This window comes from Taudactylus pleione, unplaced genomic scaffold (genome assembly GCF_031769625.1).
Source record: "Taudactylus pleione unplaced genomic scaffold, aTauple2 ptg000515l, whole genome shotgun sequence".
Classification (NCBI taxonomy): Eukaryota; Metazoa; Chordata; class Amphibia; order Anura; family Myobatrachidae; genus Taudactylus; species Taudactylus pleione.
The window spans coordinates 296,563-368,651 of NW_028284917.1; the positions used below are offsets into that span (position 1 = coordinate 296,563).

General features: G+C 44.7%; 1 protein-coding gene across 1 annotated transcript; it reads left to right on the top strand.

Annotated features, from left to right (window-relative positions):
* The first annotated feature begins 6,799 nt into the window (after positions 1 to 6,799).
* Positions 6,800 to 57,736, top strand: RIC3 (RIC3 acetylcholine receptor chaperone). Its single transcript, XM_088450304.1, has 6 exons — positions 6,800 to 6,985; positions 33,735 to 33,952; positions 35,565 to 35,643; positions 47,161 to 47,254; positions 51,619 to 51,764; positions 54,997 to 57,736. Exons 1-6 carry the CDS (start codon positions 6,871 to 6,873, stop codon positions 55,485 to 55,487), a joined length of 1,143 nt encoding a protein of 380 aa, XP_088306430.1. The 5' UTR covers positions 6,800 to 6,870; the 3' UTR covers positions 55,488 to 57,736.
* Positions 57,737 to 72,089: the final 14,353 nt, after the last annotated feature.

A 72,089-nucleotide genomic window follows, 5' to 3' on the forward strand; every position in this document is an offset into this window, starting at 1 on the left:
GTAAATACATTTTGGCCCAGGACATTACATCACAGTTAATTAACGAGAGGTTCAGGAAGCTCATTCAGACCCGCTCGTATGATGCATATGCAAATTGCGCAGGCACCGGCCTGTCTTAAGACGCCCACTTGCGCACGTCATCTCCAGAAAGTGTATGCAACCATCGTTACATCAGGTAACATTGGATGTGATCGCAGCGCTTGAGGTTGACCATACACTGCCGCAAGTACTGCGATCACTTCAGTGTAAAAACAAGCCTGGTGACGTGTACAATGACGCTCCCTATAAATTATGCACGCCACTAAAACGGCGTTAGGATGCTCAGGCACGCCACCATCCACACCCCATTAATTGCCAGCCTCTGTCACCACCCACAAACAGCTTCTCCTGTCACTCAGTCTGCTGGGCTGTCTATGTGCAGCGAGCGAACGCATTCTGATCTTCCGCAGTGGGTTGCGCACACGCACTGCGCTGCATACGCAGAATGCAAACAATAGTCTGGCTGTGTGCGAACGCATCCTAGCGAGCGGGTCTGAATCAGGTCCTGAGTTCCTGCTTGTTCCTGCTGAAAAATAGCACTGGACAGTATATATAAGAGAGAGAGAGAGAGAGAGAGAAAGAGAGATGTGCGCCGGACATTTTTGCTGGATTTGGATTTGGCTTGGATTCGTCATCCGTATTTGGATTTACAAAAATTTACAAAAAAAAAATCACATAAATTGGGCTTTTTTTTTGTTCCTAGAGTATTATTAACTCCAACAGCATTAATTTCCAGTCATTTACTGTCAGTTTAGACCACCTCACAATATTTTCACCACTACTGGCCAAAGGCTGCAGTGAGCTGGCTGGTTACTAAGCGACAGAGCAGCGGCACAGACACCGCAGTATAAAGCACATCTATGATACATTACCCCACAGCAGTGGCAGAAATGAAAAGTAGTGCAAGATGGAAATGTCCTTGGGCCCTCCCACCCACCCAGTGGTGTACAGCCAGCAGAGTCACAGTACTTGCATACACAGTGGGCTACGGCCCAAGGAGTCACAGTGCTTGTGTACACAGTGGGCTACGGCCCAACGAGTCACAGTCACAACAGTCACAACGGCCCAATAGTCACAGTCACAGAGGGCTATGGCCCAAGGAGTCACGGTGCTTGTATACAGTATACACAGAGGGCTACGGTCTAAGGAGCCACAGTGCTTGTATACAGTATACACAAAGGGCTATGGCCTAAGGAGTCATGGTGCTTTTATACACAGAGGGCTACGGCCTAAGGAGTCACAGTGCTTGTATACAGTATACACAGAGGGCTACGGCCTAAGGAGCCACAGTGCTTGTATATAGTATACACAGAGTGCTACGGCCTAAGGAGGCACAGTGCTTGTATACAGTATACACAGAGGGCTAATGCCTAAGGAGTCACAGTGCTTGTATACAGTATAATCAGAAGGCTATCATACCTCCCAACATGACCCTCTCCAGGAGGGACACAATGCTCTGGTCCTGGACTTCCCTGGTAAATTATGATTGGTGGTGGCTACAGGGGTGGGGCTGCAGCACAGTCCAAAATTCAAATAGGGGAATCATACCAACTGCCAGTGAGTCCCAGCCAGTGATGTTTGGCAGTGTGTGAAATGACAGTTGGTGTGACTCCCCTATTTGGATTGAGGACTGCGCTGCAGCCGCAGCTCTTACCAGGGAAGTCCAGGACCAGAGCATTGTGTCCCTCCTGGAGAGGGTCATGTTGGGAGGTATGGGCTATGGCCTAAGGAGTCACAGTGCTTGTATACAGTATACACAGAGCGCTACGGCCTAAGGAGTCACAGTACTTGTGTACAGTATACACAGAGGGCTACAGCCTAAGGAGTCACAGTACTTGTATACAGTATACAGTGGGATACAGCACAAAAAAACTTTTTTATTTACTTTATAAAAAAATATTATTTAACTTTTTTTTTACACACTGGAGCAGATGGGCATGAGTACAGCACAGCATACATCAGCATGCCTTGAACACACAGCCACATGTGAGTATGGAGTTTGGAGTGGACGCAGGCTACTGTACTACAGCCACTTTAATCAGCAGAGTAGCGCAGCATATGCAGTGTGCCTCCTACAGTCACTTTACCAGCACAGACACTCTGGACACAGCCACTTTAAGAGAGACATTGCAGAGCAGTGCGCATCGTGTGAACAGTGAAATGGCGCTGAGTCCCAGTCGCGGCGTCTTAAATAGACACAAACTCTCGCGAGAATCCGACATCGGGAGGATGAGATTCGGCTTCGAAGTGGGATCCGAGTCAGACGGGAGCACCGTGTCGCAGCTCGGGGGGACTCGGATCCCCGGTGTTTGGAGCAGTTCGAATTCCACAGAATATATATATATGTATATATATTCTATTACCAGCAGCTGCTTCCTTAACATGAACAAGGGTTGCTAATTTATCGCTTACAGAAGAGTTTTCCTATAATGCAGGGTGGGCTAAAAGTTTTAGGTTTCTGAGTCCCCTTCAGCTTGGCATGTAAAAGGCAGGAACTCTCTCTGAGCGGCAGTTGGAAAAGGGATAAAGGAGGCGCTTAGATATGGCATGTCCTACCCCGGGTCAGCCCTGATGTAGATCTAGAGCAAGGTGCTATATGGGGGAGTTTGCACTTTTTTTTTTCTTAATAGATATCTCCTAGTGTAGGGGTGGGCAATTACTGGTCACTCAGCTGTTGTAGAACTACACATCCCAGCATGCCCTGCCATAGTTTAGCTATTTGGCCATGCTAAAACTGTTGCAAGGAATGCTGGGATGTGAAGTTCAACAACAGCTGGAGGGCCGCTTATCACCCACCCTTGCTAAAGGGTATACAGAAAAGTAATAAAATATTTCTGACATGGTCTGTACACACAAAGGATTAATATCAGGAAGAGAATATTAGTAAGTACAATTGTGTTGATGAATTCTGCGTTTTTATCTTCCTTCTTTACAAGGTTCACAATCATATAGCTGGAATCAAACAGCGGGACGTTTTGTATTTATTTTAGTATCTATACATATAGATATTAAAATAAATACAAAACGTCCCTCTGTTTGATTCCAGCTATTTAATTATGAACCTGTAAAGAAGGAAGAAAAAATAGCAGAATTCATCAACACAATTGTGTTGATGAATACTATAGCTACATACACACACGACGATTTAGTAAATGAACGATTTTAGTAAATGATTTTCATTCATTTTTTTACTAAATGTAATTAATGATTTTTTTGAACTACAAACGATTTTTGCATATTCCCTTACTGAAAATCATTGAGTTGGTCAGTCTGACTGAAATACAAACTACAAACGTGAACACGCATGAACGATAATCGTTCATCGTTTTAACTCAGAAAGTAAACGATTTTTTCAACGATTGAACGGCAAAATGATATCGTTAACGATAATCGTTCAAAAAATCGTTGTGTGTGTATGCACCTTATAAAGTGAGTTTTTCCAGGATTTGTGACTCAGAGATGAGTGATTGCAGGGGGCTGAGATTCTGCTCACCTGGAGGGGGTATAACGAGGGGGGAGTCTATATAAGCACAGCCAGGAGGACAGGTGCTGGCTCATTGTGTGGAAGTACTGTATAGTGCTATGTAAGAGGCTTTACTGGCGGTGGAGGTTATTATCTAAAAGGGGCAGCTACAAAGGATCTGTATTATTATCCACATTCTAAACGGCCTAATTTAGGTGAAGGGAGACACTCTCAGGATAGAATATATTTTGCTTTCCTTTAATCTGTAATAAATTGGGTTGGCGCAAAGTAATTACTTTTTTTGCTTGGTCATATATATTCATGTAATAAGTCAGCACAGATAAGACAATGAAATGAATTTGCCAGTGTATAATTATACCATATACAAATAAAACTGTCTAAATACTAGTAGACAAACACCTAGAGGCCCAGAGCATTTTGCTTCATGTTCTCTGTGACCAGCCCTAGTATAACCTATGCAATGAAAATTCCATGTTGTCCACCAGGTGGTGCTGTTTTAATTACCTTTTAAGTTATTTTTTTTTTATCATATCTGTATCTCATTTATGGCATAATTAATGAGTCTAGAATTGGACTTCATGATGGAGACCAGAAATTCATCCCCTCCTGTGTAAGGAATAATAGACCTACAAAACAAACTTATATAATGATCTATATGAAGAATGCACCTGTTGTGCAGTGATGTGGACTGAGCAGGTGTACATGGGAATGCATTATGGGCTCCATACAACATGTTGGATTTTGAAAAATCGCGATCAAAAAATTATCGCAATCGTCAAATTGGGGACATTTAACATCTGGCGATGGATCGCAGAACTTCGATGGTGGGCGATCGGAAATTTCTAATCGCATCCCTGCATCGTGGCGATCCGTCGCAGATATATGGGTACCTTTAGGTCAGTGGCTCTCAAACTCGGTCCTCAGGACACCGCACAGTTCATGTTTTGAAGGTCACCCAGCAGGTGCACAGGTGTACTCATTACTCACTGACACATTTTAAAAGATACACAGGTGAAGCTAATTATTTAAATTGTGATTCTGTCAGGAGACCTGGAAAACATGACCTGTTTGGGGTCTTGAGGACCAAGTTTGAGAACCTGTGCATTAGGTCATGGTCTGCACTGATATACTGTAATAATGCAGCCTATGACCCCACAGAGGAACAGTGATATCACTGTGTTTTTTTTATACATATGTGCTTCCCCAGCCATTTACCTCACTGCACATCACTGATACGCAGTGATTTAAAGGCCCCCGTACTGTACTTCAGGGGTTCCCAACCACAGTCCTCAAGGCACACTAACAGTCCAGGTTTTAAGGATAGCCATACTTAAGCAAAGATGTCTTAATTAGTACCTCAGTTATTTTGGTTAAACCATCCGTGCTCAAGCAAGGATATCACTAAAACCTGGACTGTTAGTGTGCTTGAGGACCGAGGTTGGGAAACACTGCTGTACATCAGCAATTGATTGCAGCAATTGTGCAATTTGCAATCGATTGTGTATAAAAATCTTTCCCTTTTTCAATCGATTGCAGATTGCAGAATTGCCACAATCGATTGCAAATTACACGATTGCTGCAATCAATTGCTGATGTATGGGGGCCTTTAGATGTGGGAGTTTGGGATTAGGGAAGATTAGATGTAGGGAGTGGGGTGGTTGCAGGGATTTTATACAAAGGAAAGAGAGAATGGGGCAAACTAAGGGCTTCATTCAGAGGCGGCCATACGGTCTACGACCGCACGGCCGCCTCGATGTTTGTCCAGTGCGCATGCTCACGAGGGAGCCGGTGCCTTCGTGCGCATGTGTGAGACCCGCTACGACCGACAGCGCCGGTCGTAGCGGGTCTCTTTCCAAAGGCGGCGAGCTGTCGATGTTGATTGACAGCTCGCCCCGTTTGGAAGGCGGGCCGGGGGGGTGATGTCAGTGGAGAGCTTCCGGCTCTGACAGAGCCAGAAGCTCTCCGGGGCTTGCGACAAGTGAGACCCTACCCTAGGGTCTCGTCGTAAGCCCCGATGGTCGCGATGGTCTTTGACCATCGCGACCACCACCCTAGCGGTCGTTAGAGCTGTGGGTATAAACCCACAGCCTAACGACCGCAACAGAGGCGGCCGGTCAGGATGCAAGCGGCCGCCCAGTTTCTGAGCGACCACTTGCATCCTCCGACCGCCTCTGAATGAGGGCCTAAATACCTGAAGGCTGTAGAAACATAAAGTGGAGACATTTATAATGATAATAATGATGATGATGGTGATGATGATTGATGAATAGAATGTATTTATATGAATGTAGAGTGTGGTTGTAGGTAAAAAGTACATTTTGTAACATCTAATGAAATCTGTCCTGCACATGTATCAATCAGGATCTGAGTTTCCTCTTTACAAACAGACATTACAGTGACCAGCACCTGTTACATGGTATATTATTGTTATTATTACCAGATATTTATATAGCGCACACATATTCCGCAGCGCTTTACAGAGAGAATATTCGGCCATTCACATCAGGCCCTGCCCCAGTGGAGCTTACAATCTATATTCCCTATCACATGCTCACACACATACCCACTGGGGTTAATTTTTGTTTGGAGCCAATTAACCTACCAGTATATTTTTGGAGTCTGCACTTTATTCATTTTGCTCCCTACCAGGTTTATTAGATGGCCTTGTTACAAGCACCCAGTCCCCCAGCTTTATCCATTCCTGAGTTTCCTACATGTAACAATGTATCATCACGCCAGTCACTTTGTAACTATTTACTGAGAAACGGCCCATGACTCTGCTCCTGCCACCATACAAATGTAAAGCTAAGTAGTGATAAAAATGATGTCATCATATTGAAATGTAGTGACAGCTGGTCTGAACTCTGACCCCTCCCACCAGTGTCAGTGATGTCACCTCCAGAGTTTTTTTTTTGCATAACGCACATCTACAGTCCCCAAACACTTCTGTTATTTCCCCATACTTACTCATCCCAGCCCACCTCAGGAAGACAACACAGACACTCCTGATAATAACACCATAAACTACACTACAACACTATCCACAGCCAAAAATGTATACCAGTATAGAAGAAAGGAAAAAGGCACATGGGCTGTATCAGAATGAGGGCTGTGAGACGCTGGTGCAGGTGGTATCAGCTAGTGATACACATATCCTCCTCCTGGACCAATGGGCAGCAGGGAAGGGCATCCAATAGGATTGTTTGTTCCTTTTCAGGATGCAGCTTTTATCCTCCTATTGTAACAGCAGCTGTCAGTGGCTGAGCCATTCCCAGGATGGGGATACTGTAACTCGCCTTGTCCTGTGTCCCTGCTGCAGCTCTCCCCATCACACTGTAGGACATACAATGGCTCTGTCCACTATACAGAGGGTGGCCCTGTTCTCCGGCCTGGTTCTGTGTGTGTCTCTGCTTCTGCCCAAAACCTTCCTGAGCAGAGGGAAGCAGCCTGGGCAGCAGGAGGGTAAGCAGTGGTCTGTGGGGCTCTGGGCTGGGTGGGTGGTCGGTCTGAGTCTGACAGTGAGCACAGAATCAGCAGCAGCCAGGGATGGGGGAGGAGGTCGCACAGAGAAGCACAGGACTGGGAATAGAGGCCTGTGCCTTTAATGGGTCATTTAACCCATTCATTGCTGCAATCTGCACTATGCTCCTGCAGGTTGACTAAGGTTTATCCTAAAGCTGCACACACACACAACGATGTTAGTAAATGAACGATTTTAGTAAACGATTTTCGTTCATTTTTTCAAGTGAAAAATCAACGGAAATCGTTTACTAAAATCGTTCATTTACTAAATGTAATGAACGATTTTTTTGAACTACAAACGATTTTTGCATATTCCCTTACTGAAAATCGTTGAGTTGGTCAGTCTGACTGAACTACAAACTACAAATGTGAACGGGCATGAACGATAATCGTTCATCATTTTAACTCAGAAAGTGAACGATTTTTTCAATGATTGAATGATAAACAATACAGTTCAAAAAATCGTTGCGTGTGTATGCACCTTTAGAGCTATCCAGGTTGCCTACATTTATTAAGAGTTTATTGAGTATTTTGTGTGCATATAACAGTGTGTGTGTGTGTGTGTGTGTGTGTGTGTGTATATATATATATATATATATATATATAATTATATATATATATATATATATATATAATTTATTTATTTATTTCAGGAACAGCGCAGACATACATCTTTTATTTTTTTTTAAATTGGAGGTATTATAAAATGTCAAGCACACAATTTTAGTCAGTCACCATATTTAATGTATGCCGGTCGCTGATGTTGTAAGTAATGTATATGTGATATATCATATACAGTAACTCAGGGGTAGCTAAACTGTGGCACACCAGCTTTCTGGAACTACACATGTCCGCATGCCCTGCCACAGTTTTAGCATGCCTTAACAGCAAAACTGCTGGGACGAGTAGTTCCACAGCAGCTGAAGTTGCCTACCCCTGACACAGCTCATGGTCTAGTCGCAGAATTTCCATATTTTATATAGCCCCAGTTGAGTTCTGCATATGATACGACCTGCGCCACCTTTTTATTGTAAGATTAACGTAGGAGGGAGAGAGTCTGAGGTGGTGGGGGGGCGGACAGTTAACTTTGCTTCTCTATGTAACATGACAAGAAATAGAACCATTCGGTGACCAAACTATCACAGTTTTAGGACAAATGTTAAAATGCTGTTTGCCTCCAGGTGGCGCTACCAATGCTGAGCTTTGTAATTCTTATCCTAAAATGTTTTTTGTTTTGGAATGTCCGACTCCCAAATTGGGGTGTAAGCTCTTTCCTCCAGGACTGTCACTGAATTAGTGGTATTAGTTTTAATACTTCTCATTATTGTGTTTCTAAGGATCAGATAATAAATATTGGGACATTGACAGAATTTTCATATTTTGGCCTCTATTCACCCCCTCAATGGCTTTGAAATGAAACAAACAAGATGTGATTTAACTGCAGACTTTCAGATTTAATTTGAGGGTAATTACATCCAAATCAGGTGAACGGTGTAGGAATTACAACGGTTTCTATATGTGCCTCACACTTCTTAAGGGGCCAAAAGTAATGGGACTATCAACTCAAAAGCTATTTCATGGACAGGTGTGGACTATTCCCTCATTATTTCATTATCAATTAAGCAAGTAAAAGGTCTGGAGTTGATTCTAAGGGCACTATTTATTAACATTATTTTTACTAATACCTCTTTTCCACCAAAAACCCAGGTCCGACCTGGGTTTTTGGACATGGTTCCAACCCTGCTCAGACCCAGGTCAGACCCATTTACACTGTACCTTTGATCTGGGTTACTCCCAGGTCAGCCCTGTTCACACTGAACTCAGGTCTGCCCTGCTAAACCTGTGAGGTCATAAAAAGTGGGAGGTGACTGCTCCACAACCACCAATCCGCTCATTTTAGGCATGATCCAGATCAGATAACCTGGGTTGCATCGTTTACACTGCACCATTACCTGGGTCCAACCCTGGTAGCTACCTGGGTTGGATTGCAGGGTCACTTGACCCAGGTTATTTTTCAGGGACCCTTTTACACTGAGCTGCAACCCGGGTAGACCCAGCAAAAACCCAGGTTTTTGCTCTGGTGTAAAAGGGGTATAAAATAAAGTGAAAAAGGGTGTTTTCACACCCTTTTCACATTATTTTAGTATCACCTATAGTTATTACAGGGCAATTGGAGTAGAATTAGTAAAATTCTACTCCAACCCCTAAGTATCACTTATTTTTAGTAAAGCAGATCGCATTTTCCATAATTGTAATGGAAAATGTGATCCGACCAGAGTTACTAAAAATAAATTGTAAAAAAATACTGCGGGAAGCCCTGTGATAATAACGCCACCTGGAGGTGGCGTTATCCAGGGTCTCCCCCGGTTACCGGACTCCTACTCTGCTCTAACGGGGAGAGCAGAGGCGGGACCCGGTACCAGTAATCAGCTGTGTGGTCTAAACAGACCGCAAGCTGATTGCTGTAAAAAAAAGAAAAAGAAAATTGAAAAAAATTTTTTTACTTACCTGAATCCAGGGACCGGTGATCGGGCCTCCGGTGATGGCTCCTCTCCGGTCAGCTGGTCTCCCATAGTGCACTGCGGCCCGGTCATCAGGTGATTGGGTCCCAGTGCAGTATGGGAGATCACCTGATCGGGAAGCCCGGAGAAGATCACCGGAGGCCAGGAGGATGCAGATAAGTGTAATGAAGGGAGGGGGGGTCACGGGGGGGGAGGGGAGGGGGGGTCGCAGGGGCGGGGCTTAGCATCAGTGGGGGGTAGCAGCGACGGTGGGTCGGCACATGCGCGGGCTCTTAGTCACTTTATTTTTTCAGAAAATACCGCAACTAGAGTGCGGATGGGTTCCGCAGGGACAGAGCTTTATCACAAGCTCTGTCCCTGCAAGGGATTTATAGTAAATCCCTGTGATATTGCCTGAATTCGCAATGCGAATTCACTCGGTAATATCACACTACAATCTGCATTCAATATGCGGATTGCAGTAAATAGAGCCCTAGGTGTGACATTTGCATTTGGAATCAGTTGCTGTCGACTCTCAAAGGGCTCTATTTATTAACATTATTTTTACTAAAATAAAGTGAAAAAGGGTGTTTTCACACCCTTTTCACATTATTTTAGTTTCACCTGTAGTTATTACAGGGCAATTGGAGTAGAATTAGTAAAATTCTACTCCAACCCCCAGTATCACTTATTTTTAGTAAAGCAGATTGCATTTCCCATAATTGTAATGGGAAATGTGATCCGACCAGAGTTACTAAAAATAAATTGTAAAAAAATACCGGGGGAAGCCCTGTGATAATAACGCCACCTGGAGGTGGCGTTATCCAGGGTCTCCCCTGGTTACCGGGCTCCCACTCTGCTCTAACGGGGAGAGCAGAGGCGGGAGCCGGTACCAGTAATCAGCTATGTGGTCTAAATAGACCGCAAGCTGATTGCTGCAAAAAAAAAGAAAAAAAACATTGAAACATTTTTTTTTACTTACCTGAATCCAGGGACCGGTGTTCGGGCCTCCGGTGATGGCTCCTCTCCGGTCAGCTGGTCTCCCACAGTGCACTGCGGCCCGGTCATCAGGTGATCGGGTCCCAGTGCAGTATGGGAGATCACCTGATCGGGAAGCCCGGAGAAGATCACCGGAGGCCAGGAGGATGCAGGTAAGTGTAATGAAGGGAGGGGTGGTCGCAGGGGGGGAGGGGGGGTCACGGGGGTCCGCGATCACGGGGTCCGGGGCTTAGCGTCGGTGGGGGGTAGCAGCGACGGTGGGTCGGCGCATGCGCGGGCTCTTAGTCGCAGTATTTTTTCCGAAAATACAGCGACTAGAGTGCACATGGGATCCGCAGGGACAGAGCTTTATCACAAGTAAATCCCTGTGATATTGCCTGAATTCGCAATGCGAATTCACTTGGTAATATCACACTACAATCCGCATTCAATATGCGGATTGTAGTAAATAGAGCCCAATATGAGATCCAAAGAGCTGTCACTATCAGTGAAGCCAGCCATCATTAGGCTGAAAAATCAAAACAAACCCATCAGAGATAGCAAAAACTTTAGGTGTGGCCAAATCAACTATTTGGAACATTCTTAAAAAAAAAGAACGCATCGGAGAGCTCAGCAACACCAAAAGACCCGGAAGACCACGGAAAACAACTGTGGTGGATGACAGAAGAATTATTTTCCTGGTGAAGAAAAACCCCTTCACAACAGTTGGCCAAATCAAGAACACTCTCCAGGAGGTAGGTGTATATGTCAAAGTCAACAATCAAGAGAAGACTTCACAAGAGTGAATATAGAGGGTTCACCACAAGATGTAAACCATTGGTGAGCCTCAAAAACAGGAAGACCAGATTAGAGTTTGCCAAACAACATCTAAAGAAGCCATTACAGTTCTGGAACAACATCCTATGGACAGATGATACAAAGATCAACTTGTACCAGAGTGATGGGAAGAGAAGAGTATGAAGAAGGAAAGGAACTGCTCATGATCCAAAACATACCACCTCATCAGTGAAGCATGGTGGTGGGAGTGTCATGGCGTGGGCATGTATGGTTGCCAATGGAACTGGTTCCCTTTTATTTATTGATGATGTGACTGCTGAAAAAAGCAGCAGAATTAATTCTGAAGTGTTTCGTGCAATATTATATGCTCATATTCAGTCAAATGCTTCAGAACTCATTGGACGGCGCTTCACAGTGCAGATGGACAATGACCCGAAGCATACTGCAAAAGCAACCAGAGAGTTTTTTAAGGCTAAAAAGTGGAATGTTATGCAATGGCCAAGTCAATCCCCTGACCTGAATCCGATTGAACATGCATTTCACTTGATGAAGACAAAACTGAAGGGAAAATGCCCCAAGAACAAGCAAGAACTGAAGACATTTGCAGTAGAGGCCTGGCAGAGCATCACCAGGGATGAAACCCAGCATCTGGTGATGTCTATGCATTCCAGACTTCAGGCTGTAATAGCCTGCAAAGGATTTGCAACAAAGTATTAAAAAGTGAAAGTTAGATTTAGGATTGTTTAGTTTGTCCCATTACTTTTGGCCCCTTAAAAAGTGGGAGGCACATATAGAAACCGTTGTAATTCCTTCATTTCAAAGCCATTGTGGTGGTGACTAGAGGCCAAAATCTGAAGATTCTGTCAATGTCCCAATATTTATGCACCTGACTGTAAGTTCATTTTGCATGGGAGACCTATTCACCATGTAATACCTTAATTAGGGGTTGGGGTGGCTTCCTTGAGGTGATGGAGCCCAGCAATGTGCTGTTACACATCTGACCAGGATACGTGTATCGCCCAAACACCTGCTCTGTTATTGTTAGCTCAGGATGTAATAAAGTAAACGATAACGGGCAGGGTAAAGAAAGTTTTTATAAATCAATTTATGTTTTAAAGACTTTTACATTTTTAAATCTGTTTTGAAACTAAAGTTAAAAATAATATTCACATTGCTGGAACTGAAAGCACAAATTTGTAGTGTTCATTCTAGCACCCTGCACCTGTCACACCCCGTACAGTGCCTCTTTCCTGCCTGGGGTGTCGCTCTCTGCGCTGGTGCATCTAGAACGCAGACCAGATTTGGCCAGGAAGCTCGTGCATGTGTCCTTCTGCAAGCATCGACGCAGGGAATCGGTGACCAAACTTTTACCACTATGCGCTGGCACCTCTAGGATTACCGAGTATCACTCCGCTACCTCTGAAACATTTTTTTTCCCCTAAATCCTGGCACTACGTGAAAAGCTTATTACTGCAATCAGGGTTGTAATTATAGTTTTCACATGCTTAGGATATTTTTATATTTCATACTCCCAGACACCATAAGTGTGGACAAGTCCCGGAGGCTGCCCTTGGCCACCCACTTCCCAAGTGAACTGGGCAGTCTGAGCAGCTGATTAAGCAATTTGCGCTGAATCACGTCATCGTGGCCCGATCCTGCCATCACCCCCCCCCCGGCACTGCCCACATGTCCGCACCACACCTCCCGCATTGCCTTGGGACAGCAAGAATGTGTGCAACTACTGTATGATATATGTGCCTGGTTCTGAGTTGCACAATATTTAAATCTTTACAGAGTTGAGCAATTATCAGTAAACCGTGCATGCACCTAAGTTGCAATGCTCATGCGTCAAGGTACAGTAGGTTCCCAACGCGTTTCGACTAGAGACGAGCGGGTCCGGTTGTCGGCGGACCGGACCCACTCGAACATAGGGGATCCAAGTAGGATCCGAGTCCGGCTCTGGTTTTCCCACCTAACTCGGAATCCAAAATGAGGCAAAACGTCGTCCTCCAACTGTCGGATTCTCGCAGGTTTTGGATTCTATAAAGGTCCTGCCATTTTCACTGTAGCTGTGGATAGTGTACAGGGAACATACGTGCTCTGTGCTGCTCTGTCTGTTTAAGGCTGCAGTGTTGGGGCCAGGGCCATCTCTTTCTTTGGGCTTGTTGGGCAGTTTCCCAAGAGCCTGAAGCTTCAAGGGGCCCGCCAACCCTCCCCCCTGCAGCCGCGACCAGTTGGTCATTGTTTTCTATTTTCATAAGCAAACAATCCTAATGGAACTGCTGTCTGCTCTGCTACTGCAGTGATGCAGGGTGCACTGCAGGCATGTTTAGACCCCATTACTGCATTATGCATCGCAGGCAGATGGGGCCCGAACATGCCTGCATCGCACCCTGCATCGCACCCTGCATCAGTGGTTGAATGTTCGGTGGCAGTGCGTAACACACAAGGAGGAGGCTGTGTGACCATTCTCCTCCACTCACGTCTCCTCCCCTCTGCTCCGCCCCCTCCTCTTACCTAGTCTCTCACACTGACTGCTGTTGCCAGGGCCTGACGTCACACTCTAGTGACTGGCCCCGGCGTAAAATCAGTATTTCACTGCTTGTATGCAGCCAGGCATTTTGGCCCTGCTAAATTTCGGAATTTGATGAATAGCATAATTTCCATATCCCCATGCTAGTGTACTAATGTATGCGCAGTGTGGAAATTAACGCAGGAGGACTTAATCAGGAGATATCATTGATATCTTCTGTGTTAAGTCTCTTCATGAACTCTAAAATAACGGTATTTAAGGAAAATGTCCTTTTAAAAATTTTATTTTAGTGTTGATGAATAGGCCCCTGTAAGTGGTAGTGCAGTGTTTTACTCATATAAAATCTTGTGACACTGTAAGCGGTAGTGCACTGTGTTATTCTTATTCATAAAAATATTGTGACACTGTAGGTCATTGATACCGCAGTGTAATATTTAAAATTGGTACAAATTGATGTGTGTGCTGTACCCCACTTCATTTGTGTTTGTTGATATGGAAAACGATCAGTTGAGAGGAGAGCAGTAACCACATACTAGGGCTGGAGCTGCTACCAGTGCCACCAGTCATGACGATACTAGTTCGTCTATGTTATCTACTAAAGCCGATTCCCAAGGGCATATAGGGCTTAAGTCAAAGCATCTAAAATCAAAGAACCAATCTTTTACATTGGTAAAGAAAAAAACATCAATGGGAAAGTTAGCTGCAGAAAGACATAAAATTGGCAATATGCCTTTCACCACACAAAGTGGCAAGGAAAGGCTAAGACCTTGGCCTTTAATTATGACTGGTGTTTCTGCCTCTTATGATGATGTAAGCCCTTCTCCCTGTAGACATTTAAAAAAATGAAAATCGTTAAGGCACAGGAACCAACTGTGCGCTCAGAAATGTCACAAATCCCTGAGGAGGGTATAAGGGTGCCATGTGTGAGCCTGACCTTTCCAAAACTGTACTCAAAGCGGAGTATCCTACCACGACTTGTGCGTTCTCTGCAAATGTGAGGATGAGCAGCCAAGTCAACATGCTGTCATAGAAATTGAGGATGCTTCTGTGGAAGTGCACCAGGATGAGGAGGATATTTGTGTAGCTGACGCTAATAAGGATGTTGATGATGAGGATGCTGATGATGAGGATGTTGTTGATAAGGATGTTGTTTGTGTAAATCAAGCCCCAGTGGACACAGTTGTTGCCCATGATAAGGAAAAGCCCATTGTCATGCCTGGGCATAAAACAAAAAAAATCCACTTCTTATGTGTGGAATCATTTCTACCCAAATCCGGACAACAATTGTCAAGCCATCTGTATCCATTGTCATGCCAGAGTAAGTAGAGGTAGGGACCCAACCCATCTAGGATCCTTCTCCCTGTTACATCATCTACAGCGCATCCATCCAACGTGTTTGCAAAATTCAGAAACTTTGGCGAAAAAAATAACAACAAGCAGTCCAGCATCAGCTAGCTCCCTTCTCTCTGTTAGATCCAAGCACCTGGCATCTTCACCACCAACACCTTCATCAACAATATCCTCAATCATGATCGGAAGTAGTCCTGCATCCAATTTGATAAGGCTAAATCAGTCCTCCCCTATCCTGGATTCCACAGAAGAATCATTGAGCGCTATGCCTGCTGCTCCTGGAAGTGGATCTTCATCCCAGAAGGTGACCAGAAAGACTACTAGTAGTAGTTTGAAAAAAAACTATCGACTGTTAAACAATCCTTTGTAAGGGGGAGCAAGTATGACAGCAGTCGCCCAGTTGCACAGCGGATCACTGACTCCATAACATCGATGCTATTAGATGTGCGTCCGATATCCACCATTAGTGCAGTGGGTTTTAGACAGTTAATTGAGGTCCTCTGTCCCTGCTACCAAGTCTGATCTAGGTTCCACTTCACTAGAAAAGCAATTCCCAGCCTGTACAGGGGCGTTAAAAATAACGTAATTAGTGTCCTACAAAATGCCGTTGTGCCCACTGTCAATTTCACCACAGATATGTGGACAAGTAGAACAGGGTAAATGCAAGATTACATGACTGTAACAGCCCATTGTGTGGGTGTAGTGCCTTCAGCGGCACCAACAGCAGCATCAAGAAAAAGCAGCTTATTCAGAGGCTGGCTACTCTGTGTATCACCTGTTTCACTAAGAGGCATACTGCTGACAACCTCTTAGAAAAACTTAGGGAAGTCATTGCAAAATGGCTTACCCCACTTGGAATTTGTGATTTCTGACAACGTCACCAATATTGTCAGAGCATTACAGCTGTGTGAATTCCAACACGTCCCATGTTTTTCTCACACTGGTGCAAACATTTTTAGAAAATGACAGGGCCATGCAGGAGATGCTCTCAGTGGCCTGCAAAATTTCTGGGCATTTTCGCCATTCAGCAGATACATGTAGAAGATTGCAGCATCTGCAAGAAATGTTGAATTTACCCTGTCACCAGCTGAAGCAAGAGGTAGTTACGAGGTGGAACTCCACCTTTTATATGCTTGAGCAGATGGAGGAACAGCAAAAAGCCATCCAAAGCTACACAACGCAGTATGAAATAGGAAGAGGAGGGGGACTGTACCTTAATCAAGCTCAGTGGAAAATACTTTCTATGTTGTGTAGAGTGCTGAGACCCTTCGAAGTAGTCACCTGTGAAGTGAGTTCAGACACTGCCAGCTTGAGTCAGGTAATTCCTCTCATTACACTGTTGGAAAAGCAGCTGGAGAAACTGAAGGAGGAGCTGAAACTAAGCGATTCCGCTAAGCACATCAGACTTGTAGATCAAGTCCTTTATTCACTTCACCAGGATTCAAGGGTTGCCAGGATTTTCCAATCGGAGCCATACATTTTGGTGACCGCGCTCAATACCAGGCTTGTCATACGTTGTGTCTTTCTTCCCAACAAACACAGATCTGAAGAGATGCAAAGAGCTGTTGGTAAGCAAATTGTCAGCTCAGCGACACGTGATACAGCAATGGCTCCTCCTTCAGTTTCTCCAGCAACTGCAGCTTCCAGGAAAAAATTAAACTTTCCCAAAAAAAGACTCACTGGTGATGCAGATGAGACAACACAACCAAGTTTTGACATCTGGTTGAGTCTAAAAGAATTGTCTACAATTAATGAGACCTCTACCGTGACTCCATCTGAAACGGTCACCATTCAAAGAATGGTTGAGGACTATTTTAATGATAGGTTCCAAATAGGCATGTCAGACAATCTGTTTCACTACTAGCAGGAAATAAAGACAATTTGGAGGCCCTTGCACAAACTGGATTTGCTTTACTTGAGCTGCCCACCCTCCAGTGTGTACTCAGAAAGAGTTTTCATCCCAGTCGGGAACTTTGTTAGCGATCGGCATAGGAGGTTACTTCCTCAAAATGTGGAAAAGATGATGTTCATCAAATTGAACTACAAATTTCAAGAGGAAGACCTTTTACCGCCAATTACATCCAAAAATTAAAGAGACACCTGAGAGTGTAATGGTGTATTCCAGCGGGGACTAATTAATATTGTGTGAAGATGTACACACTGATGAGGGTGAGGAATCGGATGATGATGGCGACAACATCTTGCCTCTGTAAAGCCAGTTTGTGCACAGAGAGATCATTGCCAGCAATGTCAGCTGCCCATTGGTAGCTTGTTTTGTGGGGGCCAAAACAAACGAATTGCTTCGGCCACAATTGGCAGTCCCTGTCGCTGAAGTGATTCGTTTATTAAACTGTGCATGTCCTATATACAACATAAGGGTAGGTGGGAGGGCTCAAGGACAATTCCATCTTGCACCTCTTTTCTTTGCATTATGTGCTGTCTGGGGCGTTGCTGCCTAACATTTTTAATTGTAGTTTATGAAACTGCCATCCTGTCTGCCATTGCTGTGTTGCAAAAGTTTAGTAGATGTCCTATATTTTTTTAAACTGCCATGCTTTTGTGGCGTTGCTCTGATGCTTACTTTTTTTTTTTTTATAGTTTCATGCTGTATTTATTTCAGCTAATATCGCAAATAGTTATACTTGCTAAATACTCTTATGCCTTTTTTTCAACCTTGATTTGTAGATACCAACCTGGTGAGCTTGGTTTTCCATGATCATAACAGCTATGTTTGGTCAGATGCAACTCAAACACCAAATGGAAAGGCTATTTTGTGATGGTATCTGGAGATGTTCTCTCTCCTCCCCTCCCAGCCTTCCCATCCATAATCCCAGAAGCACAATGATAACAGATGTGTAGTACCAGACTTTAGAAATCCCTCTGCCCCCATCCTGTTAAAAGAGCTTCCGTTTTGGGTGGTGCCACCGACAGCATATCCTGCTGCACCTTTCATTTAAAAAAAAAAATACTGGACCACCACAAGAGCTCAACTGGGGCAAGGACTGATGTGAATGAGTCGAATATTCTTTGAAAATGACTCCCCACCTCCCTCCCTCATAAATTTTCTTTTGAATCAAAAACTTAAATGAAATTTACTTTGAATCAACCCTTCCTTTCCCTGCCTTCAACTACATATATACTCCATCTCCCTTAGGCCACTTGATTAATAAAAACATATGTTTCCTTATGTGCCATGTTGGAAGTTGAACTGCCACGTGTTTGTGCCACCCACTGCTGCCACTTAGCTTAGTCAGCCAGCTAGCTTCATGGAAATTTTGGGCCTAAATTTTAAGAAAACCATATTGTGAGCTGTGAGGTGGTCAAAATTGACTGAAAACTAGTAGAAATTAATGTTATTGAGATTAGTAAAACTATAGGAACAAAAACAGGCTCAAATTATGTGATTTTAGCAGTTTTTATGATTTTTTAGAAACAAATACAGATTCAAAACCAAAACACGTAAGGACGGTTTTGCCAAAACCAAATTCAGATCCACAGCATGGAGATACAGATCCAAAACATGGAGGTCGGCGCACATCCCTAGTTTTGACCAGCTCACTGGGTCTTTATCAAGGCCCAGTGAGCTGGTGGAAACGCATTAGGGTGTGACTATGTTGACCAAAGAAGGACATCAAATTGTAAGCATTGGGGCCTTTTATCCTCATCCCTTTGATAAACGTCTGTAAGTCTTTCAAGATCCGGGTGTCACGGGGACCCTCTGTTTATACCTCTGGTATGAACTCCATTTATGGTATTTTCTAAGTGCATCTTTATTGTACAACACCTGCATATCATTCTGGAATGTTGTTACTCCTTTTTTAAAAGGGTAAGATTTTATGCTTTTATAAATAAATGACTCCCATTTTTATCTATCCTACAGTGTATTGGAATGCTTTGCATATATTTTATTCATAAATTGTTTTATCCACATTATTTTATAATGTACATGATAATTTTATATATGATGTTACTTCCATATTTATATATCGTTAATAGAGGTTTAGCGCCAAAGAATACCCATTATATTATTTGCTTTTACTGTTTCTTTGAGTGGTTTATGGTGATAGGACCACAGGGTATCCTAGGCCGCTTATCACAGACCTCTGGTGCACCCATCAGTCAGCCTCCTCTACATATACAGATGTGTCCACAGACACCTATCCTCAAATTGTGCCGAATAGTCCTGTTCGGCGCGCCATGAAAAATGCAGCTAAGCCATGCCAATTATGCATCGCTAACGCAAAGGAAAGCATACCTAGTACATCACTAGTGGGTTTACATACAAATAGCAGTGAAAAAAAAGATGCAACTTTGTGAATAGAATGCAAGAGACCAGGGACCGATATGACTAAGCCGCACCATGCATGCCGCCATGCATTATCATGCACATTTACACTGCCATGCACAAACCTGTTTATATGCGAACTTGATGCAAAGAAGATGCTATGAGATGTGCAAAAGATGTGAAAATGCTAAAAAAAAAAAAAATCCATGGCGCAGCATCTAATGTGCACCAAGCATCTGGCGCTAATGGTAGGTAAATGAGCACACATCTGTATATATCTATATATATTAATATCCTTGAAATGTTTTTCTTTTAAATATTGTTAACTGCACATAATTTCTTATTCTATATATCGAGGCAACTGCACCTATCTATATAATAATATCGACTGCTGATAAAAAATTATGTTGTCACTTTGGAATGTAATGATAATGACAGTTGTAGATCTAACTCCTCCTACCTGTATCAGAGATGCAGAGGAAAGAGTGAGAGGCAATGAGATAGAGACAGTGGGGGGGTTGGGGAAGACGAAAAGGTGGGGAGAAAATGTTGGCATGGGGAAGAGAGAGCACTGACTTGGTGGAGGAGAGAGAGGTGGGGAGAAAGTGTTGGGGGTCAAGAGATAGTGAGGAGGATCGAGAGAAGGAGAGAGGTGGAGAGAAATAGATGGGGGTAGTAACGATACTGCCTTTGAACCTTATGAATACCCTTGCCTATACCTTCTAATATCCTTCCTATAAACCTCTAAGGATGACGCTATTTTGCGTACACAGTCATACAGTAAATAAAGACTTGTTCATATAATGTACATTTTGTTGCTTGAAGTCTCAGCGGTCCATAAGTTGAGAATGCATGTTGCGATCTCTCCATCGATATTACCGGAATACTGTTGAGAGAGTACGCATCAGTACAATACCAAACATGGCTTACTTATCACGTATAAAACCTTAGTTACGAAATAATCTTTATTTCATAGCAATTATAGTAAATGTGCATACTTGAATCTTATACCTTAAAGCTTATGGAACCTTGTATGTGAATATGTAATGTGTGAGTATGTGGGGTTTGATGTAAAGACGCTAGTTAACTTGGGGCAGATGCGTGTGCATGAAGCTAATATTCAGCGTTTTCATACAGGATCTTATGCTTTCGCTAATATGCGACTAGTTAACAGCGCAATTGTGCTTATTAATGTGTGTATGAGAAATGGTGAAAGATGCAATCACATGATGCTAATAGTAATATCGCCACATGTACTAGTGTGAGTTTATCTAAAATGGCGCTTAGGCGGACATTCGCAAAATGGCGTCTTGCGATCTCATTTCCAAGATGGCGTCTTGTGGCCAGTCGCAAGATGGCGTCGCTGCGATCCAATTTTAAACTGATCTTGTCTCAGCCAATTATCCAGCTTCGACAGTAGAGATAGAGAGAAAATTAAAAAAACCCAGACAATGCCAAGCTTTACTGCTAGTATATTACTATTTATCGTTATAAGTTACCAATTTCATCTCACCAAAGCCCCCTGCATTTCATAACAACTTATCCCATGTCACCACAGTCCCCTGCATCACACCACAGACCCCTGCTTCTCACCACAACCCCCTGCATCTCACTCCTGCTTCTCACCACAGCCCCTGCATCACACTACAGGCCCCTGCATCTCACCACAACCCCCTGCTTCTCACTCCTGCCCCCTGCATCCCACCAGTGTCACCACAACCCCCACTGCTGCTGCCCTGCAGCTGGCTGAGTCCCGGCCACTGGGATGTGCTGGGAAGGGCAGGAGGATAATGGATGAGAGATTTGTATTGCAGCTACCATAAGCATTGTCAGCAGCATGTCCCCGGGGCTGGGGCATCTGTGCACATTTCTGCAGCCTCCATGCGCGCCTCTCCCCAGCTGTCGAACATGGCGATGAGCAATGTCCTCTTTACACAATGTACCCTGTATTTCCTGTTGAGCTTCATCGCCGTGGTGCCCCTGTCCGAAAACACTGCTCACTCCCAAGGGAGGTGCTTCCTGTTCACCGAGGGCTTATGGTTGAGCAGGAACATCACGCTGGAGAAGGAGCACTTCACGGTGGAGTGGTGGCTGGCATCCACCTGCAGGTTCAGTGTAGGGATGGAAATCGGAAATCCAATGGTTACTAAGCATCAATGTTTTTGTTCCAATGGTAGTGTCTTTACCATTTTATGGTGGCGGTCCAATGTTTGCCACTATTGAATGGAAATCATTTGATGGTGTTGCAATGTTTTGTTTTGTTTTTTAATTCCTGATAGTTATGCCTCCCCTGGCTCCTTCCTGGATACTGTGTCTGCATCAGAGCATCTTCATGGGTTCATTGGAGGCTGTCTCTCACTCTCTGTCTGCCTCAGATGTGACCCTGCTCAGTCCCTAAATCTCTCCCCTCTCTAGGCTGCTGCTAAGCGACAGGGCACATTGCTAGCTCTGATTGGCTGTCAGTGTCTCAGAGATGGAATCAGAGCGCAGCCCTCACTCCTGCAGCAGTAGTCAGTCACACACACACACACAGCACAACATTTTTTTCTGTCACTTGTTACAGCTTCCTATGCAGCTCCTCTACAATAGTTTAATGCAAGATTTTTTCGATGATTGATTCACTAAAATAGTCACTGTTCAGCTCCCTTTTGTAACAGATGAATGGTTCTTATATATCAACCTTCCTTGACCATATAGAATAGTGAAACCCCATCAAAATCCGTCCAGTGCTTCAAGAGATTAGCCTGAACGAACACACAGACCCCTAATCCGGCAACTTTATTTTATATAGAGCGAGATTAAATTGCTAGTGGGATGTGTTACTGTTGTTTCAGCTCTTATAAAAAATACTATATAATCCATACATTTTACTTACATCACCAAGTGGTTACTTACCTGGGGTCTGGTGTACAGACTACCCAGCAGGTCCCTGATGTTTGCTCTGCACACGTTGCTGCTTTGCTCACTTTTGGATGGGAATATTAAAAGTTTTTATTGTTTTATTCTTCCAAACTAATTTTATTCAGCACTGAGCATTATAGGAGAGATGCAGTTGCTGAACAGTGCATAGACCGTCATATAATACATATCAGGTCACAGGAGAATCCAGTTTATGTCCAAAGTCTAATATTAATCTCCAGGTGGCAGTAAATGAGATGGGTAGATTTCCAGATGGCGTGCTAGAAGCCAGGGGTGAAACGAGCCTTTAATAAAACAAATGTAACTTCAGCCATAATTCCAATACCTGTCTCTATTTCTCCTCTTCCCTTCTGTCACACCAATCTATGATAGAGAAAATGCCAAATTGTATTACCCTTTTATTAAAACACAGAAAATATGCTAAAAACACGCTCACACATATAGGTTCACTAAGAGAACATAACATAAGGAAGCCTGCTTGGGGAATAGGGCTCTTGCACTCATTAGCCGGAAGGTCCAAGGTGTATAGGATAAAGTTCAACCTGGGCACCTTACTCCTTCACCTGTCTCTGTATCAGGAGGTACCCATAGACCTCATCTCAACGCTTTTCGAAAATTCATTTTCAAGGTAGTCAGGAGAATCAATAGGGCCGATATGTTAATATACTGTACTTCACCCAATTATGAGCCGTATTCAATTTGAGCGGACCCGCGATACTTTTTCGCCTCCCCGGACTTTCCGCCTGTTTTGCAGGCGGAAAAGTATCACGCGCGTGCCCGCGTATCGCCGTATTCAATTTGAAAGTAGACGAAAACGGGACCTGGCGAAACTTAAACAAGCAGAAAGTACTGTCAGATTTGGGGAAATCAGCCTGACACCCCCCAAAAGATGCTCTGACATGGGGGTTCTCTATGGTAGCCCCTGATTTGGCTTGCTGAAGGTATTTGTTGTTTTTAAACGGGCTCAATAGCTGCTAAATAGCGTATTTCTATACGTGGTGCAGAATAGTATTCAGGAGGTTTTTTGCAGAAAATAACTTATCCCAGCAAATTTGGGGTACTTGAAAATGGGGGTCAGCATATTTTAAAGTTGCTAAAGTTGAAAAAATCGTGAAAAATCCACCTGCCGCAAGCCCCTGCAATAAAAATAACACTCGGGGCATACTTCGGGACCCCCCAGAGTCAAGTTCGCTAGTTTTTAACTTTGTCCCCCAACATTTTTTTTTTTTGTCTGCAAATTCAAAGTGATTTTTTGGGGTGTTCTTAAGGGTTTTTTAAAACATTTTTGACACAGTTTACCTTTGGGGGACTGTCTGAAGGCTGCAGGGGGGTTCCCGCAATTCTGCACTTTTTTCCGCCTGCTATTCATAGGCGAAAGTTTTCCGACTATTACATTGCATTGACTTTCCGCCTAGGCGAAAAGTCTTCCAAATTGAATACGGAGTGAAATCAAAACAGGCAAAAAATGACATCATCGGTGAAAAGTTTCCGCCAAAAACACGTGAAAACGGCTTTTCGCTCCAATTTGAATACGGCCCTATAAATACTAAGTAACAACATGACTGCTAAACATAGCACAAATCACACAGAAAAAAAAGTAGTTTCATATGTAAAATGCATTACAAACATTGAATTTATTACACAGCATTAATAACATTCGGTATAGAATAGGTAATATGCATTTCTATTAAGTCCATTTCATCATCAGCCTGTGTGTTTAAGCCACCGTTTAGATAGATATGACTACACACTATACCATTATCTTAATGAAAGTTGAGTAGTGTCAAATGATCATAGACAAAACAGGCGTATAAAAAAGTTATTGGACACTGACAGCAAAGAGATCAACAAGATGTGATTGACATCAGTACTTTGTAGGTCACCACATGCAGTGATTACTGCAGACACCCTTCTTGGCAAACTGTTCCTGGACAGCAGGCGGTATGTTTTGCCATTCTGCCTTAAGTACAGTAACCAACTGTGACACTGACGAAGGTCGAGCCGCCTAGAATGCACCCATCACTTTAATTCATCCCAGAAGTTCTCACTGGGGTTAAGATCTGGACTCTGAGCTGGTCAGTCTATCTAGGGTTACCAAATTTTCTGTATACCAGTCCAGTGTTGCCCTGGAAACATGACAGGTAGCATTGTCATCCTGATAATAACATTTGTTGTTTCCGTAGAACTGCAGGTGCATGGGCCTCCATACAAAGTGTTCTTATCGAAACCACCACGTTAGTGGCCATTTGGAACTTGTATGCAATGGTACGCATGGGACCATTTCGTTTGTGCGGGTGTGTCCAATCACTTCTGTCTACACATTGTATAAATGTGGTACTATCTTTCTCTTATAGAATACATTCATGTGCTGTAAAGTAACAAGATCTTTCTGCACGCGTTCCACTACACCTAAGCGAAATGCGCTTCCTTATTTGTCTACTATGTGAAATAATGGACGAATCGTAACAAATCATATGTCACCTAATAAATGGTGATAAAACCTTATGTAAAAACTATAAACCATAATCACTGTCTCTTATCTACAGCGGTTAGTGGACCAAAGCAAACATCCCATAATCATTGGGAAATCAAGAAGTAACCATAGAAGTATGAAGGGGAAAAAGGTCTTAAATTAACTGTAAAAGAACCATAAGTATATCAGAAGGTGCATGAACAAAGGTTCTAATCAGTTAACCCTTTTGGAATCACAGAATCATTAATGATAACTTACTGGTAATTCCTTTTGTTCCAATTATTCCATAGCACCCAATACAATGGGTTAGAGTCCATTCAAGACAGGTGGAGACAGAAATGAATGCTCCTAGATTGTATATAGTGCGATCCTCTTGTGTTCCTTGTTTCTTGATTGACTTCCTAAGCTGTCTCTGAAAAAATATATTCATACTGAAAAAACAGAGGTTCCTCCTGAAGCATCTCCCAGGCCATGGGCAACCAAGGTTGGATTACTCATACCTCTTTCCTTACTTTATCTTTGTCAAGACCCAAGAGATGAGAGAGGATAAAGGGAGGGCATAGGGTGACTTGAACTTTCATGGGAGTGACACTGCATCTATCCTTTCTGTTCCCTTAATGTCATGGTGAGAATATGACCATGGTACCTTTTTGTATTGGTTTCTGTCACCACAATGTCCCTTTGCAATAGGCCAAACCTGTCAGCCAGAGAGTGAAGCACTTCTTGATTTAGGACCATTCTCCTAGAATCACTTGCTTCCTGCTGAATTAATCTGCTACAACATTCTTCCACCTGAAAGTATCTTCAGATGTCTTTCCATCCAGGGTAGCAAGTTTACCTCCTTCATCATCACTTTTGCTTTTTCGATTTTTGAAGGCTACTGGTGTTCTGTTGTTTGAGCAGGTCCTGGCATGTTTCATCCTGTTGATGGACTTTCTGAAAGAACTTCCATACCGCCATCATTTTATGTACAGTACTGTACATGAACAGTAAATGGATTATCTCTTTCTTTGGCCATGTTCCTTGTGCCATTTCTGAGGAAAGATGTGCTCCCCATCCTGTTGTACTGGAGTCTGGGATCAATATCAGCCACTTTGGAATATCTAATGGTCTTCATTCGCAAGTACACTTCTGCCCAATTTGTTCCTTGGGACTTTACTGGATATAAACGTGGGTTTCTCTGGTATTTTATGTTGCAAGATCAGACCTATCAGAGTAGTCCCCAGTGCTTTGTAATAAAGGCATTTATAAATTATTAGCTATAATTGGTGATGACTTATCATTTGGGACTTTAGCTTTTGTTTTGGGATGTAATAAATCTTCCTGCTTGAAGTTATCGACACATTCCATTGGCTTTAGTAGTAGTCTTATTGTCATACCCTTTGGAGAGGAATTGTAGACTCATTGTATCACACTATTCTCTGTAGACCATGCTTTCAGAACAATTATGTTTAAGATGCCAAAAAAATTGTCTTTTAGGTACTTCATTCATCCAGTTTGCGATGTTCACTCAATGATTCAATATAGCTATTAGAATCAGTGGCTTTTTTAAAACCTCTGATCTACATGCAATCATCCTGTATATAAAAATTGGGTGATGTTAAAAGCATTGTCATAGAAATTTGTCTAAAGGTGGTCTTTTTTTCTTCTAATAAAAATATTGTTATTGATCTATTCCAGGATACCAAGACCACTCGATGTATAGTATATGACCATTTCCTCCCTATAGGCCATAAAGAGATTAGAATAACATATAGCATATAGCCCCCATTGCAGTCCCCACCTTTTTAAAAAAAAAAAAAATTGCTATAAAAAGAATTTATTTTAAATAAATGTTGTTTCGTCTTTTTAAAAAAATCAGTGTTGTCCTTTGAATAATCAGTCCTAGAAAGAAACCACGTTATAGCATCTAGCCCTTCTTTATGTTCTATAATCATGTAGGATTTGTTATTGAAAACTAGTGACTGTAGGTGGTGATTAATGAATGAAGTGAAGTTCATTGTGATACTCTCCTGAAGACTTTTTATCATTGTTTTCATACTTAAATTGCATTTGTACTTTTTATTTTATAGTTTGTGTGCATCATTCAATAGCATTTTGGGGATGTTGTCTAGAAATAATCTCTTTTATATGTCATGGATAAAAATTATTCTTAAAATGATGGGTGTGCATACTGGTTATTGGCATATTGACATTTATTTTCTGATTCTTTTATGGATAATCTTTTTTTAAACTGTGATTTTTCTGACAAACTTCTGGATATAGGTAAAAACAAATTTAAAAGGATCCAACCAGGTAGTACTGGTAAATTTGAAGGCTTTAATTACTGCCATTTTGTAATCTGATAGTGTCCTGGAGCTTAGGTTAAAGACATTATCATTCCAATTCCAGATTTTAATGTTATATTTTAAGAAATATAATTTTTTTCTTTTTTTTTTTAACCACTTTCCATTTTCCTGTCCAGAGGGTCCTTAAGAAAATCAGGCCCAGGTGAGCTGCTCCTAAAAAATACAGATGTATCCTTATACGCTGATGCTGAAGTCGCCACAAATACTCTCTCTTGGTGCGACAGGTCCCTGGAGACTCAGCCGAACGTCTTTTTCGCTGTGCGTCTTATTCACACATATTAAACAACTGAAAGTGGGATAAATGAGACTGGCGCCAATTTCCCTGTTGGATCCAGTGGTAGAGCCAGGCGTGTAGCTTGGAATGGCAGGAGCCTTTCAACAAGTGTCAAAACTACTTTGCTCGAATGCACTGATCAATTTGATGTGCGACATTTGTACATCTGTGTGCAACTGATTCTGAGTCTGTGCTGTGCTCTATGTGCGACTTTATACATGTTATACAAGTCGCAGCCCAGCGTCTCTACTACACCGTGAGCAGAGGCGTAACTACTGCCCCCGCAGCCCCCGCGGTGGCTTGGAGGCGCTGGGTAGCTTGGGGGCGACGGGGGCAGTAGTTACTCCCGTAACTACGGAGGGTGCAGGGGGTGCGGTCACACCCCCTGCACCCTCCATCTGCCAGGCGCCCGCTGAGTGTGATACCAGCGGGCGCCCGGCTCCTATTCAAACCCCTGGCGACAGCCGGAGGATGGAGCTCCCTCCATCTTCCGGGTCCCGCAGGACTCCAATAGTGCCGAGGAGCGGACGCCGGGGATGGAGCTCAGGAGTGAGCTCCGTCTTCCGGGTCCCGCAGAGCACTATGGGAGTGACGTAATGACGTCACTCTCTTAGTGTCGAGGAGTGGACACAGGGGTATGGACGGCGGCAGCACTGGAGCGGGGATACAGGTAAGTGTTTTTTTTATTTTATTTTTTTGTGTGTGTTTGTGTGCACACAGGGGGGGAGCAACTTCAGGGGGCTAACTACAGGGGGCAACTACAGGGAGCTCACTACAGGGGGCAACCATAGGGGGCAACTACTGGGGGCAACTACTGGGGGCAACCACAGGGGGCAACTACTGGGTGCTCACTACTGGGGGCAACTACTGGGTGCTCACTACTGGGGGCAAATACTGGGTGCAACTACAGGGGGCTCACTACAGGGGGCTCACTACTGAGGGCAACTACTGGGCACAACTACAGGGGGCACTACTAAAATGGGCACAACTACAGGGGCATTGCATAAGGTGCACTAGTATAGGGGCATTGCATTTTGGGGCACTGTATAAGGGGCACTAACTTGATACACACAGTTTACAGGTTATAAACTATGTTTCCAATAATCTGGTTGTACACGGACATAAAAACTGTGCAACCTGTCTTGAGCTGAGATGACAGACTGGCAGGAGCAGAGAGGAGGGTTGGTGAAGTAGATCTGTCAGGGTGGGATGTAATGGGAATTACTGTTTGGCATAATGTGTATTTGGCATTACTGTGTGCACAATGTGCTATTAGGGGCATTACTGTGTGGCATAATGTGTAAGGGGCATTACTGTGTGACATAATGTTTTGTATGTGGCATTACAGTGTGGCATAATGTGAAATAGGGGCATTACAGCATGGCATAAATTTGTTATAAGGGCTTTACTGTATGTCATTATGTGTTATACATGGCATTATTGTGTGGCATGTGTAAGGGGCATTGCTGTGTGGCATAATGTGTTGTAAGGGGCATTCTGGTGTGGCATAATGTGTTGTAATGTGTTGTAATGTGTTTTCTGTCATATCAATTCTGGTGTGGCACACTGTGTTATAAGTGGCATTACTTAGTGTGTCATAATGTGTAAGGCATGTTGCTGTATCATGTAGCCACACACCTTAAACGTCGTCTTTGGGTGTGTTTGATCTTTGGGGGGGGGGGGGGGCGCCTGAAACTTTTTGGGCATGGGGGAGCAAAATTTATAGTTACGCCACTGACCGTGAGCGGTGTTCTGCTGCATCTGCGATGTGAATAAGAGGCACAATTTAAATAAATAAACTCTATGCTATACCTCTCAGAGCAGATCTGTCACAACGGGCATCTCATGCTGTATGGTGTATAGACTCTATGTTATGAGACCACATCTGTGAGAAACAATACCTACCTGCCTACAACTAGAGACAGGAAAAGTTATATGTTGGAAATTATGTGTGTACAGGTGCTGATATTGCAGAGTTATATAGGCACACACCGGCTGATGACTATGAACAGCCCAGTTCCTTAACCAGTGGTGTTGGTTTGTTGAAATATATTAGGTACAACCGTACTCACTGTTGCATGCACACTGGCAATGGAGCTGAGCTGGGTTCTGTACAACACACCAGCCAGCAAGTGAATGCTGCAAACAGGTAGCCGTGCAGGGATGCTGGGACAGCTGTAAATGCAGGTGTTAACCAGGTTCTCTTTAGGAGCTAAGTAGGAGACTTCTGTCTCCCACCATGCCACTCTCTCACAGTAAAGACAGGATGGCCCCTGCATATGCTCAGTAGTGATCTCAGTGGCCATCTCGGAACAGGGCATGAAGCCTCTCTGGAGGGACAGGAAGACTGGAGTCTGTACAGTAGTGCACTGCTCTTCAACATTATATACCATCCAGGGGTGTTTCTTAAACGACCAGTCTCTGCCTTTCTAGAATTGACTCCTTCCTTTGAAATATCTGCCATCAAGAAGGAATAAAAAATATAGAGGTTTCTTTCTACCAGTCTCACCGGCTTCAAACGTGCACTCAAAACTAACAAGACATGTCCAGTAAGAAATATTTCCTCAAATGTATTTTTATTACCTGCGACAGTCTCTGGAAACGTATAACATTTAGAAACTATCCAACTTCTTTTTATGTAACAGACTTTGAAAGCAGAAATTGGCCAGGTGGGGTTTTTTTTTTATTTTTTTTTTCTTGGACGCCTGCATAATGTTTAGTGCAGGAACCTTTTCATAAATAAACCTGGGCACATCGTCAGCCGCAGAGTGATAAAGTGCCATATGGAAAAGTCTGCCCGGCCTTGATGTAGGCTGTCCGTCAGTACAGGGATTAATATTGATCGCTATTGTTCCTCTCAATAACGGGCAACATTCCCAACAATCCAGAAGTGACCAAGCGCTGTCACCGACATTGCACATCATAGGAATTGACATTTAATTAAAGATTACAGTGTGTTCCAATGCATTGTTCTCAATTCCATTTCCTTAGCATGGCACAATGCAATCCATCACTTCTGACACGCCGCTGATAGTCTCGCCTTTTGTCAACCTCAATTACAATTCAATCCCAGGGTGTTTGTTAAATGTCCAGCAAATGGCTCAGCTACAGCACCAGGCGTCCACCGGGGCGTAAACATACATATTACAGAGACGCGTCTCTTTGTGATGTTGTTGCCCACTTGCACCTCTTCTATTGCACTTTACCGACTGTTTGTGCAAAGCGTAGAGGGAGTTGCACAAGAGCAGGGCAAGAAGGGATTAATCATTGTGCCCCAGCCTCGGGGAGCTGCTAGGACAAGGGCCCAGGACCATTTCTAGGTTTAGTTTGAGATTTTTGTTTTTCTGTCATATTAATTAATTAAAGCATTGGATGTATTTCTAACCTAATTCCTGTTTAGAACCTTAATTTTCTTTATTATCTTTTTTAGTTTATTGATGAACCCCACCCCCATCCCACAAAAAACAAAAGCTATAATAGAATCATTAAACGATGGTTTAGACATTTTATAATTACGCACTCTAAACAAGGATGGGTTCACCATTGATGGTGCTTAACATCGATGGTATGGTGCCTACACTGGTTTGAACCATCGAGGAGCATCCCCACTGTAGGGTAAGGCAGGCCAATCAGTGAAGGAGGGCAGGCTGGACGGGGCAATAGGGGCGTGGCTAAGCAGCAGCCTAATTAGGGAAGAGGGTTGCTACTGAATGCCACAACAGGCTGGGGCTAAGCCCCGTGTGCATTGCCCCAGACAGAAAGGAAAAGATGTGCGTAAAAGAAGCACAATTATAGTATGTGCATAAGTTGAGTCAAACACATCTCAAGATACAGTACATCAAGCTCCAAAGCTTGTAGCATTTGTGTTTGTAGCAAGTGTATTCACATTACCCTATTTGTACACAATGCAATATTGTAATTGTCAAATATAAAGATAGGGTATTGTCTGGATAGTTATGAATAAATGTGGCCCTTACACTGTAAAATCTATTTTAAAGGCAAACATATCAACATCTCTTGTTTTCATTATTAAAAAATACAAAATGTTTTATCGCTGGTATTATACTCCTGAGAGACTTAACAAAATGTTCCCGTCCTCCTCACCAAATTGTTGGCAGGATTGTGGCCGCAGGGGTACTATGATCCATATTTGGTGGACCTGTTTGATTGTTATTCCCTTCCGGGACCTGGTTCATGGCCTCCTGAATTCCCTCCTGGAGGTTCCAATGCAAAAAGACCCCTGGACATTTCTGTTGTGCTATGTTTTTATCCAAGTGTGGGCTCCCTGGCTGCTTGTTGAACGTAGACCCACGTTACCTTTCTCTTGAGGGTTTATTTCGCGAGTGGACCCATGGGCTGCAAATAAAATGTCCTCTTTACTCCTTCACTTCTCTGTTTCCACTGTCCAATGCTGTTGTTTCCTTCCATTTTTGGATGCTTTTTGGGTGTTCGTTTTTATTATACTGTTTCGTGACCTTCCCCCTCACCCTCTTCTCTTACCCTAACTTCCCTCTACTCCCCCCTCCCTTACATTAGTTACCTGACTTGTAGTATTGGTATTTTTTTATTTTGCTTGCTACTGTATTTAAAATCTGGTCTGTATGGGCTTTTGTTGCTAATTTGTGTTTGTGTTTATTTTGCCTGACCGCTCAAAATAAAGAATTATTAAAAAAAAAAAAAAAAAAAGTTTAATCTTTTTGTTCCTGGAGCGGTCCGAAATGGAAATTTGCACCGAGCAATGCAAATAGTCAGCCGTGACTTTATACAGTATACAGTATTATAGCCGCCATGTTAATGATCAGCTGTAGTGATCAATGCATAGTCAGCCAATCAGAAGCAGCTAGATGGATGTTGTGTTACGTTGTACCCGCAAGAGATGCACCACCTTAAAGGCGTATATGGGTATACGTCCACATCTAACGGGGTCTCTGTTACATGAACACGTGTTACACACGTGACCAGTCCTTTTATACATAAAATCTATTCATTCTTAGTAGCCCCATACTAGTGTACTGTAGAATCCATCTGGATGGACTGAAGAGAGATGTGTGTTCTTGTATCTTCAGTTGCCAGGTGTGTAGAGCGGGAGAGAGTGCGGTAGCCCTATGTGAGGTAACTTTTATCAGCTAAGGGGGGATATGTAGAAAACCTTGAAAATATATAAAGTACCAACCAATCAGCTCCTAACTGTCACTTTACAGGCTGTATTTGAAAATTGACAGGAGCTGAATGGCTGGTACTTTATCTCTCACTGAGGTTTGATACATCTCCCCCCTAAGTTTTGGATGTGACCAGGCCACAGGTATTGTAAAAGCCCAGTTACTGTATATGGATGATTACGATTCGCTAATGACGGCGTGACCTCTTCCAGTATCTTGTGATCACAAAGCCAAGATGTCTGCCATGCCTCTATGTTGCTATATGGCAGTGACAACCTCCCAAAATGGTGCACGGGAGAATTTCCTGTCACTTATTTTATGCATACCTCCCAACATGACCCTCTCCAGGAGGGACACAATGCTCTGGTCCTGGACTTCCCTGGTAAGAGTTGGGGCTGCAGCGCAGTTCAAAATTCAAATAGGGGAGTCACACCAACTGTCATTTCACACACTGCCAAACATCACTGGCTGGGACTCACTGGCAGTTGCTGTGACTCCCCTATTTGAATTTTGGACTGTACTGCAGCCCCACCTCTGGAGGCTCCACCAATCATAAATTACCAGGGAACTCCAGGACCAGAGCATTGTGTCCCTCCTGGAGAGGGTCATGATGGGAGGTATGTTTCATGGATAATATATTTAGGGGTCTATGTACTAAGCAGTGTTAGGAGACAGAGTGAAAAGGGATAAGGTGCCAGGCAATCAGCTCTCTACTGTCATCTCACAGGCTGTGTTTGAAAAATGACAGTTAGGAGCTGATTGGCTGGCACCTTATCACTTTTCACTCTGTCTCCTAACACTGCTTAGTAAATAGACCCCTTAACATTTTACAGAGTTTGGTATACGTTTTTTTTTGTATTTAGTCATCTCATTTGAAATTTCAAATTAAAAACAAGGACACTGACTCCTAAAGCAGCGGAATCCAGTATAACAGCCTCTCTGTAGAACATACTATGGGGAATGTAACGTATTGCCATCCAGTATAACAGCCTCTCTGTAGAACATACTATGGGGAATATAACGTATTGCCATCCAGTAGCACTTTCCTTGTAATGTGTCATTTTCTTGCAGGGACTCCTGGACACTTTTCAGCGACTCCCCATGGAAAACCTGCGGACGGAAGGGCGGCCGGCAACTTTTTCCCAAGATCCCACTTGTCTGAAGCTGTGTCAAAGGCCAAGACTGGGGCCGGTGGTGGCGGTGGAGGTGGCAGACAGAGCTTAGTGGGGCAGATAATACCCATCTATGGGTTTGGAATATTGTTATACATCCTGTACATTCTCTTCAAGGTGAGAAACACATTCTAGGCATGTTGTATGGAGAGATCTGACATTGGGAACTGTACTGAAATATGAGCTTTGTACATTACATCTACAGGTATTTACACTGCTTATTTACCATTTACGTTGAAACATTTTCATATTCTATAACTAATATGTAAGGGAAAAGGACGGGTCTTCTGTAATTGATCATAGACTAGTTGGGAAGTAAAATTGGCTCAGAGGAGTTCCCGTACAAAAATGTTTTCAGAAACAGGGATCTGCAGTTGTTCATGGGTTATAAACCCAGATTAGGGAGATACTAATGAGTCTGCTTGTAATAATCTAATTAATATGTGTTGTGGGTAATGGAACAAAGCAATGTTCTGCAGATCTCCGGAGAGGTCAGTAATGTAATCATCTGTAGAATACTGTATATCACTGCGTGTTTGTCAGGGGGCAGATGGAACAGAGGGAATGGGATTGAAATGCCGGCAGCTGTGAAGGCGCCGGTTCAAATCCCGACAGCGTCAGGCCAAGAGGATGAAATTCCAACCGTGTGAGGTTAATTACCTAACCCTCCCCTCTCCCCCCCCTAACCCTCCCTTAGGTGTGCCTAACCCTTAAATCCCGGGGTGGTGCCTAACCCTAAGTCCCCCCCCTGGGGGTGCCTAAGCCTAACCCTCCCGGGGGGTGCCCAACCCTATCCTCCCCCCGGTGGTGCCTATCCCTAATCCCCCCCCCCAAAACCTAAGGTCGCCCTGGACTTGCCTTCGTTCGGGCTGGAGTCCTCTGCGGTCCAGTGTCGAGATTAACATAGGCGTCGGTATTTCGACGCCTATGTTAAATCCCTTGCCGGGATTCCGCTGTCGGGATTGAGATCGGCAGCCAGTCTTATAACTGCATCCCAGAACAGAGCAATGTTCTGCAGATCCCTGGAGAGGTCAGTAATGCAATAATTTGGAGAATATATTACTATGTATCTACCAGGTAGGAGGTGGTACATTGCAATGTTCTGCAGATCTCTATACGGTTTGGTATAATATTAAACCTGTAGAACAGAAGCAGGTACAGTAACTGCCCTGGCCGGTGTGTTATAGAGGAACTGTGATGAACGTACTATAAAAGTTTACAGATTGATCAGTTAGAACCTGCTAGGAAAATTAATGTACTTTCTCTTCGCTCTCTATAAATCAGATCCCCTGGATACTAATCAGAATATGTGCAGCAAAACATTGTGCTCTGGCTGTTGCAGATGAAGTAGACTTTAGTGCACTCTGAGTCAATTTACTAATGTTTCAGAGCATGTCAGAGTATACAGCTTTTATTCTGATATTGTTCCATCTAATTGCTGTATCTGGCAAATGCTACAACACATGCTGCTGTATCTGCAGTTGAATAATCTCTGCCCCATTCATTTTGGGTTCTCTTTCTAGATAACACGGTGGCCAGGTGTCTAATTTCCGTACACTCACATATGTTCCGTGTATGATCTTACTACAGGTTGTGTTCTATCTCACTTGTATGTACCTGATGATGATGTATAATATTAGGGGCAGGTGATAACACCAATATCAGTCCAATTGGTGACTTGTTTTCCAGGACAATAGAAATCATTGTCATTTTGTTTTATAATTTTCAGCTTTCATCCAAAGGGAAAAACGCGAAGGTGGAGCCACGAAGTGTCCCGATAGCCAATGGGAACCTGAAGAGGAAGATAAGTACGTTTTACCTGTGCGTGTTTCCTGTCTGTCACTGAATCTATTATTTATTACTAATCAGTAGCGGCTTTTCCTATCACCGCTAGTAGGGCCGGATTAAGATCACATGAGGCCCTAGGCAAGGTACCAGCTTTGGGCTCCCCCCTCATCCAATCCATCATACTTAAGCTGGGTACACACTGACAGATATATTGGCTTATCAACTAACCGGCCAATAAGACTGGTGCCCGTCGGCCAGGTGTACCAGCGATATGTCTGTGAACGTCGTCGTTCACAGATATATCGCGTCGGCTGTGCTGCACAGTCAATGGACAGATATATCTGCAGACATATCTGTCCATCGGCAAGTGTGTACGGGCGGCCTGCCGACCGCCCGTACACAGGCAGCGGCAACCGCGGGTAGGGGGGCGGACCCATGGCTGCCTGGAAGATGATGGTCGTTCAGTGCACAGTATATGAACGACCATCATCTACAGATATATCTGCAGATCACTCGATCAGCAGAAATATCTGCTAGGTGTGCACCCACCTTTACCCTTTATATCTTTACATGCCAGCGACATTATGTCATTCTGTGGACTAAGGTGTCCTGCTGCACACACACAAACACATATCTATACTAATATGATAAGAACGTTCTTTCTGTTTGTTCCAAGTCGACACAAAAACGGCTAAACTGATTTTCATGAAAACTGCATCATTTTGTAGTGATGAGTCCTAGAAGAGAGACAGAAGACATGTCATATGCCTGGCGGGGGTTTAAACACACGAGGCTTGGGTCAGCAGACACGGACTAGCCAGGGTTAATTGTAATGTTAGATGATTAGCATAGATGACGTTTCATTGGCTGAGTGATTATGGGGGTGGGTGGGAGTGTTCGAGGGTATTGTCTATCCCCTGTGGGACCTTCTAGGTCCTCTGGTTTCCAGGGTTGTCATCTGTTTAGGCCGGGTGGAGTTCACCTTTCTCAAGAGGGTGTCTTGTTGTTTTTGCAAGAGTTAGTGAAGGCTATTCGGGAAGTTGTTTTGGTTTAGTATTGGTGGTGGCTTTGGTTTGGTAAACCTCGTTTGGCGGGAAAGAGCGGCTGCAGTGATTAAACATACAATAAACAAGAAAATAGTAGCGCTATGATGAGATGTATTCACAGACAATTGTTTGAAATTGCATTAACCATATAGGTTACTTTAATAAAAATATATTCACTGGAATCAATAAAAGACAAATATAGTAAAATAATAGCAAACCAATGTATACACCTGATATAAGACCACATCAACACAATCCCTCTTCCTATGTTACTTCCGGATATTGGGTTTACCATAAGGCAATAATGTCACTGGGATATTGAAAGTGGAACTGTCCAGTACGTAATAACCAGATGACAGTATATGGTACTTGCACCAATCTAACATTCAACTGTCCTGAGTATAATTACCAGATCCTCATACCGATAGGGGGGAATGCTCCTATTGACATACAGGTAAGTATGCTGCACTTGGAGTCCTCCAAATTGTACGGTGTGGACCTCTGTTGTACCAGGATATGGACAGCAAAAAAAAAAAAAGTTCCAAGATGATCCCATACTTACCTGTATGTTTGGCACTTTGGCTATGCACTTTGGCTCTGCAATAATAATCAAAGCGGAAAAAATCAGGCAACGGTGGATATATATATATATATATATATATATATATATATATATATAAAAAAATATCATACAATCTCGGCACTCACATGCTTTTCCAACTGCAACTCCTTTAAACATAGGGAATGTTGGTTCCAAAATATTGCAATAATTTGTTAAGCTGGCCACCGCTTCACGGTCATTCCCATCTAGCCAGTCCCTACACTGATTCTCAGATACATGAACTTGATCTGCCATCTTGGGCTCAAGCTTGCATATATTTTAAACATGACACTGGGTCCTGCCTTAAAGAGACAGGACCACACCCAGGGCTATCAGTTAATAAGCACCTGGAAAAAGAAAAAAGTTTGTCTTACATTTGAAAAACAGGGTGCCCTAGCAAGTGTGACCACAAAATTTAAATAAACGACAGGCTCAATCCACGGCACTCGACCATCTGGGGTGCCCTTGGTATGTGACCACACCATCTACATAAAAAATATCATACAATCTCGGCACTCACATGCTTTTCAAACTGCAACTCCTTTGAACATAGGGAATGTTGGTTCCAAAATATTGCAATAATTTGTTAAGCTGGCCACCGCTTCACGGTCATTCCCATCTAGCCAGTCCCTACACTGATTCTCAGACAAATGAACTTGATCTGTCACCTTTGGCTCAAGCTTGCTTAACAAATTATTGCAATATTTTGGAACCAACATTCCCTATGTTTAAAGGAGTTGCAGTTTGAAAAGCATGTGAGTGCCGAGTTTGTATGATATTTTTTATGTAGATGGTGTGGTCACATACCAAGGGCACCCCAGATGGTCGAGTGCCGTGGATTGAGCCTGTCGTTTATATATATATATATATATATTGAGTCTCCCATATCCGAAATGCTTGGAACCATAAGTATTTTGTATATCCGATTTTTCCGTATTTTGGAATATTTGCATACCATATTTAGATGTCTTGGGACTGGGACACAAGTCTAAACACAGAATGCATTTGTGGTTCTTATAGACACAGCCCAAAGGTAATTGTATACAATATTTATAATAATTTTGTGCACCAAACAAAGTGTGCGTACATACACAAAATCTATTTATGTTTCATATACAGCTTATGGCGCCCACACACTAAACGACTCACAAACGATGCAATGTCGTTAACGATTTCCCTTGAATTCCCCGGCAGCTCCCTGACAGTCCTGGACAAACAATATCGTGCATAAAGTGTTCAGTTTTGACAAACAATCTACTAACGACCTATCGTGCGTCCTTAACGTTTTCCAGTGCATCGTTAAAGAGATTGCCAGATCTTACCTGCAGTATGTAAGATCTGAGGATCCGATTAACGACCCGCGGGACCGCGCATCGGATCGTTATCGCTCAGTGGAAATTGCTCGATTTGCACATATTTGAACGATTTACTGTTGCGATGCATCGAAATCGTGCAAATCGTGCAGATAATCGTCTAGTGTGTGTGGGCACCTTTAGACACTCAGCCTAAAAATAATTTTATACAATAGTATAATTTTATGTACATATATTTTTTTATATATATTAGGGGTGTGCACCGGCCACTTTTCGTGTTTTGTGTTTTGGTTTTGGATCTGGATCTTTCTTCGTGTTTTGGATCTGGATTGGTTTTGCCAAAACCACCCTTCCGTGTTTTGGGTTCTGGGTTTTGTGTTTTGGATCTGTATTTTTTTTAAAAAAAGCATAAAAACAGCTAAAATCACAGAATTTGTAGGTTTTTCTGCTCCTATGCTATTATTAACCTCAATAACCTTAATTTCCACTCATTTCCAGTCTATTCTGAACACCTCACACCTCACAATAGTGTTTTTATGTCCAAAACGTTGCACCGAGGTAGCTGGATGACTATGCTAAGCGACACGAGTGGGCGGCACAAACACGTGACCCATCTAGGCGTGAAACTGCAGTGGCAGACAGGATGGCAGTTTGAAAAACTAGGCCCCAAACTGTACATAATGCAAAGAAAAAAAAGAGGTGCAAGATGGAATTGTCCTTGGGCCCTCCCACCCACCCTTATGTTGTATAAACAGGACATGCACACTTTAACAAACCAATCATTTCAGCGCCAGGGTCTGCCACACAACTGTGGCTGAAATTATTGGTTCGTTTGGGCCCCCACAAAACAAGCTGGCAATTAATGTGTCCCTGCACAAACTGGCTCTATGGAGGCAAGATGTCATCCTCATCCTCCTCATCCACCGATTCCTCACCCTCTTCAGTGTGTACATCCTCATCCTCACAAAGTATTAACTCGTCCCCACTTGAATCCACCACCACAGGTCCCTCTGTACCTTCTGGAGGCTGGTCTCCCTGGAAGAGCTGATAATTCATTTTGATGAACATCATCTTCTCCACATTCTGTGGAAGCAACCTCCTACGCCTTTCGCTGACAAGGTTCCCGGCTGCACTAAACACTCTTTCGGAGTACACACTGGAGGGGGGGCAACTCAGGTAAAATAGAGCCAGTTTGTACAGGGGCCTCCAAATTGCCTCTTTTTCCTGCCAGTACAGGTATGGACTGTCTGCCATGCCTACTTGGATGCTGTCACCGATGTAATCCTCCACCATTCTGTCAATGGTGACAGTATCATATGCAGTGACAGTAGACATGTCAGAAATTGTTGCCAGGTCCTTCAGTCCGGACCAGATGTCCAAACTTGGTCCTGCCTGCCCTGCATCACCGCCAGCGGGTTGCTTAGGATACCTAAGTTTTTTCCTGGCAGCCCCAGTTGCAGGAGAAAATGAAGAAGGAGCCGTTGACGTGTCACGTTCCGCTTCAGCTGACAGTGTGTTCACCAGCAGGTCTTTGCACCTCTGCAGGCTTGTGTCGGCCGGAAAGAGAGACACCACATAGGCTTTAAACCTAGGATCGAGCACGGTGGCCAAAACGTAGTGGTCTGATTTCAACAGATTGACCACCCTGGAATCCTGGCAAAGCGAATGAAGGGCTTCATCCACAAGTCCCACATGCCGAGCGGAATCGCTCCGTCTTAGCTCCTCCTTCACTTTCTCCAGCTGCTTCTGCAAAAGCCTGATGAGGGGAATGACCTGCCTCAAGCTGGCAGTGTCTGAACTGACTTCACGTGTGGCAAGTTCGAAGGGCTGGAGAACCTTGCACAACACGGAAATCATTCTCCACTGTGCTTGAGTCAGGTGCATACCCCCTCCTTTGCCTATGTCATAGGTGGATGTATAGGCTTGTATGGCCTTTTGCTGCTCCTCCATCCTCTGAAGCATATAGAGGGTTGAGTTCCACCGCGTCACAACCTCTTGCTTCAGGTGATGGCGGGGCAGGTTCAAGAGTGTTTGCTGGCGCTCCAGTCTTCGGCACGCAGTCGCTGAATGGCGAAAGTGGCCAGAAATTTTTCGGGCCACCCAAAGCGTCTCCTGCACGCCCCTGTCGCTTTTCAGAAAATTCTGCACCACCAAGTTTATTGTGTGAGCAAAACATGGGACGTGCTGGAATTTGCCCAGATGTAATGCCCGCACAATATTGGTGGCGTTGTCAGATATCACAAATCCCCAGGAGAGTCTAAGTGGGGTAAGCCACTGGGCGATGATTTCCCTCAGTTTCTCTAAGAGGTTGTCGGCGGTGTGCCTCTTACTGAAACCGGTGATACACAGCGTAGCTTGCCTTGTAACGAGCTGGCATTTCTGAGATGCTGCTACTGGTGACGCTGCTGCTGTTGCTGCGTAAGGTGATACATCTACCCAGTGGGCTGTCACAGTCATATAGTCCTTAGTCTGCCCTGTTCCACTTGTCCACATGTCCGTGGTTAAGTGGACATTGTGTACAACGGCATTTTTCAGGACACTGAGGACACTTTTTCTGACGTTTCTGTACAGTCTCGGTATCGCCTGCCTAGTGAAGTGGAATCTAGACGGGATTTGGAACCGGGGACACACTACCTCCATCAATTGTCTAAATCCCACTGCACTAATGGCGGATACCGGACGCACGTCTAACACCAACATAGCGGTCAAGGCCTCAGTTATACGTTTTGCTTCAGGATGACTGCTGTCTTACTTCATCCTCCTCGCTAAGGACTGTTGGAGGGTCAATTGTTTAGTAAAAGTAGTGGTGTTCCTACTTCCTCTCTGGGATGATGAACGACTCCCAGCAGCAGCAACAGCAGCAGCGGCAGCAGTAGGCGTAGCAATGCAGGATCCTCCAGAGGAATCCCGGATAGGAGAGTCAGTCATGCCAGTGACATGGCCTGCAGGACTACTTCCGATCCTGACTAAGGAGGAAATTGACGAGGAGGGAGTTGACGGTGTGGTTTGCAGGCGCTTGGATACAACAGGACAACGGGATTTAGGTGTCCCTGGACTGCTTACGGTCTTAGCCAAAGTTTCTGAACTTGACAGTAACTTTTTATGAACGCGCTGCAGGTGCCGTATAAGGGAGGATGTTCCTAGGTGGTTGACGTCCCTACCCCTACTTATTTCACCTTTACATATGGTACATATGGCAAGACAGTTGTTGTCCGGATTTGGATAGAAATATTGCCAGACCAAAGAGGTGGAATGTTTGGTCTTCTGCCCAGGCATGACCGTGATGGGCTTTTTCATCCCATGGACAACAACTGTCTCCCCCGGAGCCTGATTTAAACAAACCACATCACCATCAGAATCCTCCTCGCCAACTTCCTCCTCAGCGCCAGCTACACCAGTATCCTCATCCTGTTGTACTTCAACAGTGACATCTTCAATTTGCATATCAGCAAGTGGACTGTGGGTGCTCCTTTCAGCACTTGCAGGGGGCGTGCAAATGGTGGAAAGAGCCACCTCTTCCCGTCCAGTGCTGGGAAGGTCAGGCATCGCAACCACCACCACACTTGGACTCTCCTTGGGGATTTGTGATATCTTCTAAGAAAGCACAGTTCTTCGCTGTGCTTTTGCCAGCTTAACTCTTTTGATTTTTTTAGTGGGAGGAGGGCTTCCATCGTCATGTGAAGCTGAACCACTAGTCATGAACATACTAGGGATCGACCTTAGCCGTTCCTTGCCACTCCGTGTCGTAAATGGCATATTGGCAAGTTTACGTTTCTCTTCAGCTGATTTAAATGTCTTTTTCAAGGTCATTTTCCTGAACTTTGCCATTTGGGATTGTATGTGCCCTCTACTATGACATTGGGCATCGGCCTTGGCAGACGACGTTGATGGCATGTTATCGTCTATGTCATGACTAGTGGCAGCAGCTTCAGCACTAGGAGGAAGTGGTTCTTGATCTTTCTCTATTTTATTTTTATCGGAGAAAGTTTGGTCCTCCATTTATGTTATATCGATTTGATATATACGTGCGGCTAAACACAGAAAATAATTTTTTTTTTGGTTTGGACTGGAGTGTACTTTGTGGGTTACAGCACCCTTTAACAGTCAAGCCACCCGGCCCTTTACTTATGACACAGGCGCACGCTTGGCACTACTTTGTTGATGCACGTGCGGCTACTGCGCACACAATTCACAAACACAGAAAATAATTTTTTTTTTTGGTTTGGACTGGAGTGTATTTTCGGGGGTTACAGCACCCTTAACGGTCAAGCCAGCCGGCCCTTTACTTATGACACAGGTGCACGCTTGGCACTACTTTGTTGATGCACGTGCGGCTACTGCGCACACAATTCACAAACACAGAAAATAATTTTTTTTTGGTTTGGACTGGAGTGTACTTTCGGGGGTTACAGCACCCTTTAACGGTCAAGCCAGCCGGCCCTTTACTTATGACACAGGCGCACGCTTGGCACTACTTTGTTGATGCACGTGCGGCTACTGCGCACACAATTCACAAACACAGAAAATAATTTTTTTTTTGGTTTGGACTGGAGTGTACTTTCGGGGGTTACAGCACCCTTAACGGTCAAGCCAGCCGGCCCTTTACTTATGACACAGGCGCACGCTTGGCACTACTTTGTTGATGCACGTGCGGCTACTGCGCACACAATTCACAAACACAGAAAATAATTTTTTTTTGGTTTGGACTGGAGTGTACTTTCGGGGGTTACAGCACCCTTTAACGGTCAAGCCAGCCGGCCCTTTACTTATGACACAGGCGCACGCTTGGCACTACTTTGTTGATGCACGTGCGGCTACTGCGCACACAATTCACAAACACAGAAAATAATTTTTTTTTTGGTTTGGACTGGAGTGTACTTTGGGGGTTACAGCACCCTTTAACGGTCAAGCCAGCCGGCCCTTTACTTATGACACAGGCGCACGCTTGGCACTACTTTGTTGATGCACGTGCGGCTACTGCGCACACAATTCACAAACACAGAAAATAATTTTTTTTTTGGTTTGGACTGGAGTGTACTTTCGGGGGTTACAGCACCCTTAACGGTCAAGCCAGCCGGCCCTTTACTTATGACACAGGCGCACGCTTGGCACTACTTTGTTGATGCACGTGCGGCTACTGCGCACACAATTCACAAACACAGAAAATAATTTTTTTTTTGGTTTGGACTGGAGTGTACTTTCGGGGGTTACAGCACCCTTAACGGTCAAGCCAGCCGGCCCTTTACTTATGACACAGGCGCACGCTTGGCACTACTTTGTTGATGCACGTGCGGCTACTGCGCACACAATTCACAAACACAGAAAATAATTTTTTTTTGGTTTGGACTGGAGTGTACTTTCGGGGGTTACAGCACCCTTAACGGTCAAGCCAGCCGGCCCTTTACTTATGACACAGGCGCACGCTTGGCACTACTTTGTTGATGCACGTGCGGCTACTGCGCACACAATTCACAAACACAGAAAATAATTTTTTTTTTGGTTTGGACTGGAGTGTACTTTCGGGGGTTACAGCACCCTTAACGGTCAAGCCAGCCGGCCCTTTACTTATGACACAGGTGCACGCTTGGCACTACTTTGTTGATGCACGTGCGGCTACTGCGCACACAATTCACAAACACAGAAAATAATTTTTTTTTTGGTTTGGACTGGAGTGTACTTTCGGGGGTTACAGCACCCTTAACGGTCAAGCCAGTCGGCCCTTTACTTATGACACAGGCGCACGCTTGGCACTACTTTGTTGATGCACGTGCGGCTTCTGCGCACACAATTCACAAACACAGAAAATAATTTTTTTTTTGGTTTGGACTGGAGTGTACTTTCGGGGGTTACAGCACCCTTAACGGTCAAGCCAGCCGGCCCTTTACTTATGACACAGGCGCACGCTTGGCACTACTTTGTTGATGCACGTGCGGCTACTGCGCACACAATTCACAAACACAGAAAATAATTTTTTTTTGGTTTGGACTGGAGTGTACTTTCGGGGGTTACAGCACCCTTTAACGGTCAAGCCAGCCGGCCCTTTACTTATGACACAGGCGCACGCTTGGCACTACTTTGTTGATGCACGTGCGGCTTCTGCGCACACAATTCACAAACACAGAAAATATATTATTTTTTTAGCACTTGGGGGGAGCACCCCTGATGGACAGAGCACCCCCTGGACAACACTACAGCACTCCTTTAGGACTGGGACACTGCACAGGACTTTGGAGTGGACACAGCCCCTATGGAGAACTGACTGCACAACACAGTCCAGCCAGCCCCTATGGACTTTGAAGTAGTGGACACAGCCCCTATTAACAACAGCAGCACAGCACAACACAGCCAGCCCCTATGGACTTTGAAGTAGTGGACAACAGCAGCACTACACTACACTACACTACACTACACTACACTACACTACACAGCCCTAACTCCCACCCTCCCTCTTCACTGTCCACAGCCGAGTGAGAAAATGGCGCCGACGCGGGTACCTTATATAGGATCCAAAACCCGCGAGACTCGGAAGGCGGGATGGTGACGTTTTGCCTCGATTTCAGATCCGAGTCAGGCGGGAAAAGTCGAGCCTGACTCGGATCGGACTCGGATCGGGGGGGCTCGGGGGGGTTCGGATTTCAGAAATCCGAACCCGCTCACCCCTAATATATATATATATATATATATATATATATGTGTGTGTGTATATATATATATATATACATATACTGTGTGTACTGTATATATATATATATATATATATATTTTATATCTATAAAATACAAAATAAATGACCATTGGAGTATACCTGTGTGTACAGATAAATAATATTTGATAAAAAGCATATAGCAATCAATCCACAGCTATGTTGTCGGAATTTAGCCGAAGGAATTGACGACCTGGCCTCACTGACCGAGTAGTTAGCACTGTTACACTGTAGCCAAAAGGCACATGATAAAGTAGCAAAGGTTATAAAGTTCGCCCAGATATTTGATAAACTGCAATAGTATATGTTTGTGCATATAGGTTGGTGATAGCGACAAGCCTAATGTTAGATCAAGGATTCAGCATAACACCGTCCAACAACGGAAAAGTCTGTAGTAATTTTTAATAAAACGACATCAGATTATTTGTATTACTTTCAAGTTAAGCAAACTGGTGGGTAGTACATGCGGAGAGTCCTGAGCACGGCCCAATACACACACAGCATCAGAGGCGGCATCGGTCCGGTTGCTGCCTTTGGCTATGCTATAGTATTCGGAAACCATTACAATTAGGTGTGAATTCCAGGATACAAACGATTTTTCGTAATATTTGAGGCTGATCTGTTCAAAGATTTTCTGTTAAACAATTTTGCTCATTTCAGTTTAGAAATTATGATTGAACAGAATGGATTGTACAAAGAATTAACATTCGGTGGAATCCATAGCTCCCGATTATAGCGTACTGTCCTGCCACAAGAGGGTGCTGTGCACACCTGCTGCCCTATGTAGTGTGGGAGGTGGTGTTAATTGGGGAGGAGTTGGCGACAGCAGCACAGCCCTGAAGGTGAGGCAGACGTCCCCAGGGTGCCCCCCCCCCCCCCCGCAACTGAATTAATTAAAATGTGAATTTATTCTAAATTGAAACTCAGGGCCTGATTCAGACCCGGTCGCAAGTGCTGAGCGCTCGCAACCGGGTCGATGGTGGCCCAGAGCGCATGCGCACGACCGAGTCGGCTCCGTCGTGCGCATGCGCGATACCCGGATAGCGACGGGCAATAAGTTGCTCCGGGTCTCGTACCAAAGGGGGCGTGCTGTCGATGTTGAGTGACAGCACGCCCCCTTTGGTGGGTGGGCCGGGGGGAGTGGCTGCCCAAACGGAGGCGTTCCCATGAGAACGCCTCCGTTTGGGGGAGGCCCCACTGACATCACGAGTGATGTCAGTGGGAGAGATTTCGGCTCTGTTAGAGCCGAAATCTCTCTGGTGCTTGCGGCAACGAGACCCTACCACAAGGGTCCCTACCACAAGGGTCTTGACCATCGCGACCATCTTCCTGGCCGCTCGCTATGGCTGTGGGTGGTCACCCACAGCTATGTGAGCAGCCAGGAGGCCGCTCTAAAAAAAAAATAGTCCGGCCCTGATTCAGAGCGAGCGCTCTGTCAGAGCGTCCGGCTCTGAATCAGGGCCTCAGTTCAATCCTACACTCAACCAATTACAATGTGCCCCCCCCCTCGTCACATACCAGATACATGACCCAAAAGACGGGAGGAGGGGGGCAGGTGATTTACTGCAGTTCATTTATCTGTGTTATATGCACGTGAATGTATTATTGATCCTGTATGAGAAACCTATCCCCCCATCTGCAGACCCCTCTGACATGCGCAGAGATGTAATAACGAGAAATATAACATCCACCAAATAAACGCAGAGAATCCTAATTGAATTCTTTGGGCTATTTACCATTGATAAATCAGCTCTGGGTGTATTCGTTTGTGGGTTTCCCCTGCCCTTCCCCTTTCATTGCTGGGAGATGATGATGATAAATAGACTTCTGTTTCTAGCAGATTATCCTGTATTTATCAGCCTTTCTCTTTTTAGCCGACTACGAGCTCAGCCAACTGCAAGATAAACTGAAAGAAACTGAGGAAGCGATGGAAAAAATGATCTCCCGCCTGGGACCCAACAGCGAGAGGTATGGTTTCATTTAATGAAAGTCATAAATCACTATCTTTGGGGTAAAACATAAAATAAATACTAAATTTATGTTCCTTTTTTTCGCACTTGCTACGACAGCAAATTGCAAAATGTCGTTTTAATAAGCAGAATTATTAAAGAATAACATGATGTATGTGCCAGGATAATCTCTCGTAGGGTGTAACGTGCGTCACATAAGCCTCAGAGCCTTTCATATGACGGAATGAAATGAACCATTCAGCAGGGATTTCACTTCTATTAAATAGGCATCTCTGCACAGAGCAGGATTTGTGGGGTGTGGAGGTTCCTGTCTCAGTATCCCTCTCCTACACCCTCCATGACTTACTAAAATTTGCTGGGGCAGAACATCACATATAGGCCTATGTCCTCATAGACCAGATAAATAGTGTTACAAGTATTTATTTATATAAGGAGAACCTAGGAGAATATAAAATGAGCACATCTACTTTATATAATAATCTGCTAAAGTCTGTCCTATCTCCAACATGAATACGCAATGCCCCTCCCACTGCAGCAAGCGATGGGACAGACCGCTCTATTCCGGGAATGGGCAAGTATATATATCCGTGCGAATCGGGGAGTGGACGGGACATTTTACAAACCGTATAGCTACCTACTACATAAACAATCCCCATTGCTATTTTGTCATTTAGATCCAACAGGGTCACAGTATTGAATTTCAGCATCTAACGCGTCCTGCTTTATCTCCTCCACACACTGTAGGTTGAACCTGGTCAATCATTTTAGATTCCAGCAATGAAGTGTTCTGTTCATATTCTTTGGAATGCCATGTTACAGGCTTGTCCATCGGCTTTTCTTCAGTTGCTGCCCTGATGTCCAAGCGATAGGGAGCCATCAGCTCTCTAAATTGTCAAGTTGTTTTGCCCATATTATATAGGCCACTGGGCCAGATGGTGATACCACATTATTTGAAGAGTCTACCACCATGGGTATAATTAAACGTTTTCCCTGTTTCTAAATAATGGCAGGTATCACAGTTTGGACATTTTAAACAAGTGCGAGGACTTATTAATAATTCTGTTTCTGTTGCCGTCCATAACACCATTTCTGGTGATGTTTGTGTGGACAATTCTATCCATAATATTTATACCCCTTTTGAATGCTGTTAATGGGTTTTTATTTAGTAAATATTATTGACCACAGACACTGAAGCAAAAGTGTGGCTGTGGAGCCTCCCAGTGATAACCTGCCTTCAGGAGGGTTGGTGCACTTACAAAACAGGTGGATGTGGAGTCTACTAGACACTGTAGACCGTAATACGCTAGTGGCTCTCTGTAATACAGGACTAGACAATGTACTGTATATGCTCTAGCTCCTGGAATATTAATCTTTTGTTCCCTGTGTTGTGATCTTATTCCATCTTTGACTTGTTTAGCATTTTTTCCTTTTGTTGTAGCAATAGGCTCTTTTGACAAACTTCACAATGATGACCAGTCCTTCAGGCACTCTAGCACTGTCACCTGTGAATATAGCAATCATTTGTGACAGGGAAAGGCCCCGTTATTAAGGTGTATGCATGGTGACTAGAAACAGCCAACAAAGCATTCCTGTCCATTGATTGATAAAATGCTCTCGTTTCAGTTTTTCCATTTATTATGAAGTTACATTTTATCATACAAGTTCTCAATTCCCCTTGTGCTATACTTGTATGTAAACTCGATTGGTGAGTCCAAAACATTAATTCCAACGCTCACTGTCCAAAGCATAAGGAGATCATCTATGTAGCATGTATAGACCAGTATACTCCTATTTTGGTTTTGGTGAAGGATAAGGCCTTTCCTTGTTCAAACATGAACATGTTTGCTTAGGATGGAGCCACTTTAGACCCCATGGCACACCCTGCCAGTTGTAGGTAAAAAAACAAACTTTTTTTCATGTAAAAAGTAATTCCTCCTAAGGGTCAACTCTAGAAGATCCATGAATGACTGAGTCCAAGCCTTGGTTAGACATATTTGTCTCAAAAAATCCTTGGATGGCAATAGTCCAGCCTCATGCGGGATAGAAGTATATAGGATGGACACATCCATAGCACACAATGTTGTGTTTTTTTTAATATGTCCCACACTTTTAAGCAAAAGGAGCAGGCTAGTAGTGTCCTTGAGGTATGTAGGTTGCAACCTGATGATTGGGCGTAAAAGACTGTTCAAAAGCTGTAATACAGGCTGGCAACTATAATTATAGGTTTATTACATTTTGTGTCATTTCAGGACTGTATATAGCACAAGAACCACTGGAAAGTCCTGCACTAAAGTTTTATATACCCATTGACTGCTATTTTTATTAATTTGTAATCATCAATAAACCATCCAATTATTTCTTACATTTGTAGTGAGGTCTCCTGAAAGTTGTTTATATACTTCTCTGTTTGACTATTATCATTTCCAACCTATATTCCCATATATTTTGTACCAAAATTATTCCCCTCACCACCAAACTGCTGATCAAAGAATTATAAGCTTTCGTGAATTTGGCAAGTGAGCTGTCTAGAAGCCTAGTGAAGGATTCAATAGATGGATTAGAAGTCAGTGGATCAAAGAAGGATCTGGATCCTGAACTCAAGAATTTGTCAAAAACGGTGGTGCTATTTTATTTTGGTTGAGTTTGAAAATGCTCTTTTCATGTCAGTTTGCGGGAAGAGCTGTGAAATTCCCTTTGTCGGTTAGTGGAAATGTAGCAAAGTTCCTTTGTTTTTAGACTTTTATTTCAACCTCACTCAACAGTCTATAAGAAAGTTTGAAGATTGATCTGTCTTCTTAAAGACCTATGTGTTTTAAGTGCCTGTTTTTGCCAGCTCTTTTGTGGGGGGGGGGGTCACTTGGCACCTGTTGGCCACTCCTAATTGGAAAGTTGGGACTCTCATTTAATTATAGCCAATTATTCATTAACTTTGTTATCTAAGCAATCAACTTGGACAACGTTATAAAAAATAATTTAACTCTTATGTATCAGTTTAAAACTACAATTTGTTATACCAATTTTGATATCTTCCTCAAGAGTCACCTTGTATTCTGTCCCAAAAGTTTGAATCTTATTTCTTATCATACTGTGTATATATAAGGTTAGATTTAAAAAGTTTATAACAATTTTTTTTCAGTCTCCTGAGGAGGGAAGGGGTAAAGGTGTCATAAAATCGAAATAAAGGTGTCAATTGAGGAGTTTTGTGAGGGTGGATAATACTATTATACAGTACAGTATGTCTAATGAAATAATATCTCCATTTTAGTTGTCTGTGTAAATTGTGTATATCAACCTTCCAATCTAAAGTGCATTGATGGAGAGTTTGCACATTAAATCCCTTTAATGAAGGATACAAATCTTGATTTAGTTGGACTGTAGTCTGGTAAATTAAAAAATCACTTTATTTTTTAGTAATTTTCGGTGCTTGAGTGGGCACTTGTGTTTTTTTCCCCTGTTTTACAGGACTTCGTCTAATTTATTTTTTATATGTTTGAGTCTAGTAACGACATTTTCCCTTAAAAAAAATAAAAATAAAAGAGGAGTGTGAAAACAGAATGGTAATAGTTAGAATAAACCATAGGAGGTATGAGAATTATTATCAATAAATTATCTTGTACAATATTTTATATCACATCCTTCTAAAGGGAGCCCAATAATGTCTAATCTCACCTCTTGGTAACCAAGTGTAAACTCCGTTCACTTTGTCCGTTCTGTACTATTACCTTAAATTAGAGATCCCCGTGTTTTGGTTGTGGATCTAGATTCATCTTCGTGTTTTGGTTTTGCAAAACCACCCTCAAGTGTTTTGGATTCAAATAAATATCGATAAAAACAGCTAAAATGTCCGAATCCAAAACCCGGGTTCGGTTTTTAAATCTGAGTTCCGAACCGGTAACAGATCCCAACTGGGTCACAAAAGTGAATCTGAACATCGACTTGTTCTACTCGGAACCTTTGAATTTGGGTGTGTTCGGATTTCAGAATTCTGGACCCGCACATCTCTGCTTAAAATGAAATGAATCACCTCTAAATTCAGTTACAGTTGCTTTCAATTCAGACAACCAATCATCAGAAAATAAAATACCCACTGTAGCAGCACACCAAAGGCTCCATTCCCATTTGGACCTTAATCTGGCTCTGTGTGATGGTATAGAAGGTCCCTCATACGAATAGCACTGTATGGACCGTGACACTTACTTCCGCCTTCCTGGTTCAGAATTTAGATCTGAATAAGAATGTCCCATATAAAGAATGAATATTTGATGCACAAGGTCTCCAAATCCACCTTTCTACCCGAGTGACCACGTCACTCTAGTCTTATAGCACCGACGTTGGCTAAAACTGTTTTTCTTTTCTGTTAAGAGTGGATAATGTCAGCACCAGTGAGGAGCAGCAGCTACTCGAGAGACTGAAGGAAATCACCAGGGTCATGAAAGAGGGCAAGATTCTGGATGGGGTCTCCCCAGAACAGGAGGCAGAGGAAGCTCCATACATGGAGAACTGGGAAGGTATGTGTTGTATGGTTTGGTAACGGCACAACTCCGTCAGCTGTGCAAACCTGATAAGGAAACATCTCCAAATCATGTAACACCCTATTTTTTAAAGTGGTGGTTATAGAGAAGTGGATCATTGGTCTGAGAGTTTTATGATACTCTAGATCCCATTTTCAGAAGTTCCAATTGGAAATTTGATCAAAGCTGCTCGGTTCAACGTGCTCAGACTTTTATGGACATATGAAACAGGGTCAGGTTTTGCAAAAGTTTAGATTTCTTTGGCGATTTATTATTTTGTATTTTCCCAAAATATTTTTATATTTCGGTTCTTTACAATACAATAGAAGACATTGTTAGGAAATCGGAGTGACAGAGAGCGAAAACTAAGGTTTTTCTTCTTTTTTTTATATGCAAAACTAGGTTGGTGTTTGTCCCAACTTAGAATACAGACCACATGGTGCTGGGGGGTGAGGCACCGTGATGGCCCATGGTTGCCATGCAGCCAGTAGCTCTGTCCAAGTAGTGCTCTTCTTTCTAGTGCCGGAGGCCCCGCCCCCTCAGTGTGACATCACAACATCGTGTGTTCTGGGGTGCAAGGCATCACAGAGCCCTGCACCAGCACTGAAGCTGCATAGTGCGATTTTAAATGATCCTATAATTGTTTTCTATGTAAATCCACGATTTAGGAAAATAATTCTTTAAAGTGACAATCTAAACATTAAAATGAGCTATACAGAGTTCATAGATGTCCCCTAAACTAAGAAGTACTCACTATGAATGAGTAAATTGCATATACAATTTTAATTTGAGAAAAGGGCTGTCTGTATTACAGAATTATTTCTCTCCATTCATTTAGAGAACAGTGGGTCTGATTCATTACGGATCGCCATTTGGGATCACCGCTGCGATTACACACGCAGATCCGCTGCGAAAATGTGCTACTGCAAGCTATCGCAAAGCCGTTGCACTGCCAGCATAGACGCCCACTACCTCCCACTACCGCTATCCCACATCCATAATACCTTGTAATCCTGCGTATACATCGTAACATTGGACCCATACATATATATATATATATATATAAAATGTATTTATAGGTAGAGAAAGATAGAGATATAAATATATATACAGCATAGACAGGAGAGGCGGGGGAGAGGGAGGGGGCTGAGAAAGGGACAGCGAGAGAGAGGGAGGGAGAGAGAGGTATAGAGAGAAAGGGAGAGAGAGAGGGAAGGAGTGAGACAGAGAGCAAGTTAAAGGAAGAGAGGGGGAGAGAGAAGGGAGGGATGGAGGGAGGAGGGGACAGAGGGGGAGAGAGAGCATGCACACACTACCTGTTCCAGCTGCAGCATCAGCTCTTTCTGTTAGGGATGGCCATCTTGATGGTTTATGTCGAATGCTTTTGCCATCGATGGGGAAGAACCAGATGGTTTCCCTCCTTCGATGTCTTAGCATAATCGATTTTTTATTTTTTTACTTACAAGTGCCGGGACACGGAACATTGCCCCACCCCCCGACTCGACACCTGCGAAGCCTTGCCCGCCAGGTTCTGACTGGCCCACGGGCCAGTCAGTAAAAGAACATGGATGATCATCCATTGCATAGTTGGTAACAGTCGATGGCTTCTTGTTATTTTGCCATCGATGGTAACCACACCTATGGTCATCTTTACTTTCTGATGTATGGGGGTGGGCACTTCACGCATTAGGCCCCGCTCCCACACATGCACCTGCAAATCACTGCATTATGATGCAAGGGGGCGGGGCTTCCATAGTCAGCCACGGTCGGGTCCATCAGTGTCAGTGAGTGTGTGCTGTGTATTATGCTGCTGGGAACTGGCCAGGGACAGCTCAGTGTGGCAAGGTTCCAGTCAGGATTTCGGGGCCCCTGGGCAATCCCCCGTTCGCCCCTCCTATTATCCGGCACTGATTGACAGCACCAATAGGGACTCACTTACATTTAGGAGTATATAGACTTACATATTTAACATCTCTGAAGGCTCCAAACATGTTCCAGGTACAATCATCTGTAGAACTTTTCTTATACTGCAAAATATGTGGGTCGAGGTCTCTGTTTACAGTTCCTGTTAAATTATTTTTTTTTGTTTTTCAAAATATGTTTCAAAACAGTACTTAAATAATTTTATAGTATTTAAATATTTACTAACACTAGTCACAGTACGCCGTCCACATTCCATGTTTACCATTTGCATATAAATATGAAAAAAATGTTTCAATATAAACTCTAACATGTGAGAACCATTTGATCTTAATTGTACAAATGAATTTGTTCAACTTTCTCTGATTTTTAATTAGTCAAAATTTAGCAAACTATGTAAATTTTCTGTTAATTTGGCAAACCACTTCAGTCATTTCCGGTTAAAAGTAATTACAGCTAAAAGTTTGCAAATGTTTGCTAATATGTTTGGGTTTCTGGAAGTAACTATTACTATTTCTGGAAATACTAGAGATCAGTGAGAGTGTACAAAGGCCCTCATTCAGAGCCGTACGCTCTGAGCAGAGCGCACGCTCTGAATGAGGGCCGGGCTCCATTTTCATGGAGCGTCCTCCTGGACGCTCGTATAGCTGTGGGTCACCACCCACAGGCTATACGAGCGTGCATTGTGATGGTCGCGATGGTCTCGACCATCGCGACCATCGAATTTGCGAGCCGGAGCCTGCGGTTGAGGTTTTCAACCGCAAGCTCCGGAGTGATTTTGGCTCTATCAGAGCCAAAATCACTCCCACTGACATCACTAGTGATGTCAGTGGGCCGGCTTTTGACGGGAGGCGTTCCCATGGGAACGCCCCCGTCAGGGAGGCACGCCCCTGGCACGCCCACCAAAGGGGGCGTGCTGTCAATCAACATTGACAGCACGCCCCCTTTGATCGGACACAACGAGCGAAGGACTTTCCTTCGCTCGTCGCGTCTGGCGCATGCGCACGACGGAGCTCCCTCCGTCGTGCGCATGCTCAGTCCATAACATCGACCCACTTGCGAGCGAACTGCCGCTCGCGAGTGGGTCTGAATCAGGCCCAAAGTGTACAAAGAGTATTTTTTCTTGAATGAAAAGAGCACATAACTTTATAGTCTTCTACAGCATAACGTGAAAGCCTTCTACAGCAATGGGTGCACTTTAATTTTATTAATATTGTTTAAGACTTTTTGTTTAGATGTCTTGAACTGGTTGCTTTCCGTTTATTTATATATATATATATTTTTTTTTTTTAATTGTTGTGTAAAACAGGTTACCCAGAAGAGACATATCCTATTTATGACCCATCAGACTGCAAGCGGAAACACAACACGATTTTTGTAGACTGCTCTGTGCTGTCTCAACCCTCAGCGGAGGAGATTGCGGAGCAGATGGAATTTGCTGAAGTCTACGATCGTTTATACGCAGAGAACCCGGAAGATGACAGCAGTAGCGGGGCTGCAGAATACAAACTTCATACTGATCCTCCGCATAGCCGTACTGTCGCGCCAGATGAGGAGGAGGTCTGCGCCGGAGGCAACGCTGAGATGTGGTGCGATAGTGAGGACGATGAAGATGATCCAGCGGTAATAGCGGAGAATGCGGGGTTCGGCTCCGACAGCGGTGGCGAAGGGGATCCGTATGTGGGTGATTGTATCACACACTCACCCATGGATGGAGAGCCACCAGGATCAGTCATGGACTCCAACCAAGAGGGGATAGATACTGTACGGAAAAGGAGCAAAAAGTCATCGGAATTCTAAACAATCTAGGACAAGCTCTTGTACTCTTGTAATGTACCTTACATACACAGGTGTCATGGGATAGGGGGAACCCAATTTTCAGTCTTATAAACCCAAGCATGGAGCAGACATGGTGACCATTATCTCTACCAGAAGGCGAGAGGGCAAAATATTCACACTTGGACCTCTACATCCTACTTGTGAGCAGCTATAGAGCTCTCACCATACTATGGATTAATTCAGCAATCCTACGTCCTGAAATGGGGAGATGTAGACTTTGATCATCCTTTTGACTGCTGATCTCAAAATGCTGCCTATAATTGAGATACCTGACACGCAATGTTATGTGTGTTCTAGTGCACTCTTCTCTGCAGACCATCTGTGTGCAAAATTCTTAGTTGCGTTGCATGAACATCTCACTGTCGCTCTTATTTTACGCAGACTGTGTCGGGATGACGAACTGCAGTGTGATTCAAATTGATAGAACAAGTCAAAGGATTTTCAGATTGACTCATGTATGTTGTTAATCACTGTGGGCTTTTTAACTTTTAGCCATCCGTTGTTGTGCCTACGGTGATCTATAGCATGCGTATTATGCATTGATCATCCAGTGTTCCTGTCAGACAGGAGTCGGCAATGCCAAGGAAGTAAAATGCACAGCAAATACTGTTCTGGTTAGTGAAACTGCTACATAGACCGCACCTATGGCTTATGGTAAAGTTCGATATAGATAGGAATGAAGTCTTGACCTCTTTACGCTGCTTGTTTAATGATACCACTACCGGCTTTGTTACATTGCATAGGGGAACGGGGTTATTTAATGTACAGTATGTTATGTTTAAAACTAGATCAGTCTCTTGGACCTTTGTTACCTCCAAATATAAGCAAATACATTTGAGCACATTGAAATACATCGAAATACATAAATAAGCTAAAACCAGTAGGCACATAGGTAAGTATATTGGTTCAGAGAAGGAGCAGGGGGGACAATTGGTTGTCTAGGATTCTGAACTACTTTAGAAGAGAGTGCATCACAGACATAAAGGATTATTAACCAGTTAGTATGATGCCACAGTCCACAAGGCAACCACCATTTCCATGATACATATGTCCTGAGCACAATAATAAAGTCCTGGGGACCTATTTCTCAAGGCTTTCTGTCCGATCATTGTGGTTTCTGCAAGCTGAGTTTCCTCGCTATTTATCATGGGGCCTACGCAGGTGATATTGCAGTTATTCCTGTATTAATGGCCGAATCGGAGCACACTTCCATCCCCATACACTGCTATTGTGCAATGGCTCGCTCTTTCCTATGACAGAGCTCCTGGAAGCGCACAGGGGGATCCAGCGAGATTCCCCCGCCTCCTGGCTCTTACACTGCGCAGGCGGTACCTATGGTAGAGGATGCACAGTAACACTACAGACGCTGCAAAGGTGAATGGCTGTACTGCAATGAAGGCAATGTATCTATCTCCTTAAAACTTGTTCCTAAATCACCTTAAATATCGGTGACATGGGGAAAATTAGTTCTCGGGGAACATCTCACAATTTTGATAAATATTCTACCTAGAAGCAGAATTTTTAAAGTGCAGCTACATGAACTGTGTGGAGGTGATTTTGAGGTTTATGTAAACACTGAGGGTGGGTTGATAATGTGATAAGGAACTGGGGAGTAGTTGAGGACAAGCTTTTAGGAGGTGGTCTTTTATTGATCTCATTTACACGAAAGTGCCAATGTATTTCTTAATATAAAACGATTGTGGCAAGATCAGGGTATGGATGCCGTCTCCCTGGGTAAACGGATGGACCTGTCATGCAGCAGCTAAGTAGTAGTACACCAGTCCAGGGCCTTGGAACAAGTAACAGCAGCTAGTTTTATTAGCAGCACACAAAAACAAAAGAAAATCCTGGCTGCCCAGCTCTAATAAAACAAAATGATTCCCTCTCTGAGTGGAAGGGCCTAATGTCCCTCTCACAAAACAGAAGTCTTTAGCACAGCACTTACATTCAGTTATCAGTGTCTCTCAACAGGCCGCTGATGTGTTCCCCAGACTGTGAGAGACTGACTACAGAGACTGACACACCCTTTATCAGTCTCTCACAGGTGGTCTGGCAATCAAGGCTGCTAATCAGCTTCTGTCTACCAGACAGGGGCTAAAAACCTGGGGGTTTTGACACTCAATAGAACAGGCAATTTGTTTTTTTCCATTTATAGAGCTGGGCTGTACAAATTTACTGGACTCAGAAATAAAAGTTCCATTTACAAGTTATACTGTATTTGTGGAGGTTTTTTTTCACACTTGGTAAAATCAGATCATTTGTGACCATTGTAAAATAAAAGTACATAACGTTCTATTTTCCTTATCTGCCTTTTATCTCTATTTTTAGTTAGAATAATCTGGAGAGTGGTGCCTAAACTGAATACAATGTAACACTTCTGTTCAGGCACCCTGCTTAGTTGGAAAATACAAGGTACCCCCGCCTGAGAGCTTCTGCTGAACAATAATACTCCGGTATGTGCTGGAACTTTGTAACAGATGTTATATTTCTGGATAATTCAATTTCCCAGCTGACTGTGCAATGTTGTTTAATGCTATTTTTGAATACCTTTTGTGCCTTCATGAGCACATTATACTTATCAGCTTGATCCTAGCATTTAACTATAGAAATAATTCCGGGACCAACTATTTCTGCAGCAATTGCACACAATGCGTTAATCGAGCAAAACGGTTTATGAAGATTGGTCACTTTTGGCAACATGTGTTTCCTCCCGATGCTTAGAGATTGTTTCTATATCAGCACAAGATGTTATCAAGAAAGTAGCCAATTAGTTTATTAGGATCCAATAACATCACTTAGGCATTTGTGTGCTGCACACTCATAATGACATTACAGCGATATTAATGGTAAAAAACCATTGTGCTATGTATAAATAGTGAGTTGGGTATGAAATACTGGCGGATGACTAGTTCCTGGGGGTGCCTAACCTCCCCCCGATTGTGCCTAACCCCCCCTTCCTGCACCCTAAACCTAAGTCTCCCGGGGGGGTGCCTAACCCTAACCTCCCGCTGATGGTGCCTAACCCTAACCCCCCCTTCTCGCACCCTAAACCTAATTCTCCCAGGGGGGTGCCTGACCCTAACCTCCCCCTGGTGGTGCCTAAACCTAACCCCTCCCCGTAGCCTAACCCTACCCGGGGGTTACCTAACCCTAATTTCCCCCCGGGGTCCCTAACACCCCTTCCCCGGGCTAACGCGAAAACTTACCTGGATCCTATTTTTGGGATTCCGGCGGTAGGGAACACACCGCCGGTATTCTGATCCCATTCGGTATAGCGGCGTTGGCATTTTGCTAGGCGGCATTCCGTCAACACAACACAGTGCAACACAACAAAAAAACAGTAACGGGTGGGATGGTGGGTTGCAAAGATCCAGCAAAAGTGGCTGACTTTATGCAAACGAGCCAATATATAGCATTCATCTGACCACCCCCTCCCAGCATATCATTGGCTCCAGCAACCAGCTGACCAAACTGAACTAGTTAACTGCCCAGCAACAGGCTGTCAACATCCAATCAGCAAAAAAACAGTGTTCTTATCTATTCTTAAGCCTATTCAGCTTTCGTCTACTATAAGATATACATTGGTTTATTGCCTCTAACCCTTAACAACCATAACTAGCTTACTTAACTTAAATAATAAATAACGACATAGACAACCAGAGCTTGGCTAAAAAAGGTCACAGCTTTTTATTCATAATCATATTAATTAACGTAACCAGAGACGCTGCAGGCTCAGTTCTAGCTTTCACCCCGCTCAATACTCGAGGGACGACTAAAACATCCCCCTTCTAGACGCACTAATGCTGCTAGGGTCTCACTTCCCTCATGGGCCAATCCGAGGCGCTTCTGTACAAAACCGCCCGGGTCCCCCTGTACGGAGCAGGACAAATTCATTATGGACATCGAGGGCAAGTAAGTTATCCTGCGCCACATAAAGCCACTGAGCTGCAGCGTACTCCCACCAAAGCCAGGCCTTCAAGGAAACTGGCCTGCCACCCAAAACAATCTAGCCCAAAAAGGACAACAAATCCTTAATGAACAAACCAAGACCCAGGCCATTCAGATGCACCCCGTCCGGGGACTAACCACCAAGTCATCAATTGACTCAACATGCCTTGCCACTGCCGCATTCACCTTCTTCCTTGCCCTGTCCAGAGCACCATGCTTACGCGCACCTCTCCAAGTCAAACGCGGCACCATCTCGGACCAAACAATCCTCACATCCGGCCAACGCAACCGCACCTCATCCAAAACCTCATGCAAACAAACAATCAGCTCCACACCTTTCAAATGCCCTACGTCATTGCCCGCACACCCCATTTAGCCACAGAAGACACAACCAAAGCAAGGACGGCCTCAACACGCAAACCACGCACGCCAATCCAACACACCTTTTGCCCAACAAGCGACAAACCAGCACTCTTAGCCAAACCATGTAGTTCTGCCCAAAATATATGAGTGGCCCACAAGCCAAACCTGACCGTCTTCCGCTGCAAGCACTGTGAGAAAAGAAAAAACCCTTACCGTGAGAACCGCACCAAACTCAAACCAAATGGACACAACTTATGAAAGAAAACATAGCAACTAACTGGCAAGGATGCATGAGGGGAAACAAGGAACCTGAGTGAAGAAGAAAAACTAAAAAACCTACCCGTGAACCAAAGTGGGCCAGATCGAGGCTCCCGGGAGGAAAAATGTAAAAATCCCTTCATACCCCAATTGTTGAACGCTAGTCGTTCGATTGACGGGGAAACAACATTTTCGGGTTGACGCAAGGTGCGCAACTACAGCTTGTCGCAACGTACATGAGTCTTATAAATAGCTGACTTCCAATGTCCTACCCTTTGTATGGCTGCGGGAGATGCTCCCCCGATGGCAGTGCAAGTAGCGAAACGAATGGGTACCATAAGCTGAAGCATCCATACCTAACTCTACCAAACCTCGTTTAAACACAGCAGCAAATTGAAATTTAGTAAGCGGTGTAAGATCAGAATGCAACAACCATTGAATATCCACAGGAATGAAAAGACAACAGGTAAAGTGCAGCAAAATTAAGGAAAGCACAATGATAGAGCAAAAGCAATATTTAGACAATAGGAATGCTGGGCTCTGTAGTGCAGCGGATAGCTGGCATCAGAAGTTCATCTGGAATATAACAAAGGGCCTGATTCAGAGCTGAACGCTCTGACCAGAGCGCTCGCTCTGAGTCAGGGCCCTCCTACCTGTTTTAGGAGCGTCCTCATGGACGCTCGCATAGCTGTGGGTTACCACCCACAGCTATAGCGAGCGTCCATGATGATGGTCGCGATGGTCTTGACCATTGCGACCATCGGGCTTGCGACGGAGACCCTGCGGTAGGGTCTCGCAGCCGCAAGCCCTGGAGTGATTTTGGCTCTATCAGAGCCAAAATCACTCCCACTGACATCACTAGTGATGTCAGTGGGGCCGGCTTGAGATGGTAGGCGTTCCCAACATCGACAGCATGCCCCCTTTGGTGCGAGACCCGGAGCGATGGTGAGCCCGTCGCTCGCCGGGTCTCGCGCATGCGCACGACGGAGCTCCCTCTGTCGTGCGCATGCGCAGTGGGGAACATCGACCCGCTCGCGAGCGGGTCTGAATGACCCCCAAAGTCCACAGCAATCCACAGGCACAGCGGGGATTTGGCAGGAGTCCAAGAGAAGACCTAAAAGCAACGTTGCACAGACACTGAGACACAGTTAGTAACAGGCTTTATACTAGAGGTCTGTGATCCATAGGAAGTTTCAGAACATGTGACCCAAACGGAAACAGGTTTGAAATAATGAGCAATATAGGAATCCCACAACCTGACGACACCTGGGAAACAGATAATCACTTTAACACTCTATCCCCTGAATGAGAAGCATATCAGCAAGCAGGATAGCTCCTCCAATGACCACAATGGAACTTTGGCAAAAGTAGTCTATCTTTATGTACTGAAATAGTCGCAGTCCTGACAAAGAGACCCCCACTAACGCCGCCACCACGGAGGCCTTGGACCGCCCCTGCTGATAACGATACCAAACAAAGGAGAAAATCAAATCCTCCATAGACGGCTGAGCACAATAAGCTCGCCAATCCTGCCAGGCAGACAAGCACTTCCGTAGAGTCGCTGGAGCCAGCAACCGCAGCACCAAACTTTCTAAGCCGGCCTGATAATCTGCCACACAAACGGGGGGCAAATCAAACCAACAACAGAAGCTGACGGAGCAAGCAATTTGAAGCGCGCAAATTGAATACGAGACAAGGCATCTGCAATCTCTTCAACAACCCCAGGGACATGACGTACTCGAAATCCAATATTTGCTTCTAAACCTCGCAAAACTAAATGACGAAGTAAACGCAACACCAAAGGTGAAGACGATCTTTGCTGCTTGATGGCGTGAACTACACCCAGATTGTCGCACCAGAAAATAACATGACGATTACTCAGTCGCACTGACCAGACTTTCACTGCCACGACAATCGGGAATAGCTCCAACAGCAACAAGTTACTCGTAAGACCCTCATCGCGCCAAACTGAGGGCCATGGCGCAGCGCACCATTCCCCATCAAAATAGGCCCCAAAACCTGACGAGCCAGCCGCATCAGTGAAAAGCTGTAACGACTCATTTGCCATTGGAGGCAAAGGCCAAATGCGTTCGCCATTAAATTGAACTAAAAACCTGGCCCAAGTACGGAGATCATCTTTAATCTCTGCCGACAGACGAACATGAAGATGAGGCCGGCTCGACCCAGCAGTGGTCCTCTCTAACTTCCTGCTGATAACTTGACCCATGGGAATTATACGGCAAGCAAAGTTAAAGGAACCTAATAGCAACTGAACCACGCTCAATCTATCTGTGTCTGCCGTCAAGCACCCCGCAATTTGCTCAAGCAACTTACTAACCTTGTCACGCGGCAATCGACAACAACCTGCAACCCTATCTATATCGATCCCCAAATAAGATAACCGAGAAACGGGGAATTCAGTTTTATCGCACGCTACCGGAACCCCCAACACATGGAAAAGGGCCTGAGAAAAAAAGAGGAGGTCCGAACAGATGTCATAACCTCCTGGACCTATAAAGAGAAAGTCATCCAAATAATGCGCCACACCTGCCTGTCCAGTGCCAGCCTGAACACACCAGTGTAAAAAGGAACTGAATTTCTCAAAGTAGGCACAGGAAACCGCACAGCCCATGGGCAATCATTTATCTACAAAATAACCTGAAAACCCATAAACTGCATAGCATCCGGGTGTAAAGGCAACAAACGAAAGGCGACTCAACATCTAGTTTCGCCAAAACTGCGGACCAACCCCAAAGCCTCGTCAAAAGACTGATAAACTACTGAACAGAACTCCTCAGGGATGGCAGCATTAACACACTCCCTGGAGGATAGGACAAATGCTGGATTAACCGAAACTTACCCGGCACCTTCTTGGAAAATCCACCCACGGGAGAGATACAGAGATCCTGCAGGGGAGGACAACGGAAAGGACCCTCCATCCGCCCCAGCAGCACCTCCGCCTCCACTTTGGCCCTTAACACCTCAGGATAATCCCTGGCAGAGCGCAAGTTCCAAGGTGCCCTAATCAGCAAAAGGCCCCACTATCGGTAAACAAAAACCAAATGAAAAACCCTGCAACAAAAACAGTGAATCCTCCTTGAAAGGGGACAACTCGAGCCACCTAGACAGAGCACAAAAGAAAACGGGCAACCAAGCCTTAGTTAGCTCCTTTAGAGTTGTCCCCTGGGTTGTGGGCTGCACCCCCTGACCCACGTTGGCTATCCTTTGCTGGGTGCTCACCTCTGCAGAGACGACACGAGTGACGAAAATGACAGCCCGACCCCCGAGAGCATCTGGAGACATTAAAGGCGAACCATTTGCCTTTCTCCACCCACGGCGTCCCTGACTTACCAGCAGAAGATGTTCTGCGAGGCGGCACCACATCCAAGGGGGCCGACGTTGCTGCGACACCTCCAACCAGACCTCGACATCTTTAACCCCAAAAGACAACACCAACCTGCCGTCATGCTTTCGTCTGAACTGGGCGTCATATTTGCGCCATGCTAAATTTCTGGACCTGACAAACATGTCGTGCATCAAAAATATATACTTGATAATGTTGCCATGCTCCTCAGCCCGCGTCTCCAATTAGCAAGCTGCGAAGATAAACATGCCCTTCAACCAGTTGTTATAGCAACAAAAGGCTTCCTCACCCATACCACCCGCCTTTTTACCCTGAGTGAAAAAAATCCACAAATTTCTCTTTGCGGATCCTTACTCGCACACTTGTGTGTAAACCGCGCAGCACCGCTGTATTTGCACAATGAACCGTGTCAGCACCTGTTTCCTGATCCCTCATCATCAGCCTTCCTAGCAGTACTACCTGACTTTTTGGCTAAATGCCGCGCAACCATCTTAGCAATCTTACGCGGACACGCAGGGGAACCGGAGGAATGAGAAGAAGAACTAGAGTCAGACGAAGACGAGTGAGATAATCCATACTCACCAGAACCAAAGGGTCCAGGAACCTCCTCTTCCATGCTTTCACGCGGAGGAACCGCCAGCTCAACCACCAGGGCCGCTGCAATGCGCACAGGATCAGCATCCGCACGAGCCACTGTGTCTTCACCGACCATGACATCAGCTCCCACGGAACCTGCAACTACAGGAGATGGGTGAGGAGCAGGCAAAGGAGGCGCCGCTTCGGGAGCAGGAGGGGTGGGTGGCTCACGGGTGGCAGAGGTGGAAGGTCAGGATGCGAATGCACAGGTGAATCAAGTGTGCCCACAGAGACCACAGGGGTATGTCGGCCGCAGGGGGAGCCAATCGCCAAGGCGGCAGGTAAGGGTAATGCATCGGGGCTGGGTAACATGGGCGGTTGTAGGGAACAAAAGAAGAAGAAAAAGACGGATAAAAGGGCGAGGAAGAGACCACAGAGGTGGAAGGGTAAACTGGTGCCCCCACAGAGCTCCAAGACGGCTGACCCCAGGAAAGGCCAGCCACAGCAACCGACTGTGCATTACAAATGGCAGCAAGAGCACTAATAGAAGGGTACCCTGGAGCACAAATAGGAGAGTACCATGGGATCTGAGGGGGGGCAGAGCACATAAAACTGCTAAGCCCACTGACACTGTGGGCAGGGTACCAATGCGCAGGGGATGCATGGAGAACCAAAGGGCTGGCAGCCTGGCTGCTGCGTCTAGAAATCGCCAGGGAAGCGCTCCCCAAAATGGCCGCCGGGCCCGCCGTAAGGGCCAGACCTCCGCGACCACCCACCGGGATTGGGCCTGAGCTCACACGCTCCAGAGTACGGATGGGAATCATTTGATGTTTCATCAGAAACATCGGTTAAATGGTTTCGATGTTTGATGTTTAACCCTGCAATGTTTTTGATTCAATGTTTCATTACCATCTCAAGATTTCTCCCCCGATGTTTTCCCTGCTTTTCCAATGTTTTTGTTTGTTTGTTTGTTTTGTAACACTGTGGTGCTGTCACTGCTTTGGGCTGCCAGCTGGCTCTCTCCTTATTTTATAGTCAGTTACAACTTAAGAATAGAGTACAAACACTGGCTATGGCTGCTGCATGCATGCTGCTGCTGGGGGAGGTGGCTGACAGAGTGACAGACACTCTGGACAGTCAATCAGCTGCAGCACAGAGGACAGTACCACCCCTAGCTCACAGTCACTATTGCTGCTCTAAGTGAACACTGGTTGGCTGCTTGGGGTGTCTGGCTGCTACAGTTATTGGTAACTGAGCTGTCACTCACAGTGTCACTGTCAGGCACTCACTGCATGTGCACTGTGCATGTGACAGACCCAGCGGTGCCAAGTGTCTGGTGTGACATCATTGATGAGGAGCTGAGAGAGCGAGAGGGAGGACTTGGAGACAGAGTGTGTTTGTCATGATATAGACAGAGACTTAAGCTGAGGGTGGAGAAGAGACATCTTTGCGGCCCCCTTCTGGAGGCGCTGGTTACGCTACTTACGTAGCTTCACTAGTCAGTGAAGATATGCAAGTAGCGTAAAGATGGGGAAATACCATTCGGCCCCTTGTGGGCTTGCTTCGCTAGCCACAAGGATATATTCCCCCTCCATGCCCACTTGGATGGTAAGGAATGACGTTGGACACTGGCTGATCTTTTACGTATCTTCACTGACTAGTGAAGATACGTAAGTAGCGTAACCAGCGCCTCCAGCAGGGGGCCGCAAAGATGAGGAAGTACAGAGAAAAAAAAAAAAAGAGGAGACTCTGAAAGAGTAAAGTCTGGAAAAATGGACAAGAGAAATTAAATTGAGAAAGAGAAGAGAGTTTGTCACTGTTATGGTGCATACACACGATCAGATTTTTCCTTCAGATATGAACGATAACGATTTAAAAATCGTTCAGTCGTTCATATCTGAAGGAAAATCGTTCATATCTGACATGCCTGAACGATGGACGATCAACGATGCGCGTTCCCGTTTGTCAGATAACGATATCTGACATCTGATGGGTTTGCAGTCAGACTTGGACGATTCCATTCATTTTAATGCAGTCAAAAATCGTTCAATCGTTCAAATCGTTCAAAACTTTGGTAAAATCGTTCAAATCGTTCAGATCGTTTAATCGTTCATCTGACAAATCTGACAAGTCTGACAAATCTGACCGTGTGTACGCTCCATTACTTGTTTTCGAGGACATTAAGGTACTGTACCACTATCACTAACAACAGGAACTGCCAGCAGTAACACACAACACTTCTGCAATACTGTCTGTCACTAGTGGTGAGTACTGGCAATAAAAATAACATGGCACCACCCAAAAGTCATTTGTGGAAACACTTTGATAGGAAAGATAATGAGCCCAAAACAGCTATTTACAGATACTGCAGCAAGAAAATAAAATCATGTGCAAACACATCTAATTTAGAATGCCACCTTGAAAACAAACACCCTCTTGTGCTGCTTTTGTGTATAATATATATATATATATATACATATACATACATATATACACACATATATACTGTTTGCCTCCATGCAGATAGCCATAGTATAAGCTATTGGGGGGAGATGTATGAAGCCCTGAAGCGGTTGTGCGCTGATACCGCTTCTCCCCGATGTATGATCGGGGGTCTGGGCGGTAAATGACAGGGGTGCTATGCGCCCCTGTCATTATCGGCGCTGCTATCTACAAGATAGCAGCGCCGAGCGGCAGGGCTATGTACGAACGGTCATAACGCATGACCGTTCAGCCGGTTGTAGCTGTCGTTATCGACAGCTACAGCCTGGCGCTAGCCTATCCCCACAGCAGGGACAGCGCTGTCCCTGCTGCGGCGGCTGCCGGCTCCAGGGCTCCACGCGGGGATCTCGCGATACTTGTGAGATCCCGCGCATGCTCAGTGGAGCCGGCCAGGACAGTTATCGCTCCCCCTCTCCGGCCGATGAGATGTTTATACATCTCATCGGTAGTGCTTCCTGCTTCGCCTCAGTAAAGAGGCGAAGCGGGAAGCGTTATAGCGGCACGTTAGTGCCGCTATAATACATCTACCCCATTATATGTTTAAATACAGTTTGCTAAAAAAAACATTGGTAATCATCGGCTCCAGAGAGCAAATGTTTATATCTAAATAATGTTTGTATTCAATGTTAAAAACATCAGTACTTCCAATGTTTTCTTTCGATGTCCCATCCCTACTCCGGAGACCCTGCGATGGCGCTAACCGCCAAAGGTGAAAACGGAGGTGGTGCAGAGTGTCCAGCGGAAGCAGGTGCTCCCACTAGCGCAGCAGAATGCATCACCACCACTGCGGGTGGCACCGCGACAGTGCCAACTGCCGAAGCGGGAATAAGGGCTGGGGCAGAGTGTCCAGCGGGAGCCGCGGAAGCAGGTGCTCCGGCTGGTGCAGCGAAAGGCAATGCTACTACCGGGACCGGTAAAGGTAAAAGACCCACAAGCCCCGGGGACGCTGAGGAAGGTGGGAGGGGGAGAGGGGGTAGCAGAGCGGCGCAGACGGGGCATAGTGAACAAGGGGGTAAAGGAATGACAATTGAAGAGGAGAATGTGTATTAAAACAAATCACAATAGGGGCAGTAATAATCAGCCTGTTCAGTTGCAAAGATCCAGCAAAAGAGGCTGACTTTGGGCCTGATTCAGACCCACTCGCGAGCGGCTGTCCGCTCGCAAGTGGGTCGATGTTATGCACTGAGCATGCGCACGACGGAGGGAGCTCCGTCGTGCGCATGCGCCAGACGCGACGAGCGAAGGAAAGTCCTTCGCTCGTTGTGTCCGATCAAAGGGGGCGTGCTGTCAATGTTGATTGACAGCACGCCCCCTTTGGTGGGCGTGCCGGGGGCGTGCCTCCCTGACGGGGGCGTTCCCACGGGAACGCCTCCCGTCAGAAGCCGGCCCACTGACATCACTAGTGATGTCAGTGGGAGTGATTTTGGCTCTGATAGAGCCAAAATCACTCCGGAGCTTGCGGTTGAAAACCTCAACCGCAGGCTCCGGCTCGCAATTTCGATGGTCGCGATGGTCTCGACCATCGCGGCCATCACAAAGCACGCTCGTATAGCCTGTGGGTGGTGACCCACAGCTATACGAGCGTCCAGGAGGACGCTCCATGAAAATGGAGCCCGGCCCTCATTCAGAGCGTGCGCTCTGCTCAGAGCGTACGGCTCTGAATGAGGGCCTTTATGCAAACAAGCCAATATATAGCATTCATCTGACCACCCCCTCCCAGCATATCATTGGCTCCAAAAACCAGCTGATCAAACAGAACCAGTTAACTGTCCAGCAACAAGGCTGTCATCCAACATCCAATCAGCAAACAACCCAGTAATATTATCTATTCTTAAGCCTATTCAGCTTTCGTCTACTAAAAAGAAAGCTGATTGTATATCCGTGAACAATAGAGAAATGTTATATCAGAGCCTTCAGTGTGTCTGCAAGTTTCAATTAGCAGCGAGCTGTGGCAAACCTCCAGAACCTAGAGCGACTGACAGTGGGTTAAATGCCTATACCAATATAGAGTCTGATTCAGAGATTGGCGCTAATTCCACTGCAGCTGCGAATTTGTACGCAGCAGCTGTGCAAAAGTATGCAAATGCCGCAGCCTCCTGGATTTGTATTGAGACGCCCACCGACGGCTTCGCAAATCCAAGCGACTGCATGCAAAGACGTAGCATCGGTCGCAGAACATCGGTCGATAATCGGTAACTCTTTGGTCATGCTGAATGGGGCGCGGGAACTCAGACGTTGGAGCCAGGATCACAGGCGCAGGCTGGGACATGTCCCAAAAATCGTTGCGGCATGACTGCGTTTGAGTCGCCATCCACAAATGGCTGTCAATCACTTAGCAAATAAGTCCTCACTGTGAGCGACAACGCAAATTTAAACTTGATGCACGTGCAGCGCAGATTACCATTGTGTCCGTATCTGAATCAATCCCGAATAGAATGTACTGTCCTGCAGGTAAGGAATTTTGTCTCAATGTCAGGACAGTGGAGAGAGATACGGCTCTAACAGGGGTCCTTCAATGCCTTACATAAACATATTCTTGTGCCAATACCAGAATTGTGTTATAGAGAGGCATGAATGAACCAGCATTTGGAGGGAATGCTGGCTGTTGTAGTGCTAGTTGGAGTTCCCAGGGGTGACTCCCAGGTAAGCTGGCTCTCAATTTGGATGTACAGTATTTCTGTATGTGCCTTTATCATGACGCCTTATAACAGATAATTACATGGCCCAGAGTGGGCACTGTTAACATGCAGAGTAGGGACTGCCAGTATCAGAGAAGCCGTGAAGTGGCCTGGCAGCTTACCATGTACTTATAAATGCATGCAACAAATATCTCTGAATTTCTATTACCATATAGCTTTCATGTATTGTTGCAGGTACAATTTAGAGTGCTGGGGGAAGCCTAGGGGATACTCCTCTTTCTGTTTTTCTGTTTAGTATGACCCCTCCCTTTCATGCACCTGAAGAGTATTGCCAAATTGATTTGAGCAGCTTCCATTCTATGTTTCTGTTTGTTATAAAGCGCAGTAGATCACTGCTTAACACCTGGGATTATGTCACTCAGAGGTAGGAATCGGCACCTTCAGTATACATATCTTTATATACAGTTATAATGCAAATCCCATGCTTTTCAAAGTATTCCTCCAATGTCTTTAAATTTATATAGTAAACAGAAAAAAAACACCCAAAACATAAAAAGATAGCAACCGGGTTATTTAGCATAAGAGCTCCCCAGGGTACTATAGACTCCGTACCGGGACATTGATCACAGAGGTTTGCTCAACACATGGATATAAGGGCCTGATTCAGACCCGTTCACAAGGCTGCGTTTGCATGTAGCCTGCCGATGTTTGCAATCTGCGCATGTGTACAAGATGCAGTGCGCATGTGGGAACAAGTCCATGCGATCGGGAAGCCTTCGCAGCCTGTACACAGACGCTCTGCAAGCATGACCACCCCCATTTGGGGGTGGTCAATGGTAATAGGGGTGTGGTGGTGCGAACGCAGGCGTGTCTGTGCGTTGGAACGCCATTTCAGAGGCGTGCATAATTAAGATGCATCGTCAGCGTACACGTCACATGGCTGATTTACACACAGCAGCACTCGCAGTGCTTGCGGTAGGGTATGGTCAGCCACAAGTGCTGCGTATGGGTCCGATGTCAGCCGATGTTACCGATTGTTTAATACACTTCCTGGAGATGACGTTTGTTACTAAGGGAAAGTGGGCGTCTTGTGTCAGGCTGGTGGGCGTCTAAATACATACCGCGATCGCACGGCAAGACATAGTGGGCATGCTAACGTGTTGCTAGAGATCGCAGGATTTGCATACTTTGGCTGCTGACGGCTGCGTGCGAACGCAGCCTAGCGAATGGATCTGAATCAGGCCCTAATTTCAATGTTCTGTAGGTGCAGCTAGGGCTCCTGGCTTCTCTGTGTTATTTTGGCAGTCCAGTGGTATGTCGATGTTATGAGCAGCGAAATTGAGTGCAGGAAGTCCGGGAGAGGTTGGGGGCTATCTGCCTAATAGCCATCTAGTAGGAGTCTTCAGTTTCTGGACCGGCCCGGGACGTCATGAAAGGGTAGACCTTGAGCCAGCAGGAACTCAAATATTATACGTTCTTTCCAATTAGTATAAAAAAGCAAGATAGATAACAGTATTTCGGCCCTCCTCTTAATTTGCATAGGATAAACACCCACCTTTCTATACAGTATGTTAAAGTGTCAGGTAATTACCTAATTAATTTTAATGTCCTGATCTATGTAAGCCCAGATCACGAGGCCCCTGTCTTTATCAGCAGGACAAATTGCAGTTGAGAAATGTGACCGCCAGTCTTTAAGCGTTTGGCGTTCATTAGATGGTAAATTAGGATATAATGTTATTCTCAAATACTTCTGGTTGTATCTCATCATCAACAAGCCTTTTATCAGTCTTGAATCAAGACTCCTGACGCAGACATTCTACGACACTGGGTGAAATCTGCTATATGTCCTAGTAGTGGCATCTTCAGAGTGCCCGTCTGATTCATTCAGTGCTCCTTAAGTCGCAATTAACTCCCGATCTTATAATGATCAGCCGCCCACCCAAATAGGAAATAATGACAGACAAACAATGACACCTCACTAATATGTCAGCACTCTTATTGTCAAATTACACTTCAAGGGGTATATTTACTAAAGAGTGAGTTTTTAGAAGTGGAGGTGTTGCCCATAGCAACCAATCGGGGAAATGGCTTATGCTAGTATTAGCATAAAGTCGCAGACGTTACTACAGCAAAAAGCACGAACACGGATGCGACTACGTTTGACTTAATATCAGGCCCAAAATCACTTGTTACCTGCTTTTGTGAGGGCAACCTTTGCCCCTCCTTGTGTGTACCACTCTACTATCCTGTCCACTCTGAGTGATCTAACAGCCATTCAGGGCCGGATTAAGGGGGGGGGGGGCAACAGGGGCAGTCGTCCCTGGGCTCTCACACACAGAGGGGCTCCCACATTTGAGGATGCAGGGGGGGTTCTGAGTACCTAGAAACCCCCCCGATGGACCAATTCCCCTTTTCACCGGCCATAACGGGGGCGGAGCCAATAAAACAAGCCCTGCCCCCACATCACCTGTAAATCGCGGCATTACGACGTGAGGGGGCGGAGCCTAATGATGTGAGGTGCCCGCCGCCCCATTAGCAACCTACAGCTGCTGGATACAAGTAAGTGTCTGTGTACTGTTTTGTGAAATTGTGTGTATACTGTATATGTGTATGTGCTATTGTATATACAGTATGTTGTGTGTATATATGTGTTAGTGTGTGTATAGTATACTGTGTATGTATATGCATACCTCCCAACATTTGGCCCAGAAAAGGGGGCGTGGTCTGATAAGTGTTCCAGAAAAGGGGGCATGACCTGACAGTAAACTGGGCGTGACCTAATGACACGCCCCCATTTACATCACTAAGGGGCCTGCCCAGCATCTCCGAGATGATAGGCTGCCCGCCCGAATTGTGCTGCTCTGCAGCGGTGTATGCTTCCCCCAACTTCCCCCCCACCACTGGACACTGCTG

Bases quoted from the DNA above. Each gene is read 5' to 3' on its own strand.
- RIC3 (XM_088450304.1), top strand. From the start codon at position 6,871: ATGGCTCTGTCCACTATACAGAGGGTGGCCCTGTTCTCCGGCCTGGTT. The intron at 33,953-35,564 runs GTGAGAAACACA...TATAATTTTCAG, and splicing joins TCCTGTACATTCTCTTCAAG to CTTTCATCCAAAGGGAAAAA. The intron at 35,644-47,160 runs GTACGTTTTACC...TTCTCTTTTTAG, and splicing joins GAACCTGAAGAGGAAGATAA to CCGACTACGAGCTCAGCCAA.